General features: G+C 44.6%; 3 non-coding genes and 1 pseudogene across 3 annotated transcripts; all 4 read right to left on the reverse strand.

Annotated features, from left to right (window-relative positions):
* Window positions 1-6,702: 6,702 nt before the first annotated feature.
* On the reverse strand, window positions 6,703-10,075 carry LOC149168421 (25S ribosomal RNA). The gene has a single exon (XR_016259997.1). It is a non-coding gene; the product is annotated as a 25S ribosomal RNA (ribosomal RNA).
* A 246-nt stretch (window positions 10,076-10,321) lies between these two features.
* LOC149168422 (5.8S ribosomal RNA) lies at window positions 10,322-10,475 on the reverse strand. Its single transcript, XR_016260010.1, has one exon. It is a non-coding gene; the product is annotated as a 5.8S ribosomal RNA (ribosomal RNA).
* A 17,456-nt stretch (window positions 10,476-27,931) lies between these two features.
* Window positions 27,932-28,085, reverse strand: LOC149168423 (5.8S ribosomal RNA). The gene has a single exon (XR_016260037.1). It is a non-coding gene; the product is annotated as a 5.8S ribosomal RNA (ribosomal RNA).
* Window positions 28,086-30,794: 2,709 nt separating this feature from the next.
* Window positions 30,795-32,607, reverse strand: LOC149168424 (18S ribosomal RNA; annotated as a pseudogene).
* Between the last annotated feature and the right edge of the window lie 39,482 nt (window positions 32,608-72,089).

Raw genomic sequence — 72,089 nt, forward strand, 5'->3', positions numbered from 1 at the left:
ATATATATATATATATATATATATATATATATATATATATATATATATATATATATAATCTTCAATTTTCACAACACAAGTTAAATCTTGGAGGAAACCCCAAATTTACACTTAGCCAAATTTTCACAACTTTGGCAAACTCGGTTGCCTAGCTCATCGGCACCTCTGAATGGTAACCACATGACTCATCCAACTCTCCGTTCACCTGTCGCACGTTTCATGTCATTTTCCCAACTTAAGCGTGCTCATCGTGCTCGTGTCACCCTCCTTGGGTGCCCTCCCCACATCCTCGTCGCACCTTCATTCACCAACCCACACTTCGTTTCGCTTGCACCTGACGCCCAGCACACCCAACCATGGCTCGCCCTCACCCATTCACCAACTCATCCAACCGTTTGGTCTGCCCATCGTTTGGCGGGCATGCCCTTCACACTCCTCACACTACCGACCACACGGACGCCCTACTTGGTTACTCCAACCGGTTGCACCACGAACTCATTCACCCGATGCCATCTGCGGGTTTCCTGACCTGTCCACCATGTCAACCACCTGGTTGCCCTGTGTTCATTCACTCAATGCCCTACTCGGGTCGCCCGTCTCCTCTGCCTGGTTTGACCGCCAACCAACTTCGCTTTGCCCACACTTTTGGTTGATGTTCGAATGATCGAATGATTCCTCTCCACCATCCTTCGTTTTCTTACTTATACGCTTGAATGCCCATCGTTCAAATGCCCATCCGACCTGCCCATCATCACACAACCATTGGATTCACCACTTAACCAACACGTTGGCCTACCTGTTCCATCGTTCACCTGCCCGTTCCATCGTTCGCCCGTCAGCCCGCCCATCGGTCGGGGCACTCGAGACTGCCCACATGGGTATAAGTAAAACTCCACATTACTCCATCGTATTTCTTCCCAAAACACTCGCATGTCTTGTAGCTTATCTCGCGTGCCCATGTACTTCATCAACCATAGCTCGTCTACTCATTTGGTGAGTCACCCATCCACTGCACAGATTTCAGGGCGTTACAGAAACGAAGGGACAAGCAAGAGATAGGCAAACTAGTTGCACGAATGTGCACAAAGCCTACCCCAGGTCACAACTTAGCATTTTTTATACGAACTTGTGTGCCCGGGTGCGCCCTAACACTGAACGACCTAATTGAACGAGTTTACAAGGACACCCTCACCCGACTGGACCAAACGCATTTACATGGAGGCTCTCTCTCGACCCACCCCAACGAGTTTACACAAATGCCCTCGCCCGACCTGAATGACTTGTCCTAACGAGTTTACACAGACGCCCTCAAACAACCCGCCCAAATGAGTTGACATGGATGCCCTCAAAGGACCCACCCGAATGAGATTACATGGGCACCCACACAACTGAAACGAAGGGACAAGGGAGATTTGGGAAAATGAGGTACAGAAACATGCACAAAGCCCACCTCGGGTCACAACTTAGCATTTTTGATACAGGCTCATGTGCCCGTGCATGCCCTCACACTGAACAACCCAACCGAATGAGTTTACATGGATGCCCTTGCCTAACTTGCCTAAACGAGTTTACACAGACACCCTGAAATGACCCGCCCAAACGATTTTACACGAACACCCTCAAATGACCCGCCCGAATGAGTTGACACAGATGCCCTCAAATGACCTACCTGAACGAGTTTACATGGCCACCCACACGACCAAAATGAAGGCACAAGGGATAGCTAGGGAAACGAGTTGCGAGAATGTTCACAAAGCCCACCGTGGGTCACAAATTAGCATTTTTGATACGACCTCATATGCCCAGGCACACCCTCACACTAAATGACCTGCCCGAATGATTTTAGATGAACGCCTTCACCCGACCTACCCGACTTGCCCGAACGAGTTTACATGGATGTCCTCGCCTAAACGACCTTCTCGAACAAGTTTACATGGATGCCCTCAAACGAACTGCCTGAACGAGTTGACATGGATGCCACCAAACGACCTTCCCGAATGAGTTGACATGGATGCCCTCAAATGACCCACCTGAACGAGTTAACATGGGCACCCACATGACTTAAACGAATTCACAAGGGAGAGCCAGGCCAATGAGCTAGAAGAACGTGCACAAAGCCCACCCCGGTTCACAACTTAGCATTTGTTATAAGGGCTCGTGTGCCAGGGCAAGCCCTCACACTGAACAACCTAAATGAAAGAGTTTACAAACACCCTCGTCCGACCCACCCGAACGAGTTTACATGGATGCCCTTGCTCGACCCGCTCGAACGACCTACTCGAATGAGTTTACACGAATGCCCTCAAACGACATGCCCAAATGATTTGACACTAATGCCCTCAAATGACCTACCCAAATGAGTTTACATGGGCACCCACATGACCAAAATGAAGGGACAAGGGAGAGTCGAGAAAATGAGTTGCACGAATGTGCACAAAGCCCACCCTGGGTCACAACTTAGCATTTTTGATATGGGCTTGACCTCACACTAAACGACCCGACCAAACGAGTTTACATGGACACCCTCGCTCGAACCACCGAAACAAGTTTACACGGACGCCCTCACCCAACCTGCCCGAATGAGTTTACATGGAAGCCCTCACCCGACCTGCCCGAACGAGTTTACACGGACACCCTCAAACGACCTGCCCGAACCAGTTGAAATGACGCCCTCAAACAACCCACCCGAACGAGTTTACATGGGCGCCCACACGACCTAAAGGAAGGGACAAGGGAGAGTAGGGCAAACAAGCTACATGAATGTGCATAAAGCCCACCCTGGGTCACAACATAGCATTTTTTATATGGGCTCGTGTGCCCGGGCGCACCCTCACACTGAACAACCTGACCGAATGAGTTTACATGGACACCCTCGCCCGACCCGTTGGAACGAGTTTACACAGACGCCCTTGCCTGACCTGCCTGAATGACCTACTCGAACAAGTTTACATGAACACCCTTGCTCGATCCGAACGACCTGCCCTAACGAGTTTATAAGGATGCCCTCAAATGACCCGCCAGAATGATTTTACATGGATGCCCTCAAATGACCCGCCTGAACGAGTTTACATGGACACCCTCAAATGACCCACTTGAACGAGTTTACATGAACACCCTCAAATGACCCACCCAAATGAGTTGACACAAACAACCTCAAATGACCCGCCTGAATGACTTTACATGGGCGCCCACACGACCGAAACGAAGGGACAAGGGAGAGTCAGGCAAACGAGCTGCACGAATGAGCACAAAACCCACTCTGAGTCTCAACTTAGAATTTTTAATATGGGCTCATGTGCTCGGGCATGCCCTCACACTTAATGACTCGACCGAATGAGTTTACACAGATGCCCTCAAATGACTCGCTCGAACGAGTTTACACGAACGCCCTCAAATGACCTACCCAAACGAGTTGACACAGACGCCCTCAAATGACCCGCCCGAACGAGTTCACATGGGCGCCCACATGACCGAAACGAAGGGACAAGGGAGAGTTGGGAAAATGAGCTGCATAAATGTGAAAAAAGCCCACTCTGAGTCACAACTTAGCATTTTTTATATGGGTTCACGTGCTTGGGCATGCCCTCACACTTAACCACTCGACCGAACGAGTTTACACAGATGCCCTCACATGACCCGCCCGAAAAAGTTTACACGAACACCCTTGCCAGACTCGCCCGAACGAATTCACATGAACACCCTCAAATGAACCGCCTAAACAACCCCCCCAAATGAATTTACATGGACGCCCTCAAACAACCTACCCAAATGAGTTTACACGGACGCCCTCAAACGACCCGTTCGAACGAGTTGACATGGACGCCCTCAAATGACGTACTCGAACGAGTTTACATGGGCGCCCCCATGACCGAAATGAAGGCACAAGGGAGAGCCAGGCAAACGAGCTACATGAACATGCACAAATCCCATCCCAGGTCATAACTTAACATTTTTGATAGAGGCTTATGTGCCCTGGCGCGCCCTCACACTGAACAACGTGCCTGAATGAGTTTACATGAACGCCCTCGCCCGACCCTCCTGACCCGCCCGAATGAGTTTACATGGAAGCCCTCGCCCGACCCACCCAAATGACCCGCCCGAACGAGTTTACATGGATTCCCTCAAACAACCCGCCGAAACGAGTTGACACAGACGCCCTCAAACAACCCACCCGAACGAGTTGACACAGACGCCCTCAAATGAACCACTCGAACGACCTGCCCAAATGAGTTACACAAATGCCCTCAAACGACCCGTTCAAATGAGTTTACATAGATGCCCTCAAACAACCCCCCCGAATAAGTTTACATGAATTCCCTCGAACAACCCGCCCGAACGAGTTTACACATACGCCCTCAAACGACCCGCCCGAACGAGTTTTTACGGATGCCCTCAAACAACCCTCCCGAACGAGTTTACATGGGTGACCACACTACTGAAACAAAGGCACAAGGGAGAGTCAAGTGAACGAGCTGCACGAACGTGCACAAAGCCCACCCCAGGTCACAACCTAGCATTTTTGATATGGGCTCGTGTGCCTGGGCGTGTCCTCACACTGAACGACACGACCAAATGAGTTTACGCAGGCACCCTCAAACAACCCTCCCAAACAATTTAACATGGCAAATGACCTGCAAGAATGAGTTTACATGCAAATGACTCGCTTGAATGAGTTTACATGGCCGCCCTCAAACAACCTGCCCAAACTAGTTTACATGACCGCCCTCAAACGACCCGCCCGAAGGAGTTTACACGTGCACCCTCAAACAACCCGCCCAAACGAGTTTACACGGCTGCCTTCAAACAACCCACTTGAATGAGTTTACACAGGTGCCCTGAAACCACCTACCCGAACGAGTTTACATGGCCACCCTCAAATGACCCGCCTGAATGAGTTTACATGGCAAACAACCTTCCCGAATGAGTTTACACGGCGCCCTCAAAGGACCTGCCTGAACTATTTTACATGGAAAATGACCCGCCCGAACAAGTTTACATGTAAAACGACTCTCAAAAGACTCGCTCGAATGATTTTACATGGAAAACAAACCTCCCGAACGAGTTTTCATGGGTGCCCTCAAATGACCCGCCCAAACGATTTTGCATTGCAAACGACCCGCCTGAACGAGTTTACACAACAAACGACCACCCAAACAAGTTTACACGGGTAAATGACTAACCCGAATGAGTTTACATAGGCAAATGACCTGCCTGAACAAGTTTACATGCCAAACAACCCGCCCAAACGAGTTTACATGGGCTCCAACACACAACCGAAACAAAGGCACAAGAGAGAGTCAAGCAAACGGGCTGCACGAACGTGCACAAACCCCACCCCCGGTCACAACTTAGCATTTTTCATATGGCCATGTGTGCCTTTAACACTCTCACATGACACGACACAACCCGACCTGACCCGACCCACCCCAATGCGTTTGCACAAGCACCCACACATGACACATCTCGACTGGCCCAGACTAATGTGCAGAAGACACACGGGTGGTCACGACTTATCATTTTTGGCATGGACACATGTGCCCAGGCACCCACACATGGCACGACATGACCCGACTGGCCTTGGAAGAGCTGACCCGACCCACATGAACATGTTTGTACAGGCACCCACACATGACACGACATGACCCAACCTGAACAAAATTTTGGGTTTCCATGGGTGCACAACCCGAACGAAATTTGGGGTTTCCATTGGTGCATGACCCGAACGAAGACACAAGGGACCGTCGGGTAAATGGCCTTCAAAAATATGTAGAAGGCACACAAGGGGTCATGACGTAGCATTTTTGGTACTTCCACGTGTGCTCGAGCACCCACGCACGACATCACCTGACCCGCCCGAACGAAATTTGGAGTTTCCATGGGTGCACGACCCGAACGAAGGCACGAGGGAGCGTCAAGAAAACGGGTCGCATGAACGTGTAGAAGGCACACGGGCGGTCACCTCTTAGCATTTTTTGCACGGCCACATGTTCTCGAGCACCCACACATGGCACGACATGACCTGACCTGACTCGCCCGAATGCCTTTGCATGGGCACCCACACATGACACGACCTGACTCGCTCAAAGAAAATTTAGGGTTTCCATGGGTGCATGGCCCTAAAAAAATTTCGTTCAAGCATGACTTGGAAACCCAAAAGTTTGGGCATGACATGGAAACCCCAAATTTTTTGAACTAGGCGAAAGCCCCAAATTTTAGGCACCGAGTGGAAACCCCAAATTTTGGGCGTGACATGGAAACCCCAAATTTTTTTGCGCTAGGCGGAAGCCCCAAATTTTAGGCACCAGGTGGAAACCCCAAATTTTGGGCGTGACATGGAAACCCCAAATTTTTTTGTGCCAGGTGGAAGCCCCAAATTTTAGGCGCCAGGTGGAAACCCAAAATTTTGGGCACCGGGGCGTGGCATGGAAACCCCAATTTTTCCCATGCTTGGGAACATTTTTCGTCACAACATAGAAACCCGAAATTTTGGGCACCAGGGCATGACATGGAAACCCAAAAATTTTGGGCACTGGAGTGCAACATGGAAACCCCAATTTTCCTAGGCTTCGACGCCTTTTCCATCGTGGTGTGGAAACCCCAAATTTCCTGCCCCCAAGTAATAAAAAATTGTCGTATGGAGGAAGAGGCAAAGGCATGAGAGTGGGAGGGTTGTCCTGATTTGTTTGTGACAAGAGCGAAGCTCTGAATCAAGGCAACCAAGGGTTGAGTATCAATGGATCGTGGTAGCAAGGCCACTCTGCCACTTACAATACCCTGCCATGTATTTAATTCGTCTGCAAAGGATTCTTCTCAACGACCATTTGGAATTGAACTTCAAAGTTGCCTTGACCGAGATGCTTCATGGTCATGGTTTGCAAATGACATGGGCCCCGGGGAGTGACAAAGTGATGCCACTGCTATAGGTTAAGATATAGTTGAAGAGTAACATGCACCGGTTCTAGCATGGATTTTGACTTAGAGTTGTTCAGTCATAATTCGACACACGGTAGCTTCGCGCCACTGGATTTTCAACCAAGCGTGATGACCAATTGTGTGAATCAATGGTTCCTCTCGTACTAAGTTGAATCACTATTGTGGTGCAGTTCATTAGTAGGGTAAAACTAACCTGTCTCACAACTCTCTAAACCTAGCTCACATTCCTTATTTATGGGTGAACAATCCAACACTTGGTGAATTCTACTTCACAATGATAGGAAGAACCGACATCGAAGGACCAAAAAGCAATGTCACTATGAACACTTGGCTTCCACAAGCTAGTTATCCATGCGGTAACTTTTCTGACACCTCTAGCTTCAAATTCCAAAAATCTAAAGGATCAATAGGCCACACTTTCACGGTTTGTATTCGTACTGAAAATCAAAATCAAATGAGTTTTTACCCTTTTGTTCCACAAAGGATTTCTATTCTCGTTGAGCTCATCTTAGGACACCTAGGTTATCTTTTAACAGATGTGCTACCCCAGCCAAACTCCCCACCTGACAATGTCTTCTGCCTGGATCAACCCGCCAAAATGTGCCTTAAGGCTAAAAATAGGGGCAGTGCCCCATCTCCGCCCCACATAATAAGTAAAATAACGTTAAAAGTAAGGGTATTTCACTTGCGCTGAAAACAGATTCCACTTATTCTAGAGTCAAGCTCAACAAGGTCTTCTTTCCTCGCTGATTCTGCCAAGCCCGTTCCCTTGGTTGTGGTTTCGCTAGATAGTAGATAGGGATAGTGGGAATCTCATTAATCCATTCACGTCACTAATTAGATGATGAGGCATTTGGCTACCTTAAGAGAGTCATAGTTACTCCCACCATTTACCTACGCTTAGTTAAATTTCTTCACTTTGACATTCAGAGCACTAGGTAGAAATCACATTGCATCAACATTCGTAGGGATCATCGCAATGCTTTTTTCTAATTAAACAATCAGATTCCCCTTGTTCATACCAGTTCTGAGTCGACTATTCAACGCCTAGGGAAAAGCCCCCGGTAGGGGGCATTCTATGCCTGTAGCCCAATCGGCACTCAACTACCTGCCCTCATTGTGAGAGCAGCTCTGGTAGACTGACAACAGCCCACGAGTTGAGGGTACAGACCCCTAGGCCCAACCCTCAAAGCCAATCCTTTTCCTGAAGTTACATATCCATTTTGCTGACTTCCCTTACCTACATTTTTCTATTGACCAGAGGCTATTGACCTTGGAGAGCTGATGCAGTTATGAGTACGACCGGGCATGAATGGTTCTCGGTCCTCTAGATTTTCAAGGGCCACCGAGGGCACACCCAAAATCACAAGACGTGCGGTGCTCTTCCAGCTACTGGACCCTATCTTCGGGTGAACCGATTCCATGGTGGGAAAGCTGTTAAAAAGAAAAGATAACTCTTCCTGGGGCCCCGATGAAGTCTCCGAATTTCCTAACATTGTCGCCTGCTGCCATGTCCCGGTTCAGGAATATTAACCTGATTCCCTTTCGATGCTCGTGTAGAGTGCACCCTTGATATAAGGCTTCCCCATCTCTTAGGATCAACTAACCCATGTCCAAGTGATCTTCACAAGGAACCTTTCCCCACTTCAGTCTTCAAAGTTCTCATTTGAATATTTGCTACTACCACAAATATCTGCACCGGGGGCCGATCCATCCAAGCTCGAGCCCGAGGTTTCTCAACAACCCCTATGTCCTTCTACTCATTGGAGCCAGGAAATTGCTCCGACAGTTGAGTATAGTTTGCGCACTTCAGTGCCATCCATTTTCGGGGCTAGTTGATTTGGCAGGTGAGTTGTTACACACTCCTTAGAGGATTTCGACTTCCATGACCGTCATCCTGTTGTCTTAATCAGCCAACACCCTTTGTGGGATCTAGGTTAGTGCACAATTCAGCATCATAAATCAACTTTCGGTTCATCCTGCATCGCCAGTTCTACTTACCAAAAATGGCCCACTTGGAGCTCTCAATTCTACAGCATGGCTCAATGCAGCAGTCACACCCTCATACCTATTTAAAGTTTGAGAATAGGTCAAGGGAATTACACCCCTAATGCCTCTAATCATTTGCTTTACCTGATAAAACTTGAGTGTGGCTCTAGCTATCCTGAGGGAAACCTCAGAGGAAACAGGCTACTAGATGGTTCGATTAGTCTTTTGCCCCTATACCCAAGTCAGACAAATTATTTTCACATTAGTATCGCTGCAAGCCTCCAGTAGAGTTTCCTCTGGCTTCACCTTGCTCAGGAATAGTTCACCATCTTTCAGGTCCCAACAGGTTTGCTCGCACTCGAACACTTCACATAAGCTCAAGGTTGGTTGACAATGCTCCCCCCAAGAGAGGGGATCTCGCCCATCAGCTTCCTTGCACCTCGCGGGTTTTCAAACCCACCAACTTGCACACATGTTAGACTCCTTGGTCTGTGTTTCAAGACAGGTCGAATGGAAAGCCCACCAACCAACAACACGAGTTTGCAGGTGCACACGGCACGCCACAAGGGCGCACGCTTCGTTCCTCAACCACTGCAATCACAAAAAATTAGGTAGTAATCCACCCGTGCTTATGATGATGCAGCAACCCTTGTTGGCTTGCACCTCAAGTTGAGTGGCGGACTAGCTTGAGTCGTTCCACATTCGACCAAGACGCATCGACAACCTCCATTTGCTTCCCTCCCCATAATTTCAAGCACTATTTAACTCTCTTTTCAAAGTCCTTTTCATATGTCCCTCGTGGTACTTGTTCGCTATCGATCTCTCACCCGTATTTATCCTTGGATAGAATTTACCACCCAATTAGGGTTGTATTCCGAAACAACCTGACTCGCCAACAATGCCTCGTGATGCGGCGGGGTCCCAACCCGATGGGGTTGTCACCCTCTTAGGTTCCCCCTTCCAAGGGACTTGGCCTAGGTCTGCCACTGAGGAAACTTCTACAAACTACAATTCAAGTGATGCTACCGCTCGATTTCCATGATGGGCTCTTCTCAGTTCGCCCACTGCTACTAAGGGAATTCTTGTAAGTTTATTTTCCTCCGCTTAATTATAGTCTTAAACTCATCGAGTGTTCTTTCCTGAGCTGAGGTCATAAAGTTGGAGCTAAATCTGCCCTACCTGATGGGAGGACAAGAGATAGCAAAGAAAGTTCCAGCGATGCCACACAAAGCCCATATCAGCTAATGCCAACTGCCCATCCAAGGGGACAAGATGACCACTCGCCGATACACGCCAATGAACATCGCTTGAGGTATTTTAGCCAACCGCACCGCATTGGGCACAGACACTAGCTCTGATGCTCCCTAACGTATTACAGGGAGCGCGTTTGAATGGGATGCGATGCCCAGATAGACATTCCCTCTACCGAGGCCTTGGGCACAAATTGTGTTCAAAACCTCGATGATTCACAGGATTCTACAATTCACATTAAGTATCACATTTCGCTATGTTCTTCATCATAACAAGAGTCGAGATATTCGTTGCTGAGAGTCATTTCCATGTATTACCAAAAAATCCACCACAACATTGAATATGGGCACCCCTCACAACAAATGTAAGGCTAAGGGCCAAAAGGAGGAAAGGAAGAAAAACGCATGCAAGAAAGAGAAACAAAGGTGTCTACCCCCCTCATAGGAGGAGGCCCAAACAGAGAACAATATCCCAGAGCCCCATGCCCTCGCAAAATGGGGGGAATGCATGGAATAGCAATCAAGAAGGACTAGGGTGGCAACCCCATGAGATCGCACTGCTTTTAATCCTTCCTGAACACCAGCCCACAACAATTCCCCCTTTTCTCCCAAAAGCTAGGGATTGAAAGGAAGAAGGGAAGAAAATAAGGTGAAAGAAATAGAGATCAAACATGGCTATCGGATCACAAGGGGAGGCTCAAACAAAGCACAAGCCTCCCAAGCCCCGTTCCTTCACAAAAAGGGGGGAATTGAAGGGGATGACGATCGAGAAGGACTAGGGTGGCCACCCCGGGAGCTCACACTACATTTCGTCCTTCCTGAATACCAATCCACAATAATCCCACCTTTCCTCCATAAAGCTAGGGGTCAGAAGGAAGATTGGAAGAAAACAACATGAAAGAAAGGGATATCAACCATGGCTACCAGCTCACAAAGGGTGGCTTCAAATAGAGAACAATCTTCCCCAACCCCGTGCCTTGGAAAAAAAGTGGGAATTGTAGGGGATGACAATCGAGAAGGATTAGGGTGGCCACCTTGGGAGCTCACACTACATTTCATCCTTCCTGAACACCAATCCACAACAATCCCACCTTTTCTCTGTAAAGCTAGGGGCCAAAAGGAAGAAGGGAAGAAAACAACATGAAAGAAAGAGATATATCAAACATGTCTACCGCTCACAAGGGGAGGCTCAAACAGAGAACAAGCTTCCCCAACCCTGATGAGACCAATGTTTGGAGCATGTTACTGAGAGGTAAACAACCCCCCAACCATGCACAAAGCTTCAAATGACAAATAGACTACTAATAACAAACCCACCCCGCTATTGCACCCCTCCGTGTACAAAACACCAAAAAAACTTTCTAGTGAGAAAGTCAACAGGGGTTAAGAATCAAACACCAAAGAGGATTTGTTATGTGCCGACACTCAATGCTGGAGAAAGAAACCATCCACAAATACATCGATGGTGCAAGGCCACTAAAGAGAGAGACGTCCATAAAGTGCACACCACGAAACAAAGAAATGACCAAGTCCCACAAAAAACCCACAATCCAAAGGGAGGAACAAAGACACAACCTGCTACTTCTTTTTTCCTTAGAATTTGAGTGGCTCATGAGAGGATGAGGAATTCCATTGATAGTAAAGGCATGAGATAATATTGCCACCCTCATGCCCATTGATAGGGAAGATTATGATCTAGATGGAGCTCAGACCAAGGGAGGGGTTTTTCATTACCTGGACACCCAACCCTTCCATGAGGGCATATCGAGGAATGGTTAGGAGGACTAGGGTGGCCAACCCAATGGGTTGAACTACTCTTTATCCATCCCATACTAACCCCCCCCAAAAAAATTTTCCCCTTACGGAAGGTTTGAGTTACCAAGCATGCGTGCAACCACTCCTCGACCCAACCACCAGCAATAAAGCTCAACCAAGAAACACATCAACCACCGCCTCCTTTTCGAGAGAGCCAACTATGGAAGCCCGTACCCTTGGACCATGCCTTCCAACAAAAAAAAGACTAAGCACTGCCACTACAAATGAGTCTAAATTTATCCATCGTATTGCCCAAGCACCTTAACTACATCAACCATTCCCGGCCGAACAGATCGTCAGAAGGGCTCCCAAGAAACAAGCTTTCGAACCCCCTACAGAAACACATTAGGGGAAAGAAAAACAAAGGATGGATGGGACAAGCACAAGCATGGCTTGCAAGCACACACGAAAAAACAAGCATTACCTTAAGAGAAGCAACCAACAATCTTCCTGCTAAACACCAAACCCGCTCCCCTAGAGACACACCACAGAGTCCCACATTGCAATCAAAACCCAACCAACCCAAACCAAAAAAGAAAACCCATGATATCAATGATCCTACTGTAGGTTCACCTATGGTAACCTTGTTACGATTTCTCCTTCCTATAAATGATAAGGTTTAATGAACTTCTCACAATGTTGATAAGAACAAACCACCATCGTCGACGCAATCCGAACAGTTCACCGGATCACTCAATCAGTAGGAGTGATGAGTAGTGTGTACAAAGGGCAGGGACATAGTCAACACAAGTTGATGACATGCACTTACTAGGAATTCCTCGTTCAAGACCAATAATTGCAATGGTCTATCCCCATCATGATGTTCTTTGAGAAGATTTCTCGATACTCTAGAACCAGGAAGAAAAACTCTTTGGCTGCATTAGTGTAGCGCGCGTGTGACCCAGAACATCTAAGGGCGTCACAGACCTGTTATTGCCTCAAAATTCCATGACCTAAATGGCCATAGTCCCTCTAAGAAGTTGGCAGCGAAGGGGAACCTCCCATAGAATCAAGAAAGAGGTCTCAATCTGTCAATCCTTGCTATGTCTAGACCTGGTAAGTTTCCCCGTGTTGAGTCAAATTAAGCCACAGGCTCCATTCCTGGTGGTGCCCTTCTGTCACTTCCTTTAAGTTTCAGCCTTGTGACCATACTCCCCCTGGAACCCAAACACTCTTATTTCTCAAAAGGTGCTGTCGGAGTCTCTTAGCCAGATAAGTCATTCTTGTGAACAAGACCGACCTCCCTAGTATCTATGGATATCTAGCGACAAGCAAACCAAACAAATTCTATCTTTCTCTAAATATGAGATTTATATATAAAGGATAGTAGATGTTTTAGGCCTACCTCAAGTCTAGTGCTAGTTTGTGGAAGCCACGCTCTATTGATCCAAATGAGCTCCTTTTTAAAGAACCTGCAAACACAAATAGGCACACATATCAAATAACATCTGAAAAGCCAATATAATAAACCATATTTATCATGATGATCAAGGAATTCATTAAATAAACCACATAAGACAATTTATTGAGAAAAATGAATCTGATTGTATTAACTTTAATCAAAGAAGAACTTTACAACCTTGGTTCCTTGATGTTGTACAAGCTCCTCCCAGGGTCCAACAAGAATCTCCTCTACTTTGACAAGTTTCACTCTCTTCCCAAAGATTCCAAAAGGTATGTAATCTCTCCTCTCAAGCTTAACTAGGAAGTCCCAATTCCAACAGCATTGACCCTCAAAAGTGTTTAGCTTTCAACCTCTCTAGCAACCAGCCCAATGCCTTAATTTATAGTGCAAAGGAGGGAAGTTACTAGGTCCACCTTCAAAGGGATAGAGCCCTCCTTCAAAGGGATAATCTCCTCTCATCAAGGGGTTAGCTCCTTTAGTTACGGGATGCATGAACTACCCAGGAGCGAACCAACCACGTCAAGATTCCTTCTAGAAGCATCCAGAATTAACCAAAAGTGAGTTTTTAAGAATAAACTTGTGTCTTTTTTACTTTTACAGGGATCCGCACCCACTCCTTTAGAGACAGAGTGGGCAGGTCCGTAGGTAATATGACCAAGGGGTGCGGGACCACAGGTAATGGTAAGAGAAAGTGCGGAACCAGAGTTTTATTGATTTTCAAGGACTTTCTCTCATTTTTAAAGCTTGGCATGAAGAGCTGAGGTTTGAGATTTGCAAAGGAGGACAGTATGAGTGGCGATAAACTCACACTGACTGCAGAAAGTCATATTGACAATATTTTGTGTAACAGATTGCCCCCTAAAGTGCGAAGTTTTTAGTAGATGAGGATTTCATTTATCATCTAAGAAGAGTGAAGTACTTTATCATTTCGAGGATTATCTTGTGGAGAGCTTGGTTGGAACCTATAAAAACATTCAATGCAAAATATATATATGAGATCATATCATCGATGAGGTAGGCTTTCCCATACTCAGATAAAAAATGACTAGAAAACTAACTAAACTCCTCTGATATAGGAATGATCTTGTAATACATCACAAGTATAGACACATGTAGACACAGTATGGACGCAGCCATCTGTTTATGAATAGTCCACTGTATAATGAATACAAAATTCCTCGTAGCCTGGATGGTTGAAACTAAATCCAGGGTCTTGATTTCTACTTCCTAAAATAGTACGATTCTATCCATGTGAATGAATGTGTCGAAGTTGAACATGGTAGAAACCACTTGATTACCAGTTAATGATGTAAACTGTTAACGAGTGTGAGAGAAACCACCAGTGATGTCAATGGCTCTAAAAGTACTTAGTACAATCCATGAAATGTGAATAGATGTGTTGATGTTGAACATGTCATGGAGTCCTTTGATCGAAGGTCAATGATGCAACCTGTCGTCGAAGGTGAGAAACCTGCCATTGAGGCATGCATATTCCAAGGTACTGACGATTTCTAGATCATCTTTCTAGATAATGAGATGAAGTCGATAGAAAGTGATCCATCATAGGCAAGCCCACAACACGAAATCATAGATCAAGTTTGAAAAAATATAGTTGCAAGGACTGACTCAGGGATGGTCAAGATGGATGATAGATATTTTGTAGATGAATGGTTTATTTGCACTGACCTCTTGAACACATAATGACACAACAGATGGTTTGGAGACAATTGACCCACAGTTAATACCTAGAAACCGGCTAAAGACTTTCAATATGGTTTGATCAACTATTAGGCAAAAGATTTCCCAACCCAGGTGAATAAAAAGTGTCGTGTTCAAGAGTGGTTAAATGTTCTTCTGAGACACAAATTATGACAAACAGGTTCATTTTTCTCTCTTTTCCCCCACCATTTCTGGCAAGTACCTCTTTATTTTTGACAAGCTTGAGGAGGATAACATTTGCTTGATTATAATCTCATCCTTCGGATGAGTCCAACTTAGTTTAAATTCGAACCCTAAGAAGGAGTGGTCCATTCCTGTTTTTAATTGAACAGGTCCTTTACTGTTAAATTTTAACGAGTCCAGTATAGGAGAAACTTGGTGTTTTTCAATTTTAGGGAGTCTGAAAAAACTTAAGAAAACTCCATGGTTTTCCTTTTTCGTAAATTTGTGTCTCCCAAGCCCGAAAAGGTATAAAATAATACTTGAGAGAACCGCTTGATCATTACGACAAAGGAGTACTTTTCATAATTAGTGCCCCTGATCTGAAAAAGTAAAAAAGCGATCAATTACACGCCGTTTTATAACCAATATTGAATTTGAAATGACAAAAATCCGACAATCTTTTCATGTTTTTATGGTCAGAAAAGGGCTATAAGTGGACCGTATTTTTAATTATGTTTTAACAAGCTTAAAAAATGAAATCGGCAATCTTTTCATATTTTAGGAGTCAGAAAACAGCTTAAAGGTGACTCTAATGTTTTTTGTCAAAAATGATCAATCTTACCTGAAAAATCCGTTATCCTGCACAAGAACTCAAACATTATTCATACCTGTTTAAAATAAATAAAAATCCTTCAAAAGTTACCTCTTTAAAGTGAAAAATAAACAAATTAAAAATTCATTTACTCAAAAAAGCTTATAAAAAGGGCTTTTGTAAATTCATTTTCACCGTTTGACTTTAGAGTGAGAAAAGAGAGCTTTTGGTAAGAAAATTCCGGTGAATATTGCAGAAAATCCTTCCGTTGGAATCAAGCACCGTCACCTCCAAGTAATCCACATCATCTTACTCTTGCATTTCATCGGTTTGAAATTTGTTTTTAGGGTTTTATTTCGATTTTTAGGAAATATTTAGGTTAAAAGACCGCGTGCGGGGGTTCGCAGGCGCAGTATAGGAAACCTGCGGACCCCAACTTTTTCGTAAAAGGAAAAAAGTCAGGGGCCCGCACCTGCTGTATAGCCAGAGTGTGGACCTATGCACTATCTCTAATATAGAGGGTGCGGTCCTCGTAGCATAGGTTTTCAAACTTAAATTTTTCAAATTCCACCCAAAAACTTTGATTTAAAATATTCTAATCCTCCTTTTTATTGAATGTAGGGTATACACCATGCTTGACTGGCAGGAACGGGAGCACAAGGATGTGGACCTCATTGTGATTAATCATCAAACTTCGATTGATTCATTGAAGGCATGCTGTTTATTCAAATTCTGGGCCATACCTGGCATGAGGGCCCGGTGGACTTTTTGCAGTGGCTGGTAGACAGGTGGAATGTACATGACCAGTGTTTCTTTATTGGTGGCCACCAGCTCGAAATGGAGCCAGACGACATTTATTTTTTGACTGGTTTGCCTAAGAGAGGTGAACAATTGACTCTATTCGGGGCTAGGCTAGGTGGCCAGTCTGTTGATAGCCTCTGGATAGAGTTTTGTAATGACCAAACCAAGGACAAAGGGATTGATATCAAAACCATCTCCCGTCCTAAACTCAAAGTGATTGTATTTACTATCACCAGACTCTGTGGAAGTGCAACACTACATATGGCCACTGGATCCCAAATGCAGATGGCAGTAGACTGCTTTCGGGGCACCATCTTCAACTGGTGCAAAGCTGTGTTGGCTAATGTAAAAGGCCAACTGACTAGAGCAAAGAACGGACAACTGAAAAATTTTGAATATGGTTTCTTAGTTGTGAGCTTTGGTCTAGAGCGGCTCCCAATGTTGGTCCCACAACATCTTTCCATTGGAGCTGGACTTCCTCGAGAGCCCAAACTGATGCGTTGGGTTGCAGTTATGGCCTGTCATCTTGAGGAGGGTTCAGAGATTGTTCGATTTCCTCCAAAGTATTTTCATTGGTTGGAGAACAAAATTTTTGCTATTCAGGATTTTCCTTATGCTAGGATGGATTATTGTGGTGACCCAAACATGGCTCTTCCACCAGGAGAGCAATGGGATGACTCAGGTAAAATCATTTTCAACATTTTCTAATTAAATTTTTTTTGTTTTGTTTTTAAATCATCCAAAAATTTATAGTAAAAAGTTTCAAATGAAGATGTAGGTCCACGACGACCAGCCACTCTCCGGCCCTATGAGAGGAAACAACCAGCTGCAGTAGCACCAGCCCCATGGGACGAATATATAGAGACCTTGGCCAAATTGGAAAACCATCTAGAGCATTTTACAACAGACATTCCAGAGACTAGCATAGATGGCATTCCTCTTAGGCTACAGCGCTATGTGATTGGAGTCCCACGACCTTTCAAGAGGTTCCTTTGTAGGGTGGCCCCTACAATGGTTTCTTATCGTGATCATCGCCAATGATAGGATGATCGCTTATTGTAGACTCATATGACATTTTTTCTTTTTGTACTATCATTTTTGCCGATCATAAGGTGTTTTTCAATCTATGATCGAAGATGATGTATATATGACACACTTCTATGCTATGCTATATCACTATTACCGGCTATCTTGTAAAACATGTTATGAAATGTTTTTAAATTTACTTGTTTGATTACTGCAAATGTATACTTAACATTTGAGAAGCAATTGCATCTGCTAATGTATTTAAATATCTTGGAATATGCTATATTCAATATATTCAAATTCACGTTCCAAGAGACGAACTCTGAAAAATAATCTCAATAACACTGGATTTCTAATGGCATACACTCTATTAAGCTGTAATACAACGAGTTCAGAATCTAACCTCAAAATCAAAATCTGAATCCCAAATGAGATGGATTCAGATAATAACTCAATCACTGCACTATACTTTGCAATGTTGTTCGTTGTTTGACCGAGGCTTACCCCATGCATAGATACCAACTCATCAGAGGGCAAATAGATAACCCAAGCTATGGAAGAAATGTTCTGTGTATTACGACAAGCACCATCAGCAAAACCAATGTATGCTTGAAGAGACGTCGACATCTATAATATCAAGGGTAAAATCAAGATAAGTAGGAATAATGACAAAAACACTCTCTAAAATAAGCACCCTTTTTAATCTGAAAACACACCAACTAGAAAGAAAACTAACCTAACTAAAAATCTCCATACCCAGATTTAAGCATAATATCTCTTCAAATAAAGACCATTTCTGGGTTTACCTAAAGAGACTCCATCAAATTCTACCAATTCATAGGCCCCTTTTTCTAGCTTTCGCTTGACAACATAAGGACCATGCCACATGGGTACGAATTTTCGAGCGCCTAATTTATCATTTGCTTGATCGTACCATAAGACTAGGTCTCCTTCCGAAAAAATACGAGGTGTAACATTTCGATCATACTGAGATATAATACATTTGGCATGAGCTTTGATTGCTAGTGCAGCATCACGTCGATTCTCATCTAGCTGAGCCAAGTAAAACAAATGTTTTTCCTCTTCGGGAGTGGCTAGAAGTAATTCTATGGCAATTTGCAATGACAGGATTTCACATTAAATGGGTAACACAGCTTCCCAACCGTAAACTAGTTGGAAAGGAGTGAAACCAGTTGATGTTTTTACTGAGGTTTGATACGCCCAAAGCACTGAAAATGCATTTTATGCCAATTCGACCTATGAATCCCAATGATTCGTCAGATCATGATGACTAGAACTTTGTTGATGGCTTCAACTAGACGATTAGCCTGTGGATAATATGGAGTTGAACTATCATGACGCAGGCCAAGTTGGTTTGTTAGTTCAGTCATCATAATGTTTCGAAAATTACACCGATGATCAGTGATAATTTCTTGTGGAACACCGAACCTAGCAATTATATGATTGAAAACAAAAATCGTAGCAGTGTTGCCGTGTGCCACAAAATGTAGGCATCGCCACAGCCCACTTGGTAAAATAATCTACCGCAAGGATGATATATGTATGCCCCCCGGCCGAGTGAGGGTTACATGTAATAAAATCGATGCCCCATTTTGCAAAAGGATCAACGGTAATTATAGGGTGGAGAGGAGCAGGTGGAGTGCGCATATTTCGATCAAAAATTTGGTAGTTGTGGCATTTTCGGACCGCATTAATACAGTCTTTAAACAAAGACGGCCAGATATAGCTAGCGTGCAATATCTTTTGGCCTTTGGCAAACCCAAACATATGACCGCCACACACTCGAGAGTGACAGTCATTTAGAACCCTTTCAGCTTCCTCATGAGTTAAACAACATCAGAAAATAGAGTCTGGCCCATGATGATAAAGTGTTTCTCCAATAATTTTGTATTGTTGGGATTGGAATCGTATTTTTCGACGCTCTCATCTTGAAATTTTAGGCCGAAAGGATTAGGTTTGGAGATAAACTATGATATCTCCATACCAGTGATCTAAAGTGCTGATTAGAAATAAGGATTCGTCCATAATGGCCTCTTCCGCCACAGTTTCAGTATCAACATGCGGGAAGTCACACATCAACTCCGAAAAAACTAAAGATTTCTTTCACTTAGATTTTTCAAACTCCAAGTCGAATTCTTGCAGGATAAAAATCCATTTGCAATACTTGCCCCCTAGCAATTGTTTGGTCAAAATATAGATCATATGGTTGCAATTGGAAATTACTGTAGTTTTGCGTAGTAAAAGGTAATGACGAAAACGTTGGATAGCTTGCACAATTGCCAGGGCCAATTTCTCCACATGTGAATATTTTAGCTCAGTTGGATTCAAAGTGCGACTAAGATAATAAATCACATGTTCACTACCGAATTCATCTTCCTGAACTAATACCATTCCAATGGTGGAATGAGAGGCAGCGAGATATAAGAAGTAGTCCTGGTTGTAGTTGGGAGGATGCAATAACGGTGCATGGGTCAACGTGTGTTTTAGTGCATCAAAAGATTTGTCAGCTATCTCATCCCAAAAGAATGGAGTATTATGTTTCAACAACTGGGTAAAACCCTTTGTTATCTCGGCGTAGTTAGGAATGAATCAATGTAAAAATTTTGCTTTCCCTTGCAAACTTTGGAGTTGGCGAAGAGTCGAAGGAGGAGGCAATTTGACAATAGCTTCAACCTTCGAGGGATCGACACAAATGCCGCTTTCGAAACAAAAAATCCCAGTAACCGACCCATTTCTATACAGAAAACACACTTATGTGGATTTAACCTAATTTGATAATGCCTACACCTCATAAAGATTGCTCGTAAATGAATGAGATGATCAGCTCGATGTAATGAATGAACGGGTAAATCATTGAGATAGGGTTGCACAATCTGCTTGATGTCATGAAACACGTAAGACATGGCCCTTTGAAAAGTTTCACCGACGTTCTTGAGCCCAAAAGGTAATTTTCAATAAGAAAATGTCCCCCATGGACAAATGAAAGTCGTTTTTGGTTGATCAGCAGGTAGAATATTTATTTGATTGTATCTGGAAAAACCATCCATGAAGGAGAATATTTCACTGCCGGCACAAGCATCAATGATTTGATCAATATAGGGAGTTGGGTAATTGTCTTTTGGCTGGTGGTCACGACTTAGCATTTTTGGCACGACCACTTGTGCCCAGGAACCCAGACATGGCACGACATGACCCGACCGGCCCTGGGCGAGCCGACCTGACCCACGCGAATCCGTTTGCATGAGTACCCACACACGACATGACATGAACCAACCCAAACAAAATTTGGGGTTTCCATGGGTGCATGACCTGAATGAAGTCACAAGGGAGCATCGGGCTAACGGGCCGCAGAAACGTGTAGATGGCACATGGGGGGTCACGAATTAGCATTTTTAGCACTGCCACGTGTGCCTGAGCACCCACACATGGCATGACCGAACCCGCTCGAACGAAATTTGGGGTTTCCATGGGTGCATGACTCGAACGAAGGCACAAGGGAGCGTCAGGAAAATGAGCCGCATGAATGTGCAGAAGGCACTTGGGTGGTCACGTCTTAGCATTTTTTGCACGACACCACCCGACCCAACTCGCCTGAATGTGTTTGCATGGGCACCCACACACGACACGACCCGACCCGCCCAAATGAAAGTTGGGGTTTCCATGTGTGCATAGCCCAAACGAAATTTGGGGTTTCCATGGGTGCATGACCCAAACGAAGGCACAAGGGAGTCTCAGGAAAACAGGCTGCACGAACGTGCAAAAGACACATGGGCGGTGACGAATTAGAATTTTGGCAGGGCCACATGTGCCCGAGCACCCACACACGACACGACACGACTCGACCCACCCTGGACAAGCCAACTCAACCCTCCTGAATGAAATTTGGGGTTTCCATGGGTGCATGACCCAAACAAAGGCACGAGGGAGCATCAGGCAAATGGGCTACACGAATGTGCAGAAGACACACGGGAAGTCATGACATAGCATTTTCGGCATGGCCATGTGTGCCTAGGCACCCACACATGACACGACCTGGCCCACTCGAACAAAATTTGGGGTTTGAATGGGCGCATGACCCAAACAAAGGCATGAGGGTAGGAATATCTTTGACTCTAATACATAAATATACCTAGTGTAACATGCCCTTAAGGTCTTCAACATTTTCTTTTGACTCTTTGACTCACCTATAACACTTTAACATGTGCTAGGCCTATTTCAATGAGAAAGAAACTCAATGATAAATATCATATATATATATATATATATATATATATATATATATATATATATATATATATATATATATATATATATATATTTCTTTTCTTGAATAAATACAAATATCAAAAGTACATTTATGAAGACTGAACCCAGTTACACTTTCTTCAACACCCCCTCTTAACTTGGGAGGTATTCATAAATCATTACAATGTGTTTGGCTATTTTTCAATATTGAATAATTCACATAAGAGAAATCGGATTGGCAACCCATCTAGTATAGCACCATATTATCCAAATTTGTTCATAGCAAGGCCTTGACTAACAACTTTATCTCTCATAAGATTAGAGTACAATGTTGGTGAGGCCAATGGCTTATAAACACCTTAGTCATTGTCTCTGAAGGTACATACCCACCCAGGTGTTCCCTTAGTATGACCTTCTAGGACAACTCTTATCTTGGGTTCTGAGCCCTCAATGAATATCAGTCCTCTTGCCTACTCTTGTCTTGGATGCCCTACACATCCTCAAAGAGCATCAGATCCCAGATGATTACCCAAACCTCCCATTATTTCTTGCCAAGTGAGGACAAGAATGTTGTGTCTATCTCTTTCCCTTGATTGAGGAAGACATGCCCAAGTTTCCTTTGACAAGGAACTTGCCCAAGCTCCTTTGTAGTTGAAAACTTGTTAGAACTCCCTCTTATCTAGGGACTTGTCCATTCATCAACAATGTCTTCTTCATGGGTCCTTCAGCTGCTTGATCTCCTTCTTTCCTTCGATGTCATGAAGACTATTTTTGAACTTCTTCTTGGCAAGGTACAGACAATCGATCACTTTCCCTCTTAGTTTGTCATGTCATTGCTCCCTTCATGGAAAGTGGCCTTCTTGATATATATCAGGTAATTTTTGTCATCTATCTACTCCTTTTTCATCTTTTCTATCCTTCATAATACTTATCACATGGATGCTTAGTTGTACTTTCTTGTTCCCATACTTTGATTTAGTGGCCCTTCATGACTTCATCGTGATATTGCTTCAACATCAAATGGTGCTTTTTTTGGATGGCCTCTTCATCATGACATATTTGTAGAGTTGAATCGGTTATCTACACCTTACTATCTCCAAGGCCTTCGTAGGTGTCAAGGGTCCTTTGATCTTTTTCTTCCTTTGTCAGAGTTTCCATGCCTTCTTTCGAGAGATGTTGAGGAATCTTGTCAAATAGTTATTCTTTGTGACCATGATGTTCTTCACATGCTTGATCTCTTTCTTCATTTTCTTCTTCTTGGATTGATTAGTCAACCACCTTATACTCCTTATGAGAGCACTTCTTCATGTTGACCTTTACTCCATTGTAGTACATGCCTCCGAGCATATCGTTGGCGAAAGAGATCCTTTTATTCTTGATCATGATTATAGAAATTTTCCCATGACCAAATATATATGATGACATGACTTAAACTTTGATGCATACATACCTCATCTTGATTATTCTTTTATCATCTCGGCTTTATTTGATAGTTCTCCTTGATTGGTGTAGCCTTTCTTGCTTCATCTGCTCTTGCCTGTATATCATCCTTTCTTGAATCCCATAAATGGGACTCCCAATGAGACATCTACCCCTTATGTACGAACCTTATTTTGAAGATTCTATTAGAGGATATTGAAGACCCTTACCTTGCAAATGTTTCTTCCTTTCATGATGGAGGCCTTCTAAGAATTTTGATCATGATCAATCATTTTTTCATTATGGATTAGACCCTATAATAGGTATGCTCCTTCTATGTGAATATCTTGAGCTATATCTACACCATGCTCCTATATTCTAGAAGATATCTTTAACCATGCAATCTGTTCTATTTCTATATGCTCCTATACTACTCAAAACTTTGAAAGAAGACTTTAAGCAAAGAGGTTGACTTAGTCATGGGAGGATCTTCCTTCTTTTTCTTCTTGTCGTCTTCTTTCACTTCTTGAGTTACATGAGATTCTTCCCTTTTTCTCTTGTTGTTGTTATCCTTCTTAAGTTTAGGAAAATCCCTTTTGTAGCATCCATATTCTTGGCATCCAAATAATTGGACTTTGGACATGTAGTGGTCCCAACCAATTTGTTACTTTCCTTGCAAAAAGACATTGAGGTATACTCAGAAGGGGACATATACTTGATATAGTTTGAGATGTAGTGAACTTGCTTTCCTCTTGAAGACTTGATGGCTTGCCTTCCTTAGATCTTGATGTTCTTCAATTTGCTTTCTTCAAATGGACTTGCTTGATGACTTGACTCATAGTGCCTTTCATTTTTCAAGATGGTGTAGCTTGATGTAGGTCCCTCTTTGTTTTGTTCTTCTTGTAGTTTCCTGTATACAAGGCATTTATTCTTTCTTTGTAGTCTTCCATGATGAATTATAGATGGTAAACCTTCTTGTCCTTGATGTGATTGATACTTCTTGGCTTGATCCTTCAACCTTGCAGATGTTCTTGAGATTCCCCTTCCTTGATGTGTCACCTTAGCTCCGATACCACGTTGAAGAATCTGGGGCAATGGGGTATAGCAAGATTCTTCTAGACTTGATAACAATTTTCGAAGCTCTTTTACAATTTATCCTGTTATCTTAATCTTCTTCTCTTCTTATTAATGCATGTGTGTTTACTTCATCAAACTGGTGCCAAAAACATAAGAACAAGAACACAATATGTTGGCTATCTGCCAGGGCAAAACCTCTCTCTATCTCAGAGGAAAACCCTTTCGTAAATTTCTCTTATTTAAGCTTCTTATTGGTCATTGTGAAGTCCTAGAACCTTGACAAGAATATCCTCCAAGCACAAGTCAAGTCCTTCCTCCTCTCTACACGTTTTTTCTTCGACACTTCATTCCCCAACACTGTGTCCTTCTTTCAACTTTTGATAGTGCTTGGTGGACTAGCTCTAGAAGAGAATCCAAACTTTGATCCTTAGCGAGATCCTTTACCAATGAAGAAGCCTTCATTCTCCTGACCTACCAAGCCTTTTTCTTGATGTGAGGTTACAGAATTGATTTACACCAATTTTACTACACCTGGGATGATTTCCATCATCACGAGACATGGAAACTTCAAATTTCCCGCACTTGGGAGTCTTTCGACAAGGCGAGACATGGAATCCCTGGGTTCCCCACAATTTGCCGAATTTTGTCAAGGAGGGACTGGGAGACCCCATGTCACACTCCTATCCTAGTGGTAGTATTTCAACCACACATAAGCGGGTGCGGCACCACCGTAATTTTTCCTTTTACCAATACTTGAGTACATGGTCTGCACCTACTTCAACACTCAGTCAATTTTCCAATAAGTGTTCTTAACAATGCAGTGAAAATAACTTACCATCAATTTATCTTCTTCAATTATTATTTCAACCTGTCATGTTGTGTGGTCGTGTTGCACTGCTCGTGGCCTGCATGATACAACTCCACACCTAAACTGCAAACCTGTCCGCCCAACTTTCCATTCTGTGGTACCCAAAGTTTGCCCATCGGTGCAGTCCATAGTGAGGGTGCATGGCTCGAACGCAGTGCGGCCTGCCTGCCCGGTCAGTAACCTGCTCCACTCTGCCTATCTGTACTACAAAGTCTGACCCTCTCGCTGTAATATGCCCACTGGTGCGGCCCTCTTACCTACGTCCTTCTCTTCCTTCTGTTTTCACCTAACTCCTTCCTTTGCACTTGTTATGTGATGTGGAAGTCTGAGTTCGATGTCCCTTCATTGAACGCCATCCTCCTTACTTATACTCATCCTTTCTCCCAAGGGTCGTGTCTCTCAGGGATAACAAGGGTTAGGTCTGTCAACATGCATGCCTGGCTGACCTACCACATAACCTCGACACACCCCATTCTACCGAACTATTGTGTCCCTTTGTGTGCATCATCGCACCCATGGGTAGGCTCCAACACTTAGCTGATTACACCTATCGCCACACGTCGCACACCTGCCCGCATCCTAACTCATCCGCACATAGTCACCTCTTTCATATGGGCACCCAACAATGGTCGCTCGCGCGCCTTCCATCGGTGACTCGCCCATCGTGCACATATCAAGGGCCATGCACCCTACCCAACACGGCGCACCCGCTATGAGTGTGCCCATCACCGTCGTGCATAAGTGACTGCCATGCCAAGTCTTCGCATATAACTGAACGTGGGCACCCGTACTACGGGTTCAGTCTTTCGACTCTCTCGAGTGCTTCCAACTCGAATACCTGACACCCCAGCCCCCCCGCCCCTTATGTGGTAGAGGTTTCCAACACAATGGGACATGGAAACCCTAGATATCATGCACTTAGGCAGCTGTCATCACGACAGGGTAGGGAAACCCCGCTTTTCCTGCACTTGGAAGACCCCCGTCGCAATGAGGCATGGAAACCCCAAGCTCCAGAGACAGACCAGGGAAGCGATTTCCACCCTTTCGTGAAATGGAAACCCCAAGTTCACAAGACTTGGGTGATTCTTCATCATTCCGCAACATGGAAACCATGAGTTCCATAAACTTGGGCGATTTCAGTCGTGTTGCGACATGGAAACCCAAGTTCCCCGCACCAAGGCCATGTTTTTCACTTGGGCAGGAGATGGAGACCCCAAAGGTTCTTGGAATTAGGCAGTTTCCCTCATGCCACAAAACAGAAGCCCCTGGGTTCCGCGGGCTTGGGCAATTCTCTGTCGTTCCGCAGCATGGAAACTCAAGTTCCCTGCACCGAGTTCATGGTTTCTAGCATGGCGGGACATGGAAGACCCCGAGCGGTTTTCGTCATGCCACGGAATGGAAGCCCTGTGTTTGGTAGACTTGGGTGTCATTCCATGTCGTGTGATGACATGGAAACCTGAAGCTCCAAAAAATTGGGCGTTCGTTCCCTATCGCGTGATGACATGGAAAGCTGAAGCTCCCCAGACTTGGGCAGTAGTTTTAGCCGCGTTGCGAGTGACATGGGAACCCTGCGTTTCATAGACTTGGGTAGCAATTTTTTTCGTGACATGAAATGGAAACCCCATGTGTCCACTAACTTGGGTAGCAGTTTCCATCACATCGTGAAATGGACACCCTGAGTTCCCCAGACTTTGGTGGCTTTTCGTCGCCCCACGACATGGAAATCCGAAGTTCCATAGACTCTCGGGAAATTCAGGGTGTGCTGCCACATGGAAACCCTAGGTTTCCCAGACTTGGGTGGTTTCCAGTGGTGGTTTCAGTTGTGCCGCGACATCAAAACCGCAAGTTCCCCAGACTTGGGTAGCGGTTTCGAAACACCCCAAGTTCCCGAGACTTACGAGCTGGTTTGCATCGTCATGGAACCCAAAGTTCCCCACGTTGGGCCATTATTGAAAACCTCACATTTCCATCATGCATAAAATGTGGAAACCCGTGGTTCCATTAAGGGTGGACATCGAAACCCCATGTTTCCCCAGACTTGGGCACTGCCGATTTCGGCTGTGATGCGACATGGAAACCCCAGGTTTCCCAAGCTTAGGCGCCATGGCATGATATGGGAACCCCAAGTTTCCCCAGGCTTGGGCGCTACCGGTTTTGGTTGTGGCACGACATGGAAACCCCAAGTTTCCTAGGCTTGGGCAACAGGGCACAACATGGAAACCCCAAGTTTCCACAGGTTTGGGCACCACCGGTTTCGGTCGTGGCATGACATGGAAACCCCAAGTTTCCCCAAGTTTGAGTGATGGGGCACGACATGGAAACCCCAAATTTTTTGCACTGGGTGGAAGCCCCAAATTTTATGCACCGGGTGGAAACCCCAAATTTTGGGTGCGACATGGAAACCCGAAATTTTGGGTGTGACATGGAAACCCCAAATTTTGGGTGCGACATGGAAACCCGAAATTTTGGGTGTGACATGGAAACCCCAATTTTTTTTTGCTGCGGGAGGAAGCCGCAAATTTTAGCTATGGAATCTGCACCGCATTGGGCATGGATGACCAGCTCTATTTCTCCCTAACATATTGCAGGGAGCACATTTGAATGGGATGCAACACCCAGACAGACATGTCCTCGACCAAGGCCTCGGGTGCAAATTGCGTTCAAAATCTTGATGATTCATAAGATTCTACAATTCAAACTAAGTATCACATTTCACTACGTTCTTCATCATAACAAGAGTTGAGATATTCTTTTCCGAGAGTCGTTTCCATGTATTACCGAAAAATATGCCACAACACTGAATAGGGGCACTCCCCACAACAAATGTAAGGCTAAGGGCGAAAACGAGGAAAGGAAGAAAAATGCATTAAAGAAATAGAAACAAAGGTGTCTACCCCCCTCATAGGAGGAGGAGCAAATGGAGAACAATCTCCCCGATCCCCACACCCTTGCAAAAAGGGGGAAAATGCATGGAACAACAATCGAGAAGGACTAGGGTTGCCACCCCAAGAGCTCGCACTGCTTTTAATCCTTCCCAAACACCAGCCCACAACAATTCCCCCTTTTCTCTGTAAAGATAGGGACTAAAAGGAAGAAGGGAAGAAAACAAGGTGAAAGAAATAGAGATCAAACGTGGCAAATGGATCACAAGGGGAGGCTCAAACAAAGTACAAGCACCCTAAGCCCCATGCCTTCGCAAAAAGGGGGAATTGAAGGGGACGATGCTTGAGAAGAACTAGGGTGGCCACCCCGGGAGCTCACATTGCATTTCATCCTTCCCAAACACCAATCCACAACAATACCACCTTTCTTCCTAAAGCTAGGGGCGAGAAGGAAGAAGGGAAGAAAACAACATGAAAGAAAGGGATATCAACCATGGCTACCAACTCACAAGGGGAGGCTTCAAATAGAGAACAAGCTTCCCTAACCTCATGCCTTGGAAAAAGGGGGGAACTGCAGGGGACGATGATCGAGAAGGACTAGGGTGGCCACCTTGGGAGCTTGCACTATGTTTCGTCCTTCCCGAACACCAATCCACAATAATCCCACCTTTTCTCCATAAAGCTAGGGGCCAAAAGGAAGAAGGGAAGAAAACAACATGAAATAAATAGAGATATCAAATGTGTCTACCAGCTCACAAGGGGAGGCTCAAATAGAGAAAAAGCTTCCCCAACCCCGTGCCTTCACAAAAAGGGGGGAACTGCAGGGGATGGAGATCGAGAAGGAATAGGGTGGCCACCCTTGGAACTTGCACTTTTTTATCCTTCCTGAACACCAATCCACAACAATCCCACCTTTTCTCCATAAAGCTAGGGGCCAAAAGCAAGAAGGGAAGAAAACAACATGAAAGCAAGAGATATCAAATGTGGCTATCGGCTCACAAGGGGAGGCTCAAATAGAGAACAAGCTTCCCAAACCCCATGCCTTCTCAAAAAGCGGGGGAACTCCAGGGGATAGTGGTCGAGAAGGACTAGGGTGGCCACCCCGGGAACTCGCACTACTTTTCATCCTTCCCGAACACCAATCCACAACAATCCCACCTCTTCTCCATAAAGCTAGGGGAAAAGGAAGAAGGGAAGAAAACAACACCAAAGAAACAAAGATCCCAAGAAAAGAGAGAAGCTCAACAACACGCCGAGTAGATGTTCTCTAACCAAAAAGAAATCAAACAAGGCACCCAATCAAAAAGCATCCCACCTCTTCACACCCTCCCACATACATTACAGCACAACACCCTTTCTAGCTTATAACATAACAAACAACAATCAAACAACCAAGCAAATAAATCACAACCTAAACTTGACCACAAGAAGAGACAAGGGCCATGATGAGACTAGTGTCTGGAGGACGTTTCTAAGAGGTAAACAACCCCCCAACCTAGCACAAGGCTTCAAATGACAAATAGACTACTAATAAAAAATCCACCCCACTATTACACCGCTTCGTGTACAAAAAACCCAACAACCTTTCAAGTGATAAAGTCAATGGGGGTCAAGAATCAAACTCCAAAGAGGAGTTTTCATAGGCTGACACTCAATGCTGGAGAAAGACATGGGCCACAAATACATTGACGATGAAATGCCACTAAAGAGAGGGACGTCCGCAAAGTGCACACCATGAAACAAAGAAATGAACAAGTCCCACAAAAAACCCACAATCCAAAGGGAGGAACGAAGACACAACCTGCTACTTCTTCTTTCCTTAGAAGGGGAGTGGCTCATGAGAGGATGAGGAATTCCCTTGGCCACAAAGGCACAAGATAATATTGCCACCCTCATGCCCATTGGTGGGGAAAATTGCAATCTCGATGGAGCTTAGACTAAGGGAGAGGTTTTTCATTACTTGGACACCCAACCCTTCCTCGAGGGCATATCGAGGAATGGTCGGGAGGACTAGGGTGGCCAGCCCAATGGTTTGAACGCTCTTCATCCATCCCATACTAATTCCACCCTGATAATTTCCCCTCATGGAAGGTTTGAACTACCAAGCACACGCACAACTACTCCCTTGACCCAACCATAGCAAAAAAGCTCACCTAAGCAACACATCAACCACCGCCGCCTTTTCGAGAGAACCAACTATGGAAGCTCACACCCTTGGCCCATGCCTTCCAATTAGAAAAAGACCGAGCACCGCCACTACAAATGACTCTAAATTTATCCATCGTATTTCCCAAGCACCTCAACTGCCGCAACCATTCCCGGCCAAACAGATCATCTTAAGGGCTCCCAAGAAACAAGCTTCCAAACCCCCAACAGAAACACATTGGGGGAAAGAAAAATAAAGGATGGGTGGGACAAGAACAAGCATGGCTTGCAAGCACACACATGAAAAAACAAGTGTTACCTCAAGACAAGCAACCAACAATGTTCCTACCAAACACCAAACCCGCTCCCCTAGAGACACACCACACAGTCCCACATTGCAATTGAAACCCAACCAACCCGAACCAAAAAAGAAAACCCCTACTATCAATGATCCTACTACAGGTTCACCTACGGTAACCTTGTTATGACTTCTCCTTCCTCTAAATGATAAGGTTCAATGAACTTCTCACGATGTCGATAGTGGCGAACCACCATCGTCGATGCAATCCGAACACTTCACTAGATCATTCAATCAGTACGAGTGATGGGTGATGTGTAAAAAGGGCAGGGACGTAGTCAACATGAGTTGATGACACGCGCTTACTAGGAATTCCTCTTTGAAGACCAATAATTGCAATGGTCTATCCCTAACATGATCCAATTTGAGAAGATTTCCTGATCCTCTCAAACCAGGAAGAAAAACTCGTTGGCTACATCAGTGTAGCACACGTGCAACCCATAACATCTAAGGGCATAACAAACCTATTATTGCCTCAAACTTCCATGGCCTAAATGGCCATAGTCACTCTAAGAAGCTGGCTACGAAGGGGAACCTCCACATAGCTAGTTAGCAGGCTGATGTCTCGTTCATTATCAGAATTAACCAGACAAATCACTCCACCAACTAAGAATAGCCATGCACCACCACCCATAGAATCAAGAAAGAGCTCTCAATCTGTCAATCCTTACTATGTCTGGACTTGGTAAGTTCCCCCATGTTGAGTCAAATTAAGCCGCAGGCTCCACTCCTGGTGGTGCCCTTTCATCAATTCCTTCAAGTTTCAGCCTTGCAACCATACTCCCCCCAGAACCCAAAAACTTTGATTTCTAAGAAGGTGTTGGCAGAGTACATAGAGAAACATTTGTCAATCCTTGGTCGGCATCATTTATGGTTGAGACTAGGACGACATCTGATCATCTTCGAGCCCCCAAATTTCGTTCTTGATTAATGAAAACATCCTTGGAAAATGCTTTTGCGGTGGTCTATCTTTCATAAATCCAAGAATGTCACCTCTGACAATGAAATACGAATGCCCCTAACAGTCCCTCTTAATCATTACTCCGGTCCCAAAGGCCAACACAATAGGACCAGACTCCTATCAAGTTATTCCATGCTAATGTATTTAGAGCATAAGCTTGCTTTGAGCACTCTAATTTTTTCAAAATAACAGAGCTGGAGCCGTGACCTAGCCAATTAAGGCCAGGAGCATGTCTTTGACAAAAGGGACGGAAGGGCAAGTGCACACCGAGTAGGTTGACCGACCTTTACGACCCAAGATCCAACTATGAGTTTTTTAACGGCAACAACTTAAATATACGCTATTGGAGCTGGAATTACCGCAACTACTGGAACTAGACTTTCCATCCAATGTATCCTCATTAAGGGATTTAGATTGTACTCATTCCAATTTCCAGACTCAATGAGCCCAGTATTTTTATTTATTGTCACTACCTCCCCATGTGAGGATTGGGTAGTTTGCACACCTGCTTCCTTCCTTGGATGTGGTAGCTGTTTCTTAGGCTCCCTCTTTGGAATATAACCCTAATTCTCCATCACTCGTCACCACCATGGTAGGCTTCTATCCTACCATCGAAAGTTGATAGGGTAGAAATTTGAATGAAGCATCGCCAGCACAAGGGCTGTGCGATCCGTCAATTTATCATGATTCACCAGAGAAGCGGGCAAGCCTGCGCTAGCCTTTTATCTAAAAAATGCATCCCTTCCAAAGAGTTGGGACTTGGTGCACGTATTAGCTCTAGAATTAATACAGTTATCCGAGTAGTATGGTACCATCAAAAAAACTATAACTAATTTAATGATCCATCTGCAGTTTCACAGTCTGAATTAGTTCATACTTAGACATGCATGGCTTAATCTTTGAGACAAGCATATGACTACTGGCAGGATCAACCAGGTAGCACCCTCCCACTTCAAAGGGCATTTTGGGTGCTCTCTTACCAAGAGCCAACCTGAACACCCATCAAGTCAAAGAGATATCAAAATATCATGTAAAAATTTTATGCCTTGCACCTCTTGCATCCCAAGAAGGAAGCACACGCAACATGCCAAGGACATGGCGAACAAATGGGTAGACTTGCCAAGCCACAATGCACCAAGGCCACTTCAGAGTTTGCAACCATGCAAAAAATAATAGGAAAATGAGTGATCACTCACCCACTCCCTTAGAAATGCCTCCAAAAGCCTCCACGCCCTGCACTGAGGCCACCTAGGAGTCCACCAGGATAGCAGAAATGGTGGACCTCGATCTCCCGATCGCCTGCGGTAGCCTCGATGCACAAGAAATAAATGGAGATCGACAAACCATGCAACCTCTATATTATAAATGAGCCCCAGCCCTCCATGCCCCATGCCGAGTTCACCTAGGAATCCACCTGAACAATAGCAACGATGGACCTCGATCTCCCAATCGCCTACGGAAGCCTCGATGCGAAGGAAATGGAAGGAAAAAAAGAGGACGACCGACTCCAAATCCTATCATAGAGAGGCCATACAAACCTCCCTGCTCCGCACTGATGCCACCTAGGAGACCACTCGGATAGCAGCAATAGTGGACCACGATCAGATGATCACTTGCGGTAGCCTTGAAACAAAGGCAAGGGTAGGAAATAATGCAAGACAAACTGGGCCCACAACCTCCCCTAGAAATGCCCCCCAACCCTCCCCTCCCGACACAAAGGCCACCTAGGAGTCCCTCGGACAGCAACAACGATGGACCTCAATCACATGATCACCTATGGTAGCCTCAATGCAAATGAAATGTAAGGAAATAAAACAAGACTAACCGAGCCCACAACCTCTCTTAGAAATGTCCCCCGACCCTCCCCAGCACGCACTGAGGACACCTAGGAGTCCACCTGGACATCAGCAATGGTGGACCTCGATCACTTGACCACCTACAGCAACCATGATGTAAAGGAAAAGGACATAAATAAATGCAAATCAAGAGGCTCGCTACACAAGACAAGAAAATATCCAAACAGGAGGAGGGATCGGGTAGCTCCACACCGCACACACCCTATGTACAAGAAACCTAGGAGATCGCCCACAGCTTTACCAACTGGACAATGAATAATTTTCACCTACAACCACCTCCACATAGAGGAGGGAGGTCGAAGCATTCCACCTCGAAATCCTTCTTCTAGATAGCCCCCACCATCGATGTAGCAAGCCTCCTCCCCATTGGACCATGAGTACATACACAATTGAAACAACAAATGCCCATAAACATTGTGACTTAACATTTCCGACTACAAAATCCTACCATGCACATGAGATGCAAGGAAAAAGTCAACCACTCGATCAAACATATGGTCCAACACATCTATCAAAGCCTCAAAGCCAACGCAACCATGGACGATGTGCACTTTTAAAGGAATACCAACCCTTAAATTTACAATAAGGAGAACAACGCCTCACATCACTCGACGGAAAAAGCAAGAAAGAGGGAGGGTAGGTGGTTTACAACCAAAATCCTTCCACATTCCTCTTAAATGTATGCATCTAACTGATAATGCAAACACAGAAAGAGTATAAGCACAAGAAACTAGCACCAAAAACAACCGAACAATGAAGAGGCCAGCCATCATAGGGAGCCACACCACAAAAGCCCATACAACTCTGAGAACATAGAGAAAAAGGGGAATTGTTCACATATGCCTCTCGGGATAAGCATGGCCAACATTATTGCTCATGTGCTACCAAGTGGGTATGGAGAGAAGATGAAAATCGGCCACCATACAAACAACCCAAGGCCATTCTTGAGGCAAACCCGAAAAACCAACTCAATTACCAACCCACCTTTGACACGAAAAGCAAAACCCTCCTCACCAAATTGGGAGGAGGTGAACAATATAATGTGGAGCCAATTTCAATGGAGCCACACATGGCTACCCAGCCCAATAAAAATTTTCTATTCGCAACAACTGAGGGGCACGATAGTGACATAAGCATGATAGAGTTTTGGGGTTTCCATCTAGGACCACAACAATGAAGGCTCAAAGGAGTGCCAAGCAAACTTTAACATTTTTATCGTTTGGATGGGCAAGAGGGATGGGGACAAGCATGGCCAACATTACCGCTCATGTGCTACCGAGTGGGGATGGAGAGAAGATGAAAATCGGCCACCCTACAAATGACCCAAGGCCATCGTTCAGGCAAACCTGACAAAACAACTCAATTACCAACCCACCTTTCACACGGAAAGAAAACCTATCACTTGTATCATTTGGATGGGCACGAGGGACCAGGATGAGCCAGGGAGCCACACCACAACAACCCATACAACTCCAAGAAATTAGAGAGAAGAATGGGAATTTTTGACATATGCCTTCGGGGACAAGCATGGCCAACATTACCACTCATGTCCTACCGAGTGGGGATGGAGAGAAGATGAAAATTGGCCACCCTACAAATGACCAAGGCCATCATTTAGGAAAACCTGAAAAAACAACTCAATTACCAACCCACCTTTCACACAAAAAGAAAACCTGTCACTTGTATCATTTGGATGGGCACGAGGGGACTAGGACGAGCTAGGGAGCCACACCACAACAACCCATACAACTCCAAGAACTTAGAGAGCAGAAGGGGAATTGTTCACATATGCCTCCCAGGACGAGCATGGCCAACATTACCACTCATGTGCTACTGAGTGGGGATGGAGAGAAGATGAAAATCGGTGACCCGAAAAATGACCCAAGGCCATCGTTCATGCAAACCCAAAAAAACAACTCAATTACCAACCCAACTTTCACATGAAAAGAAAACCTGTCACTTGTATCATTTGGATGGGCACGAGGGGACTAAGATGAGCTAGGGAACCACACGACAACAACCCATACAAATCCAAGAACTTAGAGAGTAGAAGGGGAATTGTTCACATATGCCTCTCGAGACGAGCATGGCCAACATTACTGCTCATGTGCTACTGAGTGGAGATGGAGAGAAGATGAAAATCAGCCACCCTAAAAATGACCCAAGGCCATTATTCAGAAAGCCCACAAAGACAACTCAATTATTAACCCACCTTTCACACAGAAAAAAAAATTTGTCACTTGTATCATTTGAATGGTTACGAGGGACCAAGATGAGCTCGGGAGCCACACCACAACATCCCATACAACTCTAAGAACTTGGAGAGAAGAAGTGGAATTGTTCACATATGCCTCCTGGGACAAGCATGGCCAACATTACTGCTCATATGCTACCGAGCGAGGATCTAGAGAAGACGAAAATTGGCCACCCTACAAATGACCCAAGGCCATCTCTTAGGGAAAACCCAAAAAAGCAACTCAATTACCAACCTACCTTTCACACAAAAATAAAGGCTATCACTTGTATTATTTAGATGGGCACGAGGGACTAGGATGAGCTCAAGAGCCACACCACAACAACCCATACAACTCCAAGAATGTGGAGAGGAAAAGGGGAATTTTTCACATATTCCTCCCAGGACAAGCATGGCCAACATTACCGCTCATGTGCTACTAAGTGGGGATGGAGAGAAGATGAAAATCGGCCACCCTACAAATGAACCAAGGCCATCCTTCCGGTAAACCTGAAAAGAAAACGCAATTTCCAACCCACATTTCACACGAAAAGAAAACTTATCACTTGTAACATTTGGATGAGCATGAGGGACTAGGACGAGCCCGAGAGCCACACCACAACAACCCATACAACTCTAACAAATTGGAGAGTAGAAGGGGAAGTTTTCACATATGCCTCCTAGGATGAGAATGTCCAACCTTACCACCCATGTGCTACCCAGTGGGGATGGAGAGAAGATGAAAATTGGCCACCCTACAAATGACCCAAGGCCATTCTTTAGGAAAACCTGAGAAACAACTCAATTACCAACCCACCTTTCACACGAAAAGAAACCTGTCACTTCTATCATTTGGATGGGCATGAGGGGACCAAGATGAGCCAGGGAGCCACACCACAACAACCCATAAAACTCCAAGAAATTAGAGAGCAGAAGTTAAATTGTTCACATATGCCTCCTGAGACGAGCATGGCCAAAATTACCGCTCATGTGCTACCGAGTGGGGATGGAGAGAAGATGAAAATCGGCCACCCTACAAATGAATCAAGGCCATCCTTTAGGCAAAACCAAAAATAAAACTCAATTACCAACCCACCATTCACACGAAAAAATCCTATCACTTGTAACATTTGGATGAGCACGAGGGACCAAGACGAGCCTAGGAGCCACACCACAACAACCCATACAACTCCAAGAAATTGGAGAGCAGAAAGGGGAATTGTTCACGTATGCCTCCCAGGATGAGCATGGCCAACATTACCGCTCATGTGCTACCGAGTGGGGATGGAGAGAAGATGAAAGTTGGCCACCCTACAAATTACCTAAGGCCATTCTTTAGGCAAACCTGAAAAAACAACTCAATTACCAACCAACCTTTCACACGAAAAGAAAACCTGTCACTTGTATCATTTGGATGGGCACGAGGGGACTAGGATGAGCTAGGGAGCCACACCACAATAACCCATACAACTCCAAGAACTTAGAGAGTAGAAGTGGAATTTTTCACATATGCCTCTTGGGATGAGCATGGCCAACATTACCACACATGTGCTACTGAGTGGGGATGGAGAAAATATTAAAATCGGCCACCATACAAATGACCCAAGGCCATCGTTTAGGCAAGCCCAAAAAAATAACTCAATTACCAACCCACCTTTCACATGGAAAGAAAACTTGTCATTTGTATCATTTGGATGGGCACGAGGGACCAAGACGAGCCTGGGGTCCACACCACAACATCCCATACAACTCCAAGAACTTGTAGAGCATAAGGGGAATTGTTCACATATGCCTCCAAGGATGAGCATGGCCACCATTACTGCTCATGTGCTACCAAGTGGGGTAGAGAGAAGATGAAAATCAGCCACCCTACAAATGACCCAAGGCCATTCTTTAGGCAAACCTGAAAAAACAACTCAATTACCAACCCACCTTTCACACTAGAAGAAAAACTATCACTTGTATCATTTAGATGGGTACAAGGGACCAGGATGAGCCCAATAGCCACACCAAAATAGCCCATGCAACTCCAAGAACTTGGAGAGTAGAAGGGGAATTGTTCACATATGCCTCCCAGGACAAGCATGGCCAACATTACCCCTCATGTGCTACCGAGTGGGGGTGGAGAGAAGATGAAAATAGGCCACCCTACAAATGACCCAATACCATTCTTCAAGAAAACCTGAAAAAACAACTCAATTACCAACCCACCTTTCACAAGAAAATTCGATCCAGGGACCAAGACAAGCATGGCGAACATTATCTCTCATGTGCTATCGAGTGGGGATGGAGAGTAGATGAGAATCAGCCACCCTACAAATGACACAAGGCCATCCTTTAGGCAAAATTGAACAAACATCTCAAGTACCAACCCAATTTTCACACGAAAAGCAAGACCGTGCCCGAACGAGTTTACATTGGTGCCCTCACACGACCCAACCCGACCCAACCGAACGAGTTTTCATGGGTACCCTCACACGATACGACACAACCCGACCAACCTGATTGAGTTTACATGGGTGCCCACACATGATTGAAATGAAGGCACAAGGGAGATTTGGGCAAATGAGCTACACGAACATGCACAAAGCCCACCCTGGGTCACAAGTTAGCAATTTTGATACGGGCTCGTGTGTCCCGGCGTGCCATCACACTAAACGACATGACCAAATGAGTTTACATGGGTGCCCTCAAATGACCCAACCGAACGAGTTTACATGAAGGCCCTCAAACGATCCGCCTAAACTTGTTTAGACAGGTGCCATCAAACAACCCACCCGAACGAGTTAACACGAGCACCATCAAACGACCTGCCCGAACGATTTTACATGGCTGCCCACAAATGACCCTCTCGAACGAGTTTACATGAACACCCTCAAACGGCCCACCTAAATGAGTTCACACAGGCACCCTCAAATGACCAGACCAAATGAGTTTAATTGGATGCCCACACACGACCGAAATGAAGCACAAGGTAGAGTCGAGCAAATGAGCTGCACGAACGTGCACAAAGCTCACACCGAGTCACAACCTAGCATTTTTTATACGGGTTCGTGTGCCTGGGTGTGACCTCACACTAAATGACCCGACTGAATGAGTTTACATAGATGCCCTCGCCAGACCCACTTGACCCACCCAAACAAATTTACATGGATGCCCTCGCCCGACCCGCCCGAATGAGGTTACACGGACGCCCTTAAATGACATGCCTGAATGACCTGCCCAAATGAGTTTACATAGACACCCTCAAATGACCCACCTGAACGAGTTGACATGGATGCCCTAAAATGACCCGCTCGAGAAAGTTTACATGGGCACCCACACGACCGAAACGAAGGCACAAGGGAGAGTCAGGAAAATGAGCTGCATGAACATGCACAAAGCCCACCCCGGGTCACAACTTAGCATTTTTGATACGGGCTCATGTGCCCAAGTGCACCCTCACACTGAATGACCTGACCAAATGAGTTTACATAGACACCCTCGCCCGACTCACCCGAATGAGTTTACACGGATGCCCTTGGCCAACCCACCCGAACAAGTTGACACGGACGCCCTCAAACGACCCACCAGAACGAGTTTACATGTGCACCCACATGACCAAAACAAAGGGAAAAGGGAGATCCAATCAAAGGAGCTGCATGAACGTGCACAAAGCCCACCCCTAGTCACAACTTAGCATTTTTTATATGGGCTCGTGTGCCCGGGCATACCCTCACGCTGAACGACCCGACTGAATGAGTCTACATGGACACCCTCACCCTACCTGCACAAACGAGTTTACACGAATGCCCTCACCTGACCCACCAGAATGACCCACCTGAATGAGTTTACAAAGACGCCCTCAAACTACCCACCCAAACGAGTTTACATGTACACCCTCAAATGACCTGCTTGAACGAGTTGACATGGACGCCCTCAATTGACTTGCCCAAATGAGTTAACATGGGCGCCCACATGACCAAAACGAAGGCACAAGGGAGAGCCGGGCAAGTGAGCTACACGAACATGCAGAAAGCCCAACCAGGGCCACAACTTAGCATTTTTCATAAGGGCTCATGTGCCCGGGTGCACCCTCACAATCAACGACCCGACCGAACGAGTTTACATGGACACCATCGCCCGACCCGCCTTGTGGCCCTGGTGTCCAATAGAGCTTGGATGGTCTTGCCATGAAACACCAATTCCACGAACCCTAGATTGTTAATCCATGGTTTCTCCATAACTTTCACCTGCATACATGTTTGTTCTTTTCAATTCACTCTAATACCATCTCTCACGCCCCCAATTCTTTTTTCATAAATTGGCTTTTGTGCGGCATCAACTAAGTACTTAACATGTTCATTAGTTAACTTACTTTCCGAACTACGCCTAACATTCATCATCTTTAACCATTAATATTAATGTGCGAAATTCATTAATATAACATTCAACAGCAGAGAGACAACAATCATATGTAATAATAATATTTTATTATAATTTTCAAGTTTACAATATCACTGGGAGACGAGCTCGACTGGCTCTTATACTTGACTGAACAACCATGTCATTTATCCAACTCAGGCACACCAACCTTGTGCCAAGTGACGCACCCATCCAGGCACCCTTTGCACATTGGTCACACCCCATGTTCCAACAATCCACACTTCATTCACTCCTTGCCCCAGTGCACCCAATCGCAGGTCGCCTCTACACAAGTCTCGGTTCACCCAAACGATGGGCTATTCGGTGGGCACCCTTACCCGCGGGTCACCCTGCCCGAACACGTTACCATTTCCTTCATTTCCTTTGACTCACCCATCATGTAGGTTTCATACGACCTGTGCCTAGCTGCAATCCCGTTGCACCTCCTTCGCACTTCAGATCACATTGGAAGACTTGCATTGAACCGATGCTACTTCCACCATTTTCAACCCTGTATACATATGGGTGGTGGGTCGTGCCACCTAGCCAACCCACACATGTCATTTCATTCCAGTCAACCACCACGTTATGCCTTCCGCTTTGTTTTTGTAAGGTCGCCCCACCCCAACTTGTGGGTGGGCACCCCTCCTCTTCGTGTTTCCTCATAAACAGTGCAAGTTGGCCAGCTGGTTTGAGCTTAGCTCATCTACTATAAGTCTACGAATGCTATCCTTCACCTCACCCACACTTCATTTAATTAACGTGTCTCACCCGTGAAGTTGTTGCTTGCTCGTTTCATCAATTTACATGATCAGTGGGCATGCCCGTGGGTCGCCACAACCACAAGGCGTGACATCCTCCCCCACCCAAGGTCATTGCCATCCTCGGTAATCTTTCTATTCATTAAAACTTCTTATCATACTTCACAATATTTCATTTCTATCTCCAAAGTGAGTCCTCCATTTCCCAGCTATCTTCCTCCGATGCATTCTTCCATCTGACAAGAAATTCCCGTCATATGTGACTTCCAATCCATGCAGATCGGAAATTTAGAATCTTATCCGTCTCAAGGTTCAGCCTATCAATAATCATGGCTGGTCCCCTCAGTGGTTCCACCCTCTCTAGATGATCAACATCAGGTCTGCATCTCTTCAATTGACTGATATGAAAAACTGGATGTTTCATATGCATATGATGCGGAAGCTCTAGCTCGTAAGCAACTTCCCCAAATCTCTCCTTCACTCGGAATGGCCCCTCATATTTCGTCGTCAACAATCTCACAGTCCCCTTAGGTGGCTAAAACTAATCTCCAGTAATCCTGAGGAACTCCATGTCTCCCACATTGAAGTGTGCATCTCGTCTCTCCTTATCTACCCATTTCTTCATTCTCCTTGCAGCTTTGTGCAAGCGCAATTGTTCCAACTCCAAGGTCTCATCCCAAGACTTCATGAATTTCTTCGCATGAGGACTCCTCAACAAACCTCCCATCACTGCGGTATGTGTGTGACTGGAATCTGTCCATTCACCAACTCAAATGGACTATACCTTGTCATAGAAATCTTTTGTATGTTGTAGCTAATATGAACCACATCCAAGAGTTTAGGCCAATTCCTCTGATTCACTGTCACATAATGTCTCAAGTAATCCTCCAGCAATGCGTTGATCCTCTTGGTCTGCCCATCTGTCTATGGATGGTAACTCGAACTCATCAAAAAATCTATCTCGACTAACTTGAACAATGTGGTCTAAAATCTGCCTGTAAATTGTGGATCTCGATCCGACACGATGCCCAATGGCATCCCCCAATACTTTAATATGTTCTTGAATAACAATTCCGCAGTCCTCTCGGCTCCACATGACATCTTTGTTGGAACAAAGACAACATACTTGGAAAAACAATCAACCACGACCATTATCCCATTATACCCTTGTACCTGTGGCAACTGAGTGATGAAGTCCATCGAGACACTCATCTATGGTATCTCAGGAATCGGTAAAGACTTCAACAGACCTCCTTGCCTCTGCTATCTGATTTGTCCTACTGACAAATTATGCAAGTATGTACATACTCCTCTGCATCCTCTCACATATTTTCCCAAAAGAATCCTCTCTCCAACAATGCCAAAGAATGATGCTACTTGGGTGGCCAGCCCATGGAGAATCATGGCACTCCTTCAAAAGGTGTCTCTTGAGCCCAAATGAATCTGGAACATAGAGTCAGTTTCCAAAGAACAAGAATCCATCTCAGAGAAAGAACCTTCGTGTCTTCCCCTCCTTTATCTGCTTCACTATATTCTGCGACTGAGTATCGGTCTCAACACTTTCCTTGAGCTTATTTTTCATCTCTTCTGACATCTAAACTCGACTCCTACTTCGTGCAGCCTAGTCTTCCCCTTCCAATGCTGCAAGTTATCCCTCCCTGCTAAGGGCATCTACTACCGCATTGAGTCTCCCTGGTCTATACTCAGTATTCATGTCAAATTCTGCCAAGAAGTCCTACCAACGAGCTTTCTTTGTAGAAAGCTTTGGTTGTGATGAAAAATAACTTGCTGCAACATTGTTTGTCTTGACAACAAAAGGCTTCCCAATCAAGTAATGCCTCCATACATGTAGACAATGAATGATTGCATTCATCTCCTTTTCATGGACCGGATACCTCCGTTCTCTATCCTGCAACTTCTGACTCTCATACGCCATTGGATGCCCATCCTGCATAAGAAACTCTCTTATGGAAAAATTTGAAGCATCTGTGTGTACCTCAAATGGTCACTTGAAGTTCGGTGACTTTAGTATCGGTGCTGTAACCATCCTCTTCTTCAATTCATCAAATTCCATTTGACATTTGTCCATCCAACTCCATCTCTTATCTTTCTTCAATAGGTCTATCAATGATGATGCTACCTTGGAGTACCCCTCTACAAACTTTTGTTGGTAGTTGTTCATGCCCAAAAAAACCCTCATATCATGGACATTCTTCGATTCAACCCAGTCCTTGATCACCTTCACCTTGTTCAGCTCCATCTGTATGTACCTTGGCCCACTATATGTCCAAGGAACAGAATCTCGGTCTGAGCGAACATACACTTAGACTTCTTCAAGTACAGCTGATTTGCTTTCAGCGCCTCAAACACCATCACCAAGTGCTTCTTATGATCCTCCATGTTATCACTATACACCACTATATCATCCAAGTATACTACTACAAACGAATCCAAGTATGGATGTAGAACATCATTCATTAAAGTGCAAAACGTAGTAGGAGCATTGCAAAACCTGAATGGCATAACAAGGAATTCAATGCTACCATACCTTGTTACTATCACAGTCTTCTTCTCGTCTCCTTCAACTATCACACCTGATAATAGCCATGCCTCAAGTCCAGCTTGGAAAACACTCGGGCCTTCAAAAGCTTATCGAAGCAATCTGCAGCTAATGGCAAAGGATACCTATTCTTTATCATCTTCTTGTTAAGAGCACAATAATCACAACACATCCGTAGCTCATTCGTATGCTTCTTTTATTGGAACAATACCGGAGCTCCATAGGGGGACCTTGAAGGTTTGATGAAACCTGCATCAGCTAATTCCTTTAACTATCATTTCAACACCTCCAACTCAGGTCCTGCCAACCGATAAGGTGCTTTAGCCAAAGGTTGCTTCCCTGGATCAAGCTCAATGCTATGGTCCACTACACACCTTGGTAGAAATGTATTTGGTAGCTCATTGGTCATCAAATCTGCATACTTAGCCAACACCTCAGAAATCTCATTTGGAACAGGCATCCCTACTCCATCATCACCTTCGAAAGTGTCTTTGGTAGCTCATTGGTCATCAAATCTGTATACTTAGCCAACACCTCAGAAATCTCATTTGGAACAGGCATACCCACTCCATCATTGCCTATGACTCCCTTGAATACAGCCGCATATGTCTCCACGTATAACTCTTGCATAGCCTTTGTTAGAGCCTAAATATAACTCAGGCTTAGAAAGACAAGATCTAGGGTAACATCAAACCACACTTAACTTGGTAGTGTTATAGACAATTTTGTGCCTTACAGCAAGAGGCATGAATTGTCAATAATCCAAGGGATCCAAAGTTCCCTAAACATGATGTTCCTACCCCTAGAGGAACAAGTTCAGCAAACCAACAGCTCTCAGATCAGTTCTCCACCTGAAAACACTCAAAAACAAGCAATCCTGAAATCAAAGCAGGTGCTCCACTAGGCTTCTGCGCTGAAACTCAGATCCTCCATGGTGTACCTGCGTTGCAAAGCAAGTGGAACAAAGGCCACCTGCGCTGAGTGAGATGGGACAAGTGGCACACTGAGTCATTGCTCCAAAAATGACACTTGGATCAGCGATTTCGCCTTGTGATGAGTCAGAGGCTCTGTTTCTCCAACTGGAAGCAAGGTTCTCCAAGTGGACTCAAGAACTGAAGATCAACTAAAGATTAACTGAAGAGAGAGAGGACACAAGGCAGCTACACATCAGTTGCAAGCTGACTCATCCTTTCTCAATTCATCTATATATTGAGCTCTCTCCTATGAGCTCAGGAGGCTGGAATTTTGTGCAAAGTAATGATATGCTGTTGGTTTCACTATTGAATTATTGGGTGATTGTTTGAGAGAGGTGAAGAAGAGAAATTCTTTCTGCTGGGAGGTGTTGCTGGGTTGGAGCCTTCAATGGTTGTAATACTCTCAGAACCTTTACTTCTTCATTAATAAAAGCTATTGAGGTTCTTCTATGTGCTCTTGTTTCAATAATATATTGTGATGATTGCATGTTTGGTTTACACTAATCCATGAACCAGTTATGATTGCATGCCTCTTGTAGTTTCCTTCTTTGTTATTGTGCAGGATCTCATTGTAGCTGGGCAAGCAAAAGGAAAAGGAGCTAGGAGTAAGCGGCCAAAGAGAAGAGTTTGGATTCGACATTAAGCGCAAGGCAACGGTTAGTGTATTTCTCCATTCTCTTTTGCTTTCATAAAGAAGAAAACCTTAAGTAGTTTGTTTTACAGTTGTTGCTAAGGAACTGTCACCCTTAGAGTGGGATAGGGTCATCCGAGTCAGATACTTTTCCCTACAACAAATTGGCGACTCCGTTGGGGAGCGTATCTGTTTGATTGTTTGTAGTATTTTGCTATTCATTTCCTGAACAAAAGAGTACCAAATCGAAAAGCTTTTGACTATATCAAAAGCGAAGTAGAGGGCAGCTACTGTAGCTCATTTCTGAGCATGTTCATGATTTTAAGAGCTGATCTACAAGGATCCTTGTAAGCTCTTAGTGATAGCTTTTCATCCTCCTTGTCATCCCTTAGTGTGTACTTGACTGATAGCTTCTGATTTGAGCAAAAACCGTGAATTTTTGAGAAAACTGTGACCCGGAAACTGTGAAAACGCAACTTTCGTTTTCCAAAGCAGGCTGTACACAGGCTACCTGCTTTGCAACGAAGGTAGCCCCTTCGGGACCTGCGCTGAATGTCAAACTGACAGTGTACTACCTGCTTTGATCCAGTTTTGCCTAGTGCTGTTGGGGTTTCCTCCTGTTTCTTGCCCTGTTTTCACTATTGTTTTTTGCAGCCAGTTACTAGTCCATGTACCTATCTGAAACCAACTTTACTTGCCATTACTCCACCTCGGTTATATAAAGAAACTGCACTTGTTCTTTTGTATTTCTTACATCATTTACGGTTTCCCATAACGAAAAGTGAACTAGTCTTGCTGTGGCCTCTTAGATCTAAACCTGTGATAGGTGTCTTGCTGATCTTAAGAGTTAGTTTGTTTGCTGTTCATAGCTGATTGGTCTTTTGCTTTCGTCATATGGTTTGATTTCATATATTTCTAGTGTCGAAACAAGTGAATCTTAAGGTGTCTTTTGATTTTGGACAAGCTTGTTTGTTTTCACTCGGAATTGAACTCAAAGTTATATAACAACTTTCTTTCTGTAATACATCAACATTAAGAAAGAGAAAAGAAATACTTGCATTGTGCATTTTGCATCTGAAAAGTTTGCATGTTGATTTAGGAGAAAGTACATTAGTTTGTGCTGTATGAACTGTGTGAAAAGATATGCCTTTCTTCTCCCTCAGTAGTTAAGATTTTCATCAGTCAAAAAGATTTGAAAAAGCTTGCTTCTCATCTTAGGCTGCATTTAGGAATTTGTCACATACATCTCGTGGTGAACCTTGAAAGGCAAACTTTAAAAAGATCAACTTAAAATATACTGAATGAACCTAACAACGCTTTGAAACATAACGCAAACACATAGAGGTCTAAGCTAGAGACGTTTTCCGGCGTCGTTAAACGTAGTGACTGTCGATCTCGAAGAAGGTGGGTGATTCCTCCTGAGAGTCGGTGGCACTAATACGGACTTGTGCTCCCACGTACCGTCGAGTATATATTGGGAGACCCCTATAGGCATATATCCTTTATCCTTAGGAAGCCGTGTCGACCGCCCTACTAATCGCAATGCAGTGAACACAGCATTCACGAAGATTGACCACACGTACCGTAAAACGTATTCCGTGGTTTTGCAAAAAGTTTGGCACACCCTCTGCCTAGATCTCCAGAGCAGTTTCTTTTGGCCTTTTTCAAACTCTATAACTGAAAAAGTCCATCCGAGCATTTGTCACTTCGGGCTCATTAAAACATCGAAGGAGACTAGAGTCATCTTTAGCTTTTTCTCGACTCTTTAAAACTGAAAAAGCAAGTTGTGTCTAAAGTGTCGTTATAAAATTTATTTTAAGCGGAATAATCATCACCCTTCCCTCGTTGATCTTCGAAGTTAGTCCACCACAAGTGGAAGTTCCTGTAGAATCGCTAAGAAATCTTTTGGATAGACTAGATATGTCTGAACAACCGTCGACATCTAGGACTGTGTCGTCCGACACAGCAGCAGCAGAACCTCCTGCTGCTACTCCAACGATGTTCGCTGGTATACCATCTGTCCTGGCGAATTGTCAACAACAAGCCGGAGTCCCATCAGGGACGACAATATGGTTAGTTCCTATTTCTTCATCCGGATTATCATCTGGTACTTCTTATGTTGAAACTCGACAAATTGATCCAATGTGTCTTCAAAGGCCAATTTACCCTTTAAGTACTGGATTTCCACCATGTGGAGGGCAGTATGCTCTTTCATTGTTCCCTCCTAGAGAAAAACCATATGAGAGTTTACAACAAGGATCAGGTCAAACTGGAATTACATCCAGCGGTCGGGTACCAATGCTGTGTCAACAATCAGGAGTTGCATATTCAATGCAACCAGTACACCCTCTGTCGAATATTCCCACCACACCTGCTATGGCGAATGCGTCGCAAGTACAAGCGCTACATGTTGTAATGCAACAACCTCTTGTCTCAGCGGCTCAATCACAATCTCAGGGTAGTGCCTCCTTATCTGGAGCGACTCAGGCTCAAACAAGTACTGTGACTCCTCATCTTGGTCAACCATCCAGTATTGGTCAACAACAAATGGTCCAACAACCAGAGCTGGTTCAATCTCAACGACCGCCATTCCAGCAATCATATCAAGGACCTGAGCAACAAGTCTTTGTGAGTAATGGGCAACCATGCTATAATGGTTATGCCCATCAACTTTGTCAAAGTTGTCAGCATTATGCTGGTCTGCAAAGACCCATTGCTCAGGCGATACCATCTTATCCTGGATATGCTTCGCCTAACCTGAACCAACAGTTGCCCTTTGTAGCAACTCTAGAATTGCCAGATCTAAACCGGCTGACGAATGATCCAATTGCTTATGCCCCTTGGTGGCCAGCAATTCCGCATAAACTTCCATCGGACATTCCTAAATTCAATGGAAATCCAGGTGAAGATCCGTCGAATCATGTGATGACATTCCACCTATGGTGTTCATCAAACACCCTGAATGATGATTCGATAAGACTTCGCCTCTTCCAGAGGACATTGACAGGTCCAGCGGCTAAATGGTACATTGAATTGCCAAGAGCCTCTTTCGACAATTTCAGCTCCTTAGCCACGACTTTCTTAACCCATTTTCAATTACCGATAAGGTATGAAACAAGAACAGAACTCCTTACCAACTTCAAATAGACAACGGCCACTCACATATCTGATCATATACATGAGTGGCGACGTCGTCGTAGGATGGTGAAAACTTACGTCCCCGATCAGCTGTTAGCTGAATGGTTTATAAAGTCGTTACTTCTGGCTATAACAGAAGATGTGGCCAAGGGAGGAGTCGTAACAGAGGAGCAAGTCATTGCTCGTTCTCAATACTTAGACTTAGTATATACTCAGTCGGGCACGCTCTACGACAAAATACCTGACGCCCCTAGACCTGAATTTTCAATTCCTCCCCCTCCTGAATCGAATACTAACTCTCACGCCAGTAATGGCATGACTGGCAAACGCAAAATTTCTAGTCAAAATGCAAATGAGGAACTTCTTGCCTCAGAAGTAAATGCCATGTCGACCGACAAGGACAAACAACTGAAGCAACCAGGGGGCACGAAGAAAAAGAAAAGGAAAGGGAGACCCCCGACAGGGTGTCATATATGCGATGAGGATCATTGGACAAAAGACTGTCCACATATACCTGAGGTTAAGAAACTCTTCAAGAGTTCAAAAACCCCGGCAGTATTGACTGATCCGTTTCCTAATCCAAGACAAAATCTGGTTGCGAATCAAAATGCTTCCCGATCCCAAGTGCTTATGTTGTCCACCTCAAAGCATCAGAATAATGCTTTGACAAGGAATAAAGGTTACCGGAATCCACAACGGTCGAATAACAAGGCTGATAAACAACCTAGTAGTTCGACAACAACTTTGAACAAAGTTGTGCCACCCATCGTTCCTAAGCCAATAATAAACTCGCCATAGGGAGTAGTACACAAATCGACATTTAATCCTCGTGCAAAAGTAGCACAGAATTATAATATAATAGAGGACCTGACCCAATCGTCGTCCGCTATGTCGACACTTGAGGTAGCGCAAAATTGCACCTCCCAAGAGCAAGCTTTATTATAAGCCATAGGTGGGATTGGCCCAATGGATTCCAATCTTGTGGCCTTTGATGATAAAGGATATGACCCTAAGTTACCAGCTCAACTAGCTTTCCTTATTAAAGTGGAAGCCCTCAACAAAACTGTTCATCGAACAATTATTGATGAGGGGGCATCTACATGTCTTATGTCAATGAGTTGCTGGAAAAATTTAGGCTCACCACCCTTGTCGAAATCGTCAACGACGTTAAAAGCATTTGATGGACGATCATACACTCCATACGGGATTTTAAATAACTTTCAAGTTGAACTGGGGGGAAAAACAGTAGAAGTTGATGTGGAAGTAATCGACGGAAACCTCGATTACAACATCCTACTGGGAAGGCCTTGGATATATGCCATGGCTGCAGTTGTGTAGACCTACTTCAGGAGGATTGTATTTCCTTTTCAAGGAAAAATTACAATCGTCGACCAACAAACATTTCTCCCCAACAGTTCTCAAGTTACGGGAAGCAGCACAATGATCCATGAAAGTAATCAATCACTCCAAAATATCGGAGTAGGTCTCCTAAAAGACCCTGCCTTAATGGGTACTTTTGCCCTACCGCCGGCAGGTAATCTGGCGGAAGTGGCCACAGTGGAAACCTACAATATGAAATCTTCTATATCCAATAGATTCAGAAGGTTCCTAAATATTTTGTCAGCATGGATCGTCGCCCTAATGGAAATACTGTAAATACAGTGGGCCCCGAGGACGGTTCTTATCTCGTGTCAACCTCGTTAAAAAATGAAACAAGGAGTCATGAGGATAGTTCTTTTACTATGTCAACCTCAATAAAAAATGAAACAAATCCCCTTTTCAAAATTCAAAGGTAAACCTTCATTCCAACCACCAAGTTGAATGCAATGAAGCTTGGGGGGCACCCTCCTTTGACATGCGTTATTATGATGCTGGGGGCATGCAAGAATCGAGCAGTTTTAGCACACAGTTCATGCTCGTTAAAAAATAAACGCAAGATTCAAGCAGTTTTGTACAGAGTTCATGCTCGTTAAAAAATAAAGACAAGTTGTGAGCAATCTTTCCCTACAGTTCAAGCTCATCCAGAAAAAATGAACCGGTAAATAACCTGGAGAAATGTAACCTTTGAAAGCCAGTTTAAAAGCCCTTGGTCGTGTTTATATGCCATCACCTCCATCCGTTCATTTGGCCAATCGTTCACCTCCATATGTTTGTTTACCCATTTTGAGGAACAACTACGAAGAGTGATTTCACTTAGCCATCCTTGTGACACTGCCGTGATTGGAGAATTCCAACCTGTACCTGGAATCTGCTGCTATCCCTGTTCATCACTCGTTCCTCAAAAGACGAGTCTTCTTTGAGCTCTTTTCACTGACTCGTAAAATATGAAAAGTTTGCCGAGTTTTGGCCTTCCAGCTCATTAAAGGACAAGAAGAGCTATCCCTCCTCTAGATTTTAATCTTTTTGGACCTGAGGGATTATTGCACAAAACGATCGAGCGCTTGTCTTGTTCGGCTCGTTAAAGAAATCGAAAATTCATCCCTTCTGTGTGGTTTTATACTTTTTCGGACTTAAGGGATTAGAAGACGAAAAAGGAATTTTGGAGTTAACTTTTCGTACCTTTTCAGACTCTCTAAAAATGAAAAGGACCGAGTTTTCTTTGTCGTTAGACTCGTTAAAATGATTAAATAGCGACAAACTTGTCTTTAGACGAGAACGAGTTTCCCTATCGCTAGGCTCGTTAAAACATAGCGATGGGCTTGCCCGAAGGGCAGGTTATAGAACGAGCATATGTTATCCTCCTCAAGCTTGACAAAAATAAAGAGGTACCGGTCAGCAATGACTGGGGAAAAATTGGGAGAACCTCACAGCATTAATGGTAGCAAGTCGCTCTTGAACATGACACTTTGTCCTCCGTATCACATCGGGTTGGGTTGTTTCATTCACCGGTCTCATAACCATGGTCCTCGCCACACCATCCACATTTGGGGTAATGCTACCAATCCATCACATCAGTGTCGTTATATGTTCAAGAGATGTTGTTCTGCAAAGAGTCAACCGTGTCCCATCCACTGCCATACATTGTCCTTCATCCATTTCATGACCGCCACCCTGAATCATACATCACAATTTGTTTTCACCTCATCACAATCACTAGCTCCGTTCCGTGTCACTGATGTGGGATTCATTAAGGCCCTCCTTTAACGGATCGCTCCTTGTCGACATCAGCTCATTATCCAAGGAGTTGATCTAGGAACACCCCCTTCAGTACTTTGAAGCTTGCATGCCTCAATGGCAAGTCTCTCACTTCCGGCGACAGGTATACATCAATGACCTTCGACCAGAAGATTTTGCATGGTGGTCGACGCCAAGTCCTTTATTCCCACCATGTGAATTTTACTACCGTACCTTGAGGGTCATCATCCTTATCGATGATTCCTCTCGCGCTTGTTAACGGTTTACATCATTGACCGGTAATCAAGCGATGTCTTTCCATGTTCGACTTCAAGAAATTCTCACATGGATCGACTTGTACATCGAGTGAAGATCGGAAGAGATTGAAGACCCCGGATCTAGTTTCACCCATCCGGGCTGCGATATATATTCAGGACATAAAGACATTTGATATGTACATCATTACAGTAGATGATCATCCTTCTTAAAGGATGATAATTTCAGCAGAGAATTATCGGTCTACAATCAGACGATCGTCTGTTCTATGTACCAAAATGTATTTATAAAGCTGAGCATGGGAATGCCCGCCTCAGCTAGATCATGAAAATGTATGAAAAATAATGTATTGTATTGTATCTTATTACAGGACACTTCTCAGCAGATTGAATGAACTTCGGATCCTCTCAATAAAGCATTTCACCCGATAAACGACCTCATACTTTAGGGGGCATCTGTTATAGACAATTTTGTGCCTTACAGCAACAGGCATGAATTGTCAATAATCCAAGGGATCCAAAGTTCCCTAAACATGATGTTCCTACCCCTAGAGGAACAAGGTCAGCAAACCAACAGCTCTCAGATCAGTTCTCCACCTGAAAACACTCAAAAACAAGCAATCCTGAAATCAAAGCAGGTGCTCCACTAGGCTTCTGCGCTGAAACTTAGATCCTCCATGGTGTACCTGCGTTGCAAAGCAAGTGGAACAAAGGCCACCTGTGCTGAGCGAGATGGGACAAGTGGCACACTGAGTCATTGCTCCAAAAATGACACTTGGATCAGGGATTTCGCCTTGTGATGAGTCAGAGGCTCTGTTTCTCCAACTGGAAGCAAGGTTCTCCAAGTGGACTCAAGAACTGAAGATCAACTAAAGATTAACTGAAGAGAGAGAGGACACAAGGCAGCTACACATCAGTTGCAAGCTGACTCATCCTTTCTCAATTCATCTATATATTGAGCTCTCTCCTATGAGCTCAGGAGGCTGGAATTTTGTGCAAAGTAATGATATGCTGTTGGTTTCACTATTGAATTATTGGGTGATTGTTTGAGAGAGGTGAAGAAGAGCAATTCTTTCTGCTGGGAGGTGTTGCTGGGTTGGAGCCTTCAATGGTTGTAATACTCTCAGAACCTTTACTTCTTCATTAATAAAAGCTATTGAGGTTCTTCTATGTGCTCTTGTTTCAATAATATATTGTGATGATTGCATGTTTGGTTTACACTAATCCATGAACCAGTTATGATTGCATGCCTCTTGTAGTTTCCTTCTTTGTTATTGTGCAGGATCTCATTGTAGCTGGGCAAGCAAAAGGACAAGGAGCTAGGAGTAAGCGGCCAAAGAGAAGAGTTTGGATTCGAAATTAAGCGCAAGGCAACGGTTAGTGTATTTCTCCATTCTCTTTTGCTTTCATAAAGAAGAAAACCTTAAGTAGTTTGTTTTACAGTTGTTGCTAAGGAACTGTCACCCTTAGAGTGGGATAGGGTCATCCGAGTCGGATACTTTTCCCTACAACAGGTAGCTAGCCCTACCAGGTTGGGAGAGGGCTCTCTCCTTGTCAATCTCAAAAAAGATGGCCAATAAAACTTGAGATGACTGATGTAATGAATTATTTTAGGCTAGGTATGTGTACAAAGGTTTTTGATTGAATTTGATGATGTTTTGTTGGCTCAAATGGAAAGGCAGATGTGTGTCTCGGGAATGAGGCTCAGTTTTGCAGAGATCTCTATGGGGCAGGGTAGGAAACTGATTTGGTACTTCAAATTGAAACTAAATGGAAATATTTTAGATAGGTGAGGAGTTGAATAGGGAAAGAAAACCTGAGAGATCCTCTTCAAATAGCTGAAAACATAACTAACTAAACAAACCCTAGGTAGATCACTGCAATTTTCAATGGATTCTAACTTTATCCTTGTTTGATTTAGTTAAGATGAAGAAAAGAGAGATGATGGCATACATAAAACACCTATAAACTTACAATTTACAGAAGGAAACACAATACCAAAGCAAGATGCCACATGAATCCCATAAAGTGCTGCAAACCACTAGTCTATTCCTTAGCCAAATTGCTGAAATGAGTATACAATGAAGCTCCAAGCTTTCCCAAAAGTCCAACCATGCTAATGACTAAAAAAACATAATATATAGGCAAAAAACAACTCATCCTAGCCTCTAAGGGTTGATCTCATGAGTTTAGGAGTTGTTCCAACAAATTCTAAACTGAGAACTAAAAAGTAGGCAGTGAAACAACATGCCTCTAAAAACTAGGGAACTGATTCATTCAGTTGCAAACTACCTTTTCATGGGTGAATCTACCTCTATGAGTAAAAAATCAAAATAATTACATCAAGATCCATAAAATTACATAAAATTACATCATGAGTTTGACATTAAGAAGGATAAAAGTCAAACTATCAAGAAACTAGGCGAAAAACAGAGTATTTTGGTCAAACTGAGCAAAATTTCCCCAATTGCCGTGCTGATTTCCCTATGCATAAAGCCTTTTTGCAGCCACTTTTGGAGGCCTTCCTAGTGTCCAAATTTACTCCAAGTGGGCTTGTTGGAAATTTCTACCTATCTATTTTCTAGCACAAGTGTAATTTTTTAATTTTTCCTCCATTTCCCCCTCCAAAACTAATTTCTCCCAAGACTGCTTCCTGTGTGTCAAAAAAGGGGTAGAAAGGTCATTTTTAGGGTGTTTTTGACCTTTTTAGGGGCTCAAAACCTATCAAAATTTCTTGGCCATTGGTGAGCATGCATATTTTTTCATGAAAAATCCAAAAATGCTGAGTTTTCATCAAAATGAGCCCCCCATCAAAATCGAGCGCCAGGTGGCGTGGCGCATTGGGCAGAAAAACCTGTGTTTTGGCCCAAAAAAAATCCAAAAATGCAAAAAGTGTCCCAAATTTTTTGAAATTTGGACTGAGTGTACTCCACCAGGTGCTATGCTAGGCCAAGGAAGCCATAGCTAATATCTAAAGTTTATCTTGCACTTTTTTCCTCCTCGATCTCTTCTTCAGCTTGGCCTTCAAGTTCCTAATTCTAGCTTGGCACACCATATTCCTTGACAAATAGTGATATGCCATGTTTCTCAAAATATTTTTCTCATTGATGGACTTCTCCAGCATCCTCTCCAATTGGATATTAGTCCTCTCCAACCAAGACTCACAATCAGCATTGATTCCTTGCTCAAGTGTTGTGAAATTGACTTTCCTCCTTTTGGCAACTTGTCAGTTTTCTCGTATGTTTCTTAGCTCCATTATGGTTTGTTGATGTTAGGGTCCCACCCTAACCCCCTTATTTATGTAATGGGATCACGTCATAGTCAAGAGTCAATAAAGCCCATATTAATAATTGTAATTGGTTAATTCACAATTAATGATGGAACCACAGTTAGTTGCAAATGGGTCGTATTATTAGATAGATGGTATTAATAAAACCCGCGATATTGACCCGTGGTATTGCATGTATGAGTCATATATAAAGGATAGAGACTCCCTGCGAGGAGCATCGTGTCTTATTTTATAATCGAACTCTGCTCTATTGGAGGTTGCCCCCTCGAAGAGGCAAGTGAACATTACTCTCTGAATAATAAAATCATTGCTATTCTGTGTTCTGGGTATCTTTTCTTTGCATAATCTGTATTTGGGTATCATTTTGTAGGTTAAGAGCATAACAAGTGGTATCAAAGCACTTTTCAGGGCCGGTGGGATCTCCATTTCTTAGCAAAATTTTTTTTGGCTAGAGATGTGTTTTGGCGTCTTTAAACCACGGGATCTGGTGTTGAGCGCATAAACCTGCAGATTTTGGGAGGCATGCATGCAGGAAATACAAGAGGTGGTCACGTCTGTTGGACTCCCTTGTAACCCCTGTGGGTACCCCTTCGAGTAGTAGCGCATTAGACAGAACCACGCATGAACTCTCTTCCACGTACCCTCTGGATATATCGGAAGCCCCCTAGGCTCCCTTGAAACCTTGCCATAGATAAACAATCGGCTGTCTTGTGGCTACAGTACACTGAGAACAACACTCGGAGAGATTACTCACCCGTACTATAGGGTAGTCGGGTTGTACGGCTAAGGGTACGGTTGATCCTCCTTAGTTAGAGCCCTAAAACATTGGGCCGAGTACTACTGCCAGACCCTTATGTATATTGCGATCTGTAGCACCTGAAACTCCTCAAGACCATAGTTCCCTTTTCTATCGGGGGATCACACATCATCTCTTCTAGATCCACTTGTGCAAAGGGGTGCAGCAGCAGCAAACATCAGTCCCGCAGTCTCGAGTTCACAGATCAGACATTATGATCTATTAGATCCATCAGATCCGTAGAAGCAGTCTGTTCTGCCACCCAGAGCTATCAGATCCACCATTCAGATCTCTCAGATCCACCAGATCAGAGTCGTTGTGAAGGGTTCCTATACCGGGGTATAATTTTCGCAGGACTTTTGGCCGCATTGACATTTTGAGGATTTTGCCACTGCAGTATTGATAAGGAAGGAGTGAAACTCCATTAGGAGTTTTCAGAAAATAAATAAATAAATAAAATAAAATAAAAGAAGAAAAAAAAATAAAAATAAAAAGAAGAAGTCTGAGATCTTTCGGGGCGCTTATTGGTGATCTAACCCATCAGAATCAGGACGACGAGATGAGCACGGTGGTACCATTCACTTCTTAGTGAAAAAAATTTTAGGCGGTCCCAATTTTCAAAAAAATCAGGTTGGTGTATGGTAGAAACTAGATCTCAGGCGATGGCCAATGAAAGGATGGACAAACTTGAAGAATCAGTGCAATCCCTCCACATTCAGCTTAGCGGACTATGTAGCATGGTCGAGACAATAGTCCGAAAGGGCAAGGAGCAAGCCTACGAGGAGGCGTATAATGGCAATGAACACAATGAGGGTGAGTCTAGCCATTCTCCTCACATCTGGCACACCCATCAACAACCCAGTCAACGACCTCCCAAGTTGGATATGCATAAATTTGACGGTTCTCACCCGTCAGCATGGATAGCGCAAATGGAGCAGTATTTCAAACTGAATCACATCTTCGACGATGAGACTCAGCTTATGTTAGGGAGCATGTACTTGGACAATGAAAGGTGGCAATGGTGGGAATGGCATCAACGTTGTACTGGACCTTTTAGGAGTTGGACAAAATTCACCAAAGCTCTTCAAGACCGCTTTGACCAGGAATCAGTTTTTTTGGGTCGTCTTACTAAGCTCCAATAGACTGGTACAATGGATGAATATATTATAGATTTTGAAGCCTTAACCTTCCACACTTGGGGTCTCTCAGATGTGTTCTACACAGAATTTTTTATCAGCGGTCTTAAAGAAGCTATCAAAGCCCAAGTCCTACTGCACCACCCTCCCACATGGATGGAAGCTTGCAAGGTAGCTCGTAACGTGGAATGTGCATTAGCAGCCCAATACAGTCGCCCATATTTCTCCACTAAAGGTCGCCCCCCACATGCTCACAACACAACTCAAACACTTAAGGTCCAAAAGGTGTCACCTGCGGAAATGGCCGAAAGAAGAAAGCAAGGCCTATGTTACTACTGTGATGAAAAATACTCACCAGGTCATAAATGCAAGGAGCCCAATTTTTTTCAAATTGATGCCACTGACTACAATTCAACAGAGGAAGATCCACCACTGGAGGAACATGAGCCGATAGAAGAAGACAACCAAAAGGACAATGCCTCTGACGAACCAGTTATTTCATTGCATGCTTTGGCAGGAATTTCTTCCCTTCAAACTCTCAAAATCAGAGGTTTTATTAAACATCACCCAGTAGTAGTCTTGATTGATAGTGAAAGTACACATAATTTCATCCATCAAAAAGTCGCAGAAGCCGTGCATTGTTTTGTACGAGCAGTTTCTAACTTCCAAGTTCAAATTGCGGATGGAGGCACAATGAAATGTAAGGCCGATGTGAAAATGTCAAACTTCAAATGGGGGATTATTAGTTGAAAACCCACATGTTTGCCATACACATGGGGGGTTGCGACATTGTCCTCGGCGCTGAATGGCTCCGCACTCTTGGGCCAATCAAAATGGATTTCCAGTAGTTATATATGAGTTTTAAGCAGAACAACTACACACATACCCTCCGTGGACTCCAGGTGGGAGCCCCCTCTATCATTAGCTCGCATAGGATGGAAAAATTGCTAAAAAAGGGAAATCATGGAGTTGTAGCTCAATTTAATGCCATCCAGGCAGTGGAAACCAAGCCTCTGCCAATTCATCCTGAGATGCAACAGATTTTAAATAACCATCTGCCGGTCTTTGACAAGCCTCATGAGATTCCACCCTCGAGAGGGGAACATGATCATAGAATCACCTTAGTTCCAGGGGCCCAACCCCCAAATGTGTGCCCATACAGATATCCGTTCACCCAAAAGAATGAAATAGAAAAAATCATCAAGGAACTTTTGGAAGCAGGTGTCATTCATCCAAGCATTAGTCCTTATTCATCCCCAGTGGTCATGGTGCTCAAGAAAGATGGGAGTGGCGGATGTGTCCTGACTTCAGGGCCCTCAATAAGTTGATAGTCAAAGATAAATTTCCCATCCTGGTGGTTGATGATTTGCTGGATGAACTCAATGGGGCTCAATTCTTCACTAAGCTGGATCTTCGCTCAGGCTACCACCAAATTCGCATGAAGGAAGTCGACATTCCCAAGACTGCTTTCAAAACTCATGAAGGCCATTATGAATTCCTGGTCATGCCATTTGGTCTTTGTAATGCCCCCTCTACTTTTCAGAGCCTTATGAACCACATTCTCAAACCATAGCTCAGGAAATTTTTCCTTGTCTTCTTCGATGACATCCTCATCTATAGTTGCACTTGGGCCACACATCTTCAGCATGTAGATCTACTCTTACAACTGCTCCGCAAGCATAAATTATTTGTCAAGATGTCCAAGTGTTCGTTTGGCATGGCAGAAGTAGAGTATTTGGGCCACATTGTGGGGTGTGAAGGTGTCATGGTAGACCCCAAAAAGATCCAGGCAATGCAGGAATGGCCTCAACCTAAAACCTTGAAGAGCTTGAGAGGATTGTTGGGTCGCACAGGCTATTATCATAAATTTGTCTGCAACTATGGTTGCATAGCGAAGCCCCTCACCCAACTCCTAAAGACAAATTCATTCTTCTGGAATGAGGAAGCACAACATGCCTTTACAGCTCTAAAAAATGCCATGTGTTCCACTCCAGTCTTAGCACTACCTGACTTCACCAAATCTTTTGTCATTCAATGTGATTCTTCAGGTATAGGTATTAGGGCGGTCTTAATGCAGGAAGGGCGACTATTGGCCTTCACAAGCCAACAACTCAGTGGGAGGAATATGGGCCAATCTACCTACGAGAAGGAAATGATGGCCATCTTACATGCCATCGAGACCTGGCGACCTTACTTATTGGGGTGACGTTTCCAAATCCGCACAGATCATCACAGTCTTAAATATTTTTTGGAGCAACGCCTATCCTCCCCACAACAAAATAAATGGCTCGCCCTTTACAAGAAAGGGAAAGACAATAGTGTAGCAGATGCATTATCTCGCCAATTTGAGGAGGAAAGTACTCTGCTAGGAATTTCCCTCCCCATTCCAGAATGGATTGAAGAGGCTCACAGGGAATGGTTTTCACACCCTGGGCTCTACCAACTCATTTCTCAACTGTAGGTAGATCCAAATTCCACCAAGGGCTACTCGTGGAAGGATGATATTCTTTGCTACAAGGACAGAGTCGTAATATCACCAACATCCACCCTCAAAAGTCGCATTTTGGCAGAATTTCACTCATCTCCCATTGTAGGACATTCGGGCTTTCAGAAGACGTATGCTCGCACCTGAAGATCATTTTTTTGGACATGCATGAAAAAGGACATCCTTACTTTCGTAGTAGAATGCGATGTCTGTCAACGCCACAAAGGGGAAACCGTCAACACACCAGGCACATTACAACCATTGCCCATTCCGACATCAATTTGGACGGAAGTTTCTATGGATTTCATTACAGGTCTTCCAAAGTCAGGGAAAAAGTCAGTCATCATGGTGGTTGTGGACCGACTATCGAAGTATGCTCATTTTTGCGCCCTATCGCTCCCATTTACACCAACTTTGGTTGCTCAATCTTTCATGGATCAGATATTCAAATTGCATGGCATGCCCATTTCTATTGTGTCTGACCGCAACCCGATCTTCACCAGTAATTTTTGGCAGGAACTCTTCAGAATACAAGGCACTCAACTAAAACTCAGTACTTCCTATCATCCGCAGACAGATGGTCAAACCGAAGCCGTCAACAAATGTCTAGAAACCTACCTTAGGTGTTTCACTTCAGAAAAGCAACACCTTTGGGTACATTGGTTACCTCTGGCTGAATGGTGGTATAACACCAACTATCATGCCATCACCAAAATGAATCCCTATGAAGCAGTATATGGTCAACTCCTGCCTTCACCTACTTCGTATCTCAAGGGATGCTCAAAAGTACAAGCAATGGATCAACTCCTACAACACCGCGCAACCATGCTTGCCCATCTTCGAGAGAATCTTCATCAAGCTCAAAACCGCATGAAGCAATAGGTAGACCAGCATCGCTCAGAGCACCAATTTCAAGAAGGGGATCAGGTCTTTTTACGGCTACAACCATATAAGCAAACATCGCTCAAAGACAAGGGGTGTTAGAAACTCTCTCCCAAATTCTACGGACCATATCAAGTACTTCAGCGCATTGGAGAAGTGGCCTACAAGTTGGCCTTGCCACCTACTGCAAAAATCCATCCAGTTTTCCATGTCTCATGCCTCAAGAAAGTGATTGGGAACAATTGCAGAATTCAGACCAGTCTACCTGAATTGGACGAAGAAGGGTCCATCTGGCTTCAACCCGAACAGGTCTTAGACACACGAGACAAGCAACTGCACGGCCGCATGATTAAGGAAGTCCTCGTCAAATGGAAAGACACCTCTCCGGAAGATGCAACTTGGGAATCAGCCACTATTCTTCAGTAGTTTCCGCAGCTTCAGCCTTGAGGACAAGGCTAGTCTTAAGGGGGAGGGCATGTTAGGGTCCCACCCTAACCCCCTTATTTATGTAATGGGATCACGTCATAGTCAAGAGTCAATAAAGCCCATATTAATAATCGTAAGTGGTTAATCTGCAATTAATGACAGAACCACAGTTAGTTGCAAATGGGCCGTAGTATTAGATAGCTGGTATTAATAAAACCCACGGTATTGGCCCGTGGTATTGCATGTATGAATCATATATAAAGGATAGAGACTCCCTGCGAGGAGCATCGTGTCTTATTTTGTAATCGAGCTCTGATCTATTGGAGGTTGCCCCCTCGAAGAGGCAAGTGAACATTACTCTCTGAATAATAAAATCATTGCTATTCTGTGTTCTAGGTATCTTTTCTTCACATATTCTGTATTTGGGTATGATTTTGCAGGTTAAGAGCATAACAGTTGATCCTCTAGTTGTTTGTTTCTTTGGTCCAGGTATTTTACAATCTACTTGGCTCTTTTTAGGTTGAGAGACAAATGCTGAATGTTAGCTTGTTATTCCTGGATGTTTTCTCTAAGCTTTGAGCTTTGTGAGCCCAAATCGGTGTCATCATCCTGAATAAGAATAAAATCTGTCTCCTGCTCTCCTGAAGGCCCCTCATCCTGTAATGGCCTCTTGCCCTTGTCCTGAACCTATTGTGTTGATGAAGGGAGTGAGATCCATTCCACCCCATATGGAGATAATACTCGCTTTGCTGCTACAAACAACCCTCTAGTGCCCCTTTGATAGGTGACAAATACTGGCACACTAGCGGTCTGTATCTCATGACTCTCCTACTGATGTGAAGGTCCACCTGTCTCATGAAAAGCTGTTGGAGGTACCTGAGGAGCCGTGAAGAACTCATGAGAAATGAAATCCTCCCATGTAATGTCCTACAAACCAAGCTAATGCATGACCACAATTTTGATGAGTGCAAAATGATATATACTGTTATACTGCTGCTGAGGAGTTTTCTTTTGCACTAGGGTGGTCATCTTCTCAATATTCCGGCATATGAAGTAAGGGAGATTCATCATTCTCACCCTGGTAAAGTGCATCAACAATCTGATATGATAGGCATATAGGCAAGAAAGCCAGCCCTCACAGCTGAAATGCTTAATTATGAGTTTCTTCAAGGGAGCATATGAGTCTTTTAGGTACCGAAAGGGAAAAACTCTGCTGTGCTGTCTCAAATAACCGGGCTTGATGTATGGTTCATAATGTTCCCTGTCAATTTGGTGCCTTTTGTTCCACTGCTCTCCAACATTAGGAATGCTAATTTCTAGAGAAATAGACTCCAGTGTGAAGGTGAATGTCACACCAACTAGAGTGGCTTGGCCATTATGTAGATGAAGCACAAACAATCTGGCCAACTCATGATGGTACTGGACTCTAGCAGCCATCTCACAGAACTGATAACAGGATTGGTGTTGGAAGCATGTGCTAGCAAGAGGGCAGGCCTGCAACTTGGCAAGTGAAGTAGGCTCCTCTTGTATATTTTTGCCACCCTTGTGAGGTCTCCTTGATGCTTGCATTTCAGTAGGAGAGTCACTGTGTGTCTCTTCATCTCGGTCATAGGAAGGATCAGGCTCCATGTTTGCCAAATGTTTGTGTTGTCTTAGATGAGTATGAAGAGATTTTAGGTGTCTTTGATCTTTTGCTGCCAAGTGTATGAAAATGTATGAGGGACTATGAAGAGAGAGGGTAAGAAGGATTTTGGGAATGTTGCTGACTGGAATTTGGGGAATTGAAGGGTTTTAGGGATAGTTTTTAGGCTTTTGGGATAGCAATTAGGGTTTGGGAATTTTGTAGCTAGGGTTTGGGATAATGGGAATTGGGAATAGGGGTGAATGAATTTAGGGGTATGGGGGAATAGTAAAATGAGTTAATGAAATTGGAAAAGAAGTGAGGGAATAAAAGGTGAGGGAGTGATGGCAACAAAAAAAAATTTACAAACCCTAAGCAATCATGTTTTGAGCAAAATTGCAAGGAAGTAGGGTTTGAATTTTTTTTTTACTAAATCATCATAAACATCTTAAGACACACTTTCATTGACATTTGAAGAGTTGTTGACTTACTTTGGACCGGAGGAAACCAAGAAAATTGAGAATTTGGATGAATTTGTGGTGAAAAATGGCTTGCAGCTCTATGCGCTGCGCCACAAACCCAACGCGCCGCACCTCCTGTATGCGCCGCGCCACAAACCCAATGCGCCGCACCTCCTGTATGCACCACGCCACAAACCCAACAAGTCGTGCCTCCTGTATACACTACACCAATATAGTTTTTATACCGTGGAAGGTGGCCCAATGTGTCGCGCCGGCTCTATGCGACATGTTGCTCAGCCAATGCACCGCGCCCCCGAAACTGAAACTCTTTGCTGCGATTTTGCTACCACGATCTTACTCTAAAACTCTCTTGCTCTTTTGGATGCAAATGATTCTTTTAAACACAAGAAATAACTAATACACCAAAGACTTTAATTTTTCACTTCATAAAACCCACTTTTGTAATGTTTACATTATAACTTACTTTTTCAACTCTGTTTTTTGGGCAGTTTACTTTATTTGTGCCTTTGATGAACTGAATGACTTGATTTTTTGTTTTCCTTGTAGGGGATGGAGCAGTTGAAGCTTGGAAAGGTGACCAGGGTTTCCACTGAAGTTTTTTACATATGAGAGAACTGAAATTACATCAAATATAAAAACCTAAAATACTTTGTTTTTCCTCAAAACAAGGTTTTGAGGAAAAATACATTTCTGAGCAAGTGATTATGAAATTTATTGGTACTGGAACTTTATTCAACCTCCTCATGCACCTGCTAATCGTTATTGTACACTTTGAAGAGCTTTTGGATGAAACCCTGGACCTAATGAAACTAAAACCCTAGAAATGACTCTTGCAAATTTAAAGACAAAAAGTGACCGCAGATGATTTTGGTGAATGGAATGGGCCAGTGGGTAAAGTACATGAGGGAAAATGTGCAACAAGCCACTACCGTCAGATGATCCATGCTCCTAATGGAATGCAGCTGACTGAGCAAGACACCTAATATGCAATGCAATAAGAGAATTTGATCTTCGACGGAGGGATGAAGATACCGACACTAACAACCTTATCCAAACTTAGTGCAGAAACATGTTGCACCTTGACTTCCCTCCTTTTTCTTTGAGTGGGCAAAGTCTAAGTCTGTGACTGTCCAATCAACACCACCTCATCATAGAAGGGAAAACAATTTCCTTGTTTCCCTTCAAGACATCTTGCCCCAATATTACATCAAAGTCATTCATCTCCATCACTGTGAAGTCCAACTGACCTTTCCAGTCTTTTATCTGCACAGGCACTTCGTGTGCCAAACCCAACACTTTAGCTCTAGAGTTCACTACCTTGACTTCCACATTCGATGGGAAGATCATCAGTCCAACCTCTCTTGCTAACCATGTCGTCATGAAGTTATGAGTGGCCCTAGTGTACACCAGAGCTTGGATGGTCTTGCCATGAACCACCAAGTCCACGAACCCCAAATTGTTAATCCATGATTTCTCCATAACTTTCACCTGCATACATGTTTTTTCTCTGCAATTCACTCTGATACCATTTGTCATGCCCCCAATTCTTTTTTCATAAATTGGATTTTGTGTGGCATCGGCTAAGTACTTAACATGTTCATTAGTTAGCTTACTTTCCAAATTATGCCTAACATTCATCATCTGTAACCATTAATATTAATGTGTGGAATTAATTAATATAACATTCAACAGTAGAGAGACACAATAATATGTAATAATCATATTTTATTATAATTTTCAAGTTTACAATCGGGAGATGAGCTCGACTGGCCCTTATACTTGACTGAATGACTATGTCATTTATCCAACTCGTGCACACCAACCTTATACCAATCGATGCACCCACCCGGGCGCCCTCCGCACGTTGGTCGCACCCCATGTTCCAACAATCCACACTTCATTCATGCCTTTCCCGGGCGCACCAAACTGTAGGTCACCTCTACCCAAGTCTCGGTTCACCTGAATGATGGGCCGTTAGCGGGCGCCCTTACCCACGAGTCACCCTGCCCGAACGCCTTACCATTTCCTTCATTTCCTCTGACTCACTCATCATGTGGGCTTCATACGACCTGTGCCTAGCCGCAGTGCTGTCGCACCTCCTTCGCACTTCAGATCATGTTGGAAGACTTGCGTTGAACCGATGCTCCTTCCACCATTTTCAATCATGTATATATATGGGTGGTGGGTCGTGCCACTCGACGGACCCACACATGTCATTTCATTCTAACCAACCACCGCATTATACCTTCTGCTTTGCTTTTGTAAGGTCGGCCTGCCCCAACTCATGGGTGGACTCCCCTCCACTTCGCGTTTCCTCATAACCGGCTCAAGTCGGCCAATAGGTTTGAGCTTAGCTCATCTACTATAAGTCCGCAGCCAATATCCTTCACCTCTCCCACACTTCATTTCGTTCGTGTGTCTCACTCGTGAAGTCACCGCTTGCTCATTTCATCAAGTCACACGATCAATGGGCGCGCCCGCGGGTCACCACAGTCGCAAGGCGTGACATGCCTGAACGAGTTTACATGGACGCCCTTGCCTGACCCGCCCGAACGAGTTTACGTGGACACCCTCAAATGACTCGCTCGAACAAGTTGATACGGACACCCTCGAACGACCCACCCGAACGAGTTTACATGGGTGCCCAGATGACCGAAACGAAGGCACAAGGGAGAGTCGGGAAAACAAACTGCATGAATGTTCACAAAGCCCACATCGAGTCACAACTTAGCATTTTTTATACGGGCTCGTGTGCCCAGGCACATCCTCACACTAAATGACTTGACTGAATGAGTTTACATGGAAACCCTCGCTCGACCCGCCCGAACAAGTTACATGGACACCCTCGCTCGACACCCCTAAACGACCCGCCTGAACGAGTTTACACAGACACCCTCAAATGACCCGCCTGAACGGGCTTGACATAGATGCCCTCAAATGACCCGCCCGAACTAGTTTACATGGGCACCCACATGGCCGAAGTGAAGGGAAAAGGGAGAGCCAGGAAAAAAAGCTACACAAATGTGCACAAAGCCCACCCCAAGTCACAACTTAGAATTTTTGATATGGGCTTGTGTGCCCGGGGGCACCCTTACACTGAATGACCTAACCAAACAAGTTTACATAACGAGTTTACATGGATGCCCTCGCCTGACCTACCTGAATGAGTTTACATGGACGTCCTCACCCAACCCACCCAAACGACCCACCTGAATGAGTTTACACAGACGCCCTCAAATGACCTGCCCAAACGACCTGCCCGAACGAGTTGACATGGATGCCCTCGGCCGACCTGCCCGAACGAGTTTATATGGGCGCCCACACGATCGAAACGAAGGGATAAGGGAGATCCGGGCAAATGAGCTACACGAACGTGCATAAAGCCCACCCGGATCACAACTTAGCATTTTTGATATGGGCTCGTGTGCCCTGGTGTGCCCTCACACTGAACGACTTGACCAAACGAGTTTACACGGAAACCCTCGCCCGACCTGCCCGAACGAGTTTACATAGACGCCCTCACCTGACCCGCCTGAACGACCCGCCTAAATGAGTTGACACAGATAGCCTCAAACAACCTGCCTGAATGATTTTACATGGGCGCCCACACGACTGAAACGAAGGGACCAGGGAGAGCCAGGAAAACGAGCTGCATGAACATGCACAAAGATCACCCCAAGTCACAACTTAGCATTTTTTATATGGGCTCGTGTGCTCGGGCATGCCCTCACACTGAATGACCCAACCGAACGAGTTTACACGGACACCCTCACCCGACCCGCCTGAATGAGTTTAGATGGATGCCCTTGCCTCTCCCACCTGAATGAGTTTACATGAATGCCCTCAAATGACCTGCCCAAACGAGTTTACATGGACGCCTTGCACGAATGTGCATAAAGCCCACACTGGGTCACAAATTATCATTTTTGATACGAGCTCATGTGCCCGAGCATGCGCTCACACTGAATGACCCGACTGAATGAATTTACATGAATGCCCTTGCCCGACCTGCCCGAACGAGTTTACATGGACACCCTCGCTCGACCCACTCGAAAGATTTTACACAGATGCCCTCAATGACCCACCTGAACCACCCGCCCAAACGAGTTTACATGGATGCCCTCAAATGACCCACCCTAATGAGTTGACATAGACGCCCTTAAACGACCTGTGCGAATGAGTTTACATGGGCGCCTAGACAACAAAAACAAAGGAACAATGGAGAGCTTGGCAAATGAGCTGCATGAATGTGCACAAAGCCCACCCTGGGTCACAACTTAGCATTTTTAATATGGGCACACCCTCACACTGAACGACCCACTTGAACGAGCTTACATGAACACCCTCGCCCGACCCGCCCGAGCCAGTTTACACGGATGCCCTCGCCCAACCCGCCCGAACGACCTGCCCGAATGAGTTTACACAGATGCCCTCAAACGACCCACCTAAACAAGTTGACATGGATGCCCTCTAACGACCCATCTGAATGACCCACCAGAACGAGTTGATACGAATGCCCTCAAATGAACCACCCGAATGAGTTAAGATGGGCGCCCACCTAACTGAAATGAAGGCATAAGGGAGAGTCGGGCAAACGAGCTACACGAACATGCAAAAAGCCCACCTCGGGTCACAATTTAGCATTTTTGATACAGGCTCGCGTGCCCGGGCGCACCCTCACACTGAACAACCCGACTGAATGCATTTACAAACTCCCTCACCTAACCCACCCAAACGCATTTATATGGACACCCTCGAATGACCCACCCAAATGAGTTTACATGGACGCCCTCAAATGACCCGCTCGAACGAGTTGACATGGACGCCCTCAAATGACCCGCCTGAATGAGTTTACATGGGTGCCCACATGACCAAAATGAAGGGACAAGGGAGAGCCTGGAAAACAAGCTGCAAAAATGTGCACAAAGCACACCCCAGGTCACAACTAAGCATTTTTTATATGGGCTCGTGTGCCTGGGCGAGCCCTCACACTGAATGACATGACTGAATGAGTTTACATAGATGCCCTCACCCGACCCACCCGAACGAGGTTACAAGGACACCCTCGCTCAACCCGCCCGAACGAGTTTACATGGACACCCTACCCCGACCCGCCCGAATGAGTTTGCACGGACACCCTCAAATGACCAGCCTGAACATCTGGCCCGAATGAGTTGACACATACTTCCTCAAACGACCCACCCGAATGAGTTTACATGGGTGCCCACATGACCAAAGCGAAGGGACAAGGGAGAGTCGGGCAAACGAGCTACATGAACATGCACAAAGCCCAGCCCGGATCACAACTTAGCATTTTTAAAATGGGCTCGTGTGCCCAAGTGCGCCCTCACATTGAACAACCCGACTGAACGAGTTTAAATGAATGCCATCGCCTGACTCGAATGACCCGCCCTAACGAGTTTACAAGGATGCCCTCAAATGACCCACCGGAACGAGTTTACACGAACGCCCTCAAACGACCTGCCCAAATGAGTTTACATGGATGCCCTCAAACGACCCACCCAATCGACTCACCTAAACGAGTTCACACGGATGCCCTCAAATGACCCACCCAAACAAGTTTACATGGGTGCCCACACGACCGAAACGAAGGGACAAGGGAGAGTCAGGAAAATGAGCTATACGAACATGCATAAAGCCCACCCCGGGTCACAACTTAGCATTTTTTATATGGGCTCGTGTGCCTGGGTGCACCCTCACACTGAACGACCTGACTGAATGAGTTTACACGGACACCCTCATCCGACCCACCCGAACAAGTTTACATGGATGCCCTCGCCCAACCTACCCGAACGAGTTTACAAGGACGCCCTCAATCCACCTGCCCAAACAAACTTCCCAAACAAGTTTACACGAACTCCCTCAAACAACCCACCCAAATGAGTTTACATGGATGCCCTCAAATGACCTACTTGAATGACCCGCGTGAACGCGTTGACACAGACTCCCTCAAATGACCTGCCCGAACGAGTTTACATGGGTGCCCACACGACTGAAACGAAGGCACAAGGGAGGGGCGGGCAAACGAGCTACACGAACATTCACAAAGGCCACCCTGGCTCACAACTTAGCATTTTTGATATGGGCTTTTTTGTCCAGGCATGCCCTCACACTGAATGACTCACCGGAATGAGTTTACACGGACGCCCTCGCCCTACTTGCCTAAACGAATTTACATGGATGACCTCAAACAACCTGCCTGAATGACCCGCTCGAATGAGTTAACACGAACGCCCTCAAATGACTCACTCGAACGACCCGCCCAAACGAGTTTACACAGACACCCTCAAATGACTCGCCCGAACGGGTTTACAAGAACGCCCTCAAACGACCTGCCAAAATGAGTTTACACGGATGCCCTAAAATGGCCCGCCCGAACGAGTTTACACGGATGCCCTCAAATGACCTGCCTGAATGAGTTTACATGGGCGCCCACACTACCGAAATGAAGGCACAAGGGAGAGCCAGGCAAACGAGCTACACGAACGTGCACAAAGCCCACCCCGGGTCACAACTTAGCATTTTTTATATAGGCTCATGTGCCCGGGCACGCCCTCACACTGAATGACACGACTGCATGAGTTTATGCAGGTACCCTCAAACGACCCTCCCAAATGATTTTACATGGAAAATGACCCGCTTGGGTGCCCTCACACGACACGATATGACCCGACCCAACCCACCCCAATGCGTTTGCATGGGCACCCACACACAACATATCCCGACCCGCCCGAATGAAATTTGGGGTTCCCATGGGTGCATGACCCGAACGAAATTTGGGGTTTCCATGAATGCATGACCCGAACAAAGGCACGAGGGAGCGTCGAGAAAACGAGTCACACGAACATGCCAAAGACACATGGGTGGTGACGACTTAGTGTTTTTTGCATGGCCACGTGTGCCCGGGCACCCACACACGGCACAACACGACCTAACCAGCCCTGTGAAAGCTGACCTGACCTGCCCAAACATGTTTTCACGGACACACACACACGAAACGACACGACCCGACCCGAACAAAATTTGGGGTTTCCATGGGCACACAACTCGAACGAAATTTGGGGTTTCCATGGGTGCACGACCTGAACGAAGGCATAAGGGAGAGTCAGGAAAACAGGCCACATGAACGTGTAGAAGGCACTTGGGGGGTCACGACTTAGCATTTTTGGCACTGCCATGTGTGCCCGAGCACCCATGTATGGGACAACCCGATCCACCCAAATGAAATTTGGGGTTTCCATGGGTGAATGACCCAAACGATGGCACAAGGGAGCATCGCTCAAACGGGTCACACGAACGTGCAGAAGGAACATGGGCGGTCACATCTTAGCATTTTTTGCATGGCCACATGTTCTCGAGCACCCACACATGGCATGACACGACCCGACCCGACTCGCCCGAACATGTTTGCATGGGCACCCACACATGACACAACTTGACCCACCCGAATGAAATTTGGGGTTTCCATGTGTGCATGGTCCGAATGAAATTCGGGGTTTCCATGGGTGCACGACCCGAACGTAGGCATGAGGGAGCGTCGAGAAAATAGGCCACATGAACATGCAGAAGACACATGGGCGGTGACAACTTAGAATTTTTAGCACAACCACGTGTTCCTGGGCACCCACACATGGCACGACATGACTTGACCTTCCCGTGGTGAGCTAACCCGACCCACCTAAATGAAATTTGGGGTTTGCATGTGTGCACGACCCGAACAAAGGCACGAGGGAGCGTTAGGAAAACCGGCCACATGAATGTGTAGAAGGCACATGGGCAGTCATGACTTAGCATTTTGGGCATGACCACATGTGCCTGGGCACCCACGCACGACACGACCTGGCCAACCCGAACGAAATTTGGGGTTTGAATGGGTGCGCGACCGGAACGAAGGCATGAGGGTAGGAATATCTTTGACTCTAATACATAAATATACATGGTGTAGCAAGCCTTAAGGTCTTCAACATTTTCTTTTGACTCTTCGACTCACCTATAACACTTTTCAATGAGCAAGAAACTTAATGATAAATAAGATATATATATATATATATATATATATATATATATATTTCTTTTCTTGAATAAATACAAATATCAGAAGTACATTTATGAAGATCAAACCCAGTTACACTTTCTTCAACACCGCCTCTTAACTAGGGAGGTATTCATAAATCATTGCAAGGTGTTTGGCTATTTTTCAATCTTAAATAATTCACATAAGAGAAACCGGATTGGTAGCCCATATGTTATAGCATCATATTAGCCAACATTTTTCATAGCAAGGCCTTGACTAATAGCTTTATCTCTCGTAAGATCATAGCACAATGTTAGTGAGGCCAATGGATTATAAGCACCTTAGTCATTGTCTCTTAAGGTACATACCCACCTAGGTGTACCCTGAGTATGACCTTCTAGGAAAATTCTTGTCTTGGGTTCCCAACCCTCAAAGAATATCGCTCCTCTTGCCTACTCTTGTCTTGGATACCCTACACATCCTTAAAGAGCATCAGATGCCAAATGATTACCCAATCCTCCCATTCTTTCTTGCCAAGTGAAGACAAGAATGTTGTGTCTAGCTCTTTCCCTTGATTGAGGAAGACATGCACAAGTTTCCTCTGACAAGGAACTTGCCCAAACTCCTTTGTAGTTGGTAACTTGTTAGAACTCCCTCTTAGCTAGGGAATTGTCCATTCATCAACAATGTCTTCTCTGTGGGTTCTCTAGCTGCTTGATCTCCTTCTTTCCTTCGATGTCATGAAGTCTTTGTTTGAACAACTTGTTGGTAGGGTACCGGCCATCGATAACCTTCCCTCTTGGTTTGTCTTGTCATTTCTCCTTTCATGGAAAGTGGCCTTCCTGATATATGTCAGGTCCTTTTTGTCATCTAGCTACTCCTTTGTCATCTTGTCTATCCTTCATAATACTTATCACATGGATGCTTAGTTGTACTTGCTTGTTCCCATACTTTGATTTAGTGGCCCTTCATGACTTCATCGTGATATTGCTTCAACATCAAATGGTGCTTTTGTTGGATGGCCTCTTCATCATGACATATTTGTAGAGTTGAATCGGTTATCTACACCTTACTATCTCCAAGGCCTTCATAGGTGTTAAATAGTTATTCTTTGTGACTAAGATGTTCTTCACATGCTTGATCTCTTTATTCATTTTCTTCTTCTTGGATTGATTATTCAACCACCTTATACTCCTTATGAGAGCACTTCTTCATGTTGACCTTTACTCCATTGTAGTACATGCCTCCAAGCATATCATTGGTGAAAGAGATCCTTTTATTCTTGATCATGATTCTAGAACTTTTCCCATGACCCAATATATA

Source organism: Pinus tabuliformis, chromosome 4_2 (genome assembly GCF_031772625.1).
Source record: "Pinus tabuliformis cultivar Carrire ecotype Pingquan chromosome 4_2, CPIR1, whole genome shotgun sequence".
NCBI classification, from domain to species: Eukaryota; Viridiplantae; Streptophyta; class Pinopsida; order Pinales; family Pinaceae; genus Pinus; species Pinus tabuliformis.